We start from the raw sequence: 72,089 nt of genomic DNA, 5'->3' as shown, positions 1-72,089 counted from the left end.
CACTTGGAGCTCTCTGGTCTAGAATCACACAGCACACGGAGTTTGATGGGACACGGGGTGGGTGCCGCAGCTCAAGTTGCCGTCACGGTCTAAAGAGTCTGGGGGTATGGGGCAGCCTTATTCTGGGCTCACGCACTGTCCAGGGCTGCAGAGACAGTTGCGGCTCTGAAGCCGCAACAATATAAATAATAACAAAGGCTTCCTAACAAATCCCAAAGGCACTTTTAGCATTCGCTCCTCCCGGCTGATGCCACTGAGGGCAGAGGCACAGCCCGGCACGGCACGGCAGCCGTGCGAGCGCGGCAGCTATACGCGCCGGCATCTCAGACGGACGCTGGGCACCCTTTGGCACACCGTCTCATTTTCCGTTATGATGTGAGCGAGCGGCTGACAAGGGTACCCGCGGCAGGTGGGAGGAGGGGGCAGGGAAGCCGCTTTCTGCGGGACCGGAGCTCCGCACACGCACCTCTCTCCACTCTAAGACCGCAAGCGGAGAATGAAACTTTTCGGGCGCGGAACGGAGACGCTCTGCAGCCCTCCGTCCCCACTTAGCGCACCCACGGGCGACAGAAATGTATCGCCTTCGTGTCGCCGAGTTAGCCCTGCAAGCCACCGCACCCCGAGCCCCCCGCTCCCCGGGGGTCACCTTCTCCCCCGAGCTGGCCGACCCCTCACTCTTTCTCTCCCTCCCTCCGCGGAGCGCACTCACCCGCGGCGCGGCGCGGCCGCCCGGTCGCTCATGCCTGTCCGGCAGCGCGGAGCCGCGGCAGCGCGGGCGCGGAGCAGCGGAGCTCCCCGGGTGGGCGCGGGGTGGGCGCGGGGCGCGGGGGGAAGAGGGGGGCGCGGCTCCCGAGCGGGCGGCTGCCGAGCGGCGGGCCCCTACCTGCTGCTGCGGGAGGGCGGAGGGCGCTTGAGACGCTGCCGCCGGAGCCGCGGGTCATTTGCGATCATGTGAATATGCAGATTGGTGCGGGGGGTTCGTGGCCGCTGGCGAAATGAGGGAGCCGGGGCCGAAGGGAACCCGCCGAGATCCCGAGGTGGGGGCTGCGCGGCATGGGGAAGAGCTCAAAGAGCGCTCTGCTTCTTCCAGCTGCACGCTGGGCTCACAAAAGTAGTGTGTAAGGCACTCTGCAGGCAGAGAACTTCGTCCGTCTCTTGTACCTACTGGTACCTCACCAGGTAACCTCACCAGCAACACTATATGTTGCATAACGTGGCGTTCAGCTTGCTCCCCTTTGCAACGTTCGGCAAAGTTTTGCCTACTGTGGGAAATTAATGGAGGCCACTGTAAAGAACTGATGAAACTATGCTGTGATGCTGCCCCATTGGGTTTTATGGATTTAGTATTTTTCCTATAGAATCATTTGAGCTGGAAGGGACCCTTAAAGGTCATCTCATCCAATTACCCTGCAATGAACGAGGACATCTGCAGATCAGTCAGGCTGCTCAGAGCCCCATCCAGCCTGACCTTGAGTGTCTCCAAGGACAGGACTTTCACCACCTCTGGGCAACCTGTTCCAGTGCCTCACCATACTCATTGTAAAAAAGTTCTTCCTTATATCCAATCTAAATCTCCCTTCTAGTTTGAAACCATTTCCCATTGTCCTACCACAGCAGACTCTGCTAAAAGTCCTGTCCTATTCCTTCTTATTGCCACCCTTTAGATACTGAAAGCCTGCTCTCAAGTCTCCCCGGAGCCTTCTCTCCTCCAGGCTGAACAGCCCCAATGCTCTCAGTCTGTTCTTGTAGAAGAGGTGTTCCATCCCTTGCATCATTTTTGTGGCTCTCCTCTGGGTGCACTCCAATAGGTCTGTGTCCTCTTGAACCCCACATCTGGATGCAGTCTCATCAGCATAGAGCAGAGGGGCAGGATCACCTTCCTCACGCTGTTGGCCATGCTTCTTTTGAGGCAGCCCAGGATAGTGTTGGCTTTCTGGGCTGCAAGGGCACACTGCTGGCTCATGTCCAGCTTACCATGCATCAGTACCCCCAAGCCCTTTTGGCAGCCCTTTATGCACCGTTACATCCCCCAGCTTGCAAATGATAGTGGAAGTTGCCAGGACCCAGGTGCACTTCTCACCTTGAGAGAAACCCAATGAATCTGCAGCACAAAAATCTGATGAAAAAACAGCCCTTTAGGCAGTAAGACTGAAACAAAGCAACCAAAGTTCCAGGCAGGATTATTTTGTTAGAGAGTGTGTAGAAACTGACACTTGTAGAAGGCAGTCATGAATATGGAACAAAATATCTACAAAATTCTTTTTTTTTTTTTTTTCTTTTTTTTTCCAGGTGGTTTTGACCTTTGGATGCAGTAGAACCATCAGTGCATAACTTATGTGGAAAATGCTATATGGAAAATGTTTTAAAGGATATGTTGTTCAAATGTTAAACCAGTCTGAAACATGCACAGAGAACCTACCACAAACCCATGTGGCAGTAGAAACAGCCAAAATGTATTGTGGCGATCAGGCAGCCTGTTCTGTGCACGCTGTGCTGGTGATCCTTCTGAGCCTTAGAAAAGAGTACAAGAGATGGAGAACCACTTAGGGCACAGAAACCATGGAAAATCATGGAAAATCTTCCGTAGCTTCTGTTGGGATTTTGTAGGTAGTACTTCACACCAGTAAAGAGGAAGTGTAACGTATAGTACTATCAATTCAGGATGCTGTAAACAAATTTGCATGCAAGGCAATAAAGGAGTAATGCCTGTGTGTTAATTGCGTACTAATTGGAGTTCATGGTTCGTAACAAAATGATCATAAAGTACAGTTGCAGATGTTCCTCTCATGTTTGCCTGCTCTTCCCTTCTTTAAAACATAGTCATATGGATACCAAAAGATATCCCAACGTTACGACAGAAGAAAAACAGCTGGCTGGATGCTTGGCATTCTTGTTTTCAATCTTTGCTTCATTTGCTTATGTCTTGATCTCAGTCAAAACCATGACAGTCAGGAAGAGAGGGAATCACCAGAACACAACCTCACTCCTTCACTGGCTGCATTCAGTCTCTCAGCCTTTGTACTTCACAGCCCATTACTGTGATTCCAGAAACTCCAAATCGTAACAATGACCGACAGGCACAAAAGCCCACTTACAATTCATATACTCACAGACTAAGTTTTGACAGAAGGGCTGTGGGAGGAGCTCCCCACAGTATAAGGACATCAGTCGGGAAGTTACTCTGTGTGTTCTCTTTTCCACCCCTACTGTCTCTTCCCCCTCTCCCAGACATTACTGTACAAGAAGCCACCTTCAGTGCTCTGTTTCACACACATGTGGATTCCCTTGTTTGAATGGGAGGTCTTTTCTCACCTGCATTTGATAAAGGCAGCCTGATCTGATAGGTGGCAACTCTGCCCATGGCAGGTGCTGGCATCTGGGCTGGCTTTGAGGTTTCCTCCAGCTCAAGCCGTTCTGTGATTCCGTGATTATTTCAGCCTTTTGCACCACAGCTGCTTCTCCCCAATACATCATTTTCTCTGTTACTTCAAAAGGTGCACACAGAGATCTCCATTTTCTCCCCAGTTTTGGAGCTGGCTGTCCCAAATCAGGACAGAGTCTGCTTTCACAGTTTGCCCTGGCAACACACGTGTTCATTGGCACCTTGCAGATTCAGCTCCCATTTGGTTGTTCACAAACAACACTCTCTTAGTAAAACAAATAATTGCTTTTCCTTTCCTTGCAGATAGCACATATCTGCTCTTTGTGGTCTGTGGAGCAGATCAGTGCCACGTGGTGAAGTGGGAACACGAACACCTTCTGTCACTGTTGCCACTCTCATTGCAACAGAGCTTCTGGTCATCAGGCTGCAGCCACAGAAACAGACAAAGGCAATGCTTTGGGCACAAACCTGGAGCAAATCGTGCTGTGCCAGCCCTGATTAAACAGACAGACTTCTCCACTGAGAGCACAGGAGGCAATAAAGCCATCGTTTGAGGTGGCATTGAAGCATAGAGGAAAGCAAAACCAGTTTGGGGGTGAATTGGTCATTCTTGGGATTTGGGACCACATAAATTCTCTGTTATAAAACCTGACAACTCATTTTGGACCTCTACTCAAGGATGAGATGTTCCTCCTGCTGCTGTTGACACAGTTAAGGAAATACCTTATAAAAGAGCATATATGAAAAATGTAAAAGTGGTGTTAATGCTCCATGCCTGTCTGAGGGGGTGAATATGCAACACAATCTCACCATGCCTCTGCTTCTCCTTCACTGAACAGCACAGCCAACTTCCTACAGTTGTTTTTAGGGCATCATGAATTAAAGATCACCCTAGGATAGTAAGCCATGGCAAGAAGATGCTGCAACACGTAAGGCACATCCACCTTCTGCACAAGGACTTCCCAGGCAGCTGAAGCATGCTGGGTCTGGGGTTTCAGTTTAATCTGTTATGGAGGAGAGGGCACTCTGCCAAAGTTGGATAGGAATGTACTAACAGCTAATTCCAGCTAACATAATGCAAGGGAGAGAGGCAGAAAATCTCCCAGGACTGGATTCTGTCACCTTGTTGAACTGCAGTGGGAAGAGTCCCATCACTCTCCAGTGAGTTGCATGGAGAGCCATGGAGCAATGCTGTCAGATCTGCCTTGTGGTCTGGTCAGCTAGGGCTGAGACAGAGAATACAAATACTGAAACAAAACCAGATGACATAATTTAGAAGCACTGTATGTTTTCTCAGTGACCATAGTCTTTTTCCACTTGTACCCAGAGGATGAGGGCTGCTGTCTCTAAGCTGCCACTATTAAGCTTTTCAACTTGCCCTCTTTTCTGTCAACACCTCTTCAGGCTTTCAGTTTTCAAAATTAATGAGATTTACTGGCCATGTTCTCTTCCCCCACCTTCTCTGAGTGTTCAAATGGGTTGTGCAACCCAAGACTCCTTTGGCTACAGTGGGAGACCAGAGTCTACTCAGTTTTATACCAAACCTGCAACGACAGTGGGCAGCAGGTAACCACAGTGAAAGGTAACCACAGCCAGTCTTAGGAGAACCCCCAGAAGAATTTTCATAAGTACCCAAAGTGATGGAGGGATTTGGCTTCTGTTTTTGTGGTGGCACGGACTCCTGGGAGACCAAATTCCTTTGACCTTCCTTGGCTGCTGTCAACAAGAGACCTTGAAAGCAGGCTGCAAGCCTTTCAGAAATGATTGGCGCTTGCAGAAACGCTCTGACTTTCTGTACTGCCTGGCTGAGAGTTTCATTCTGTTGCCACTAATGAACCACCCACAATTCACCAGCTTATGGTTTATAAGTTTGGGCTAATCTTTGCCTACTAAAAGGATCTTACATAAAACACCACTTACTGAAATACGATCTTTACACATTTCTGAAGTTTCAGTTTTCCTTCAGTGTAATCTTGTTACTTAGGTCATTCATTTTGTCACGCCCTGGTATCGGCCTGGTCCAGATTTGACTGTGGCGCTGTGTTCTCCTGACATTTAGACCAAGAATTCCTTGGGAAATAAGTCAAGAGATTTGACATTGCTTCTGGCCTGGCTCCAGAGGGTTTAGTTTTACTCTCCCTCTCTATTTATTGTGGAATCTGTCTGTCCACAGGCTGCACATTGAGTCCTATGCTGAAGAAAGAGAACTGCAAGGGACAAAATGGCCATTCACTCAAGGGATCCATTCAGGCTGCTCATAATGGTTTTACAAGAATTCATGCACTTGGATGACTGCTGAGTTTCCTTAGTCCTGCTCCATTGCCTTCCTCATGAGACAATTTGGACTGACTGCTTTTTCTTTGCTCTCCCCCCCAGCTCAATAGACAGAAACTACGTCTGGAAAAGCAAAACTGTGATCCAGGTAGCATAGGAACAACCTGGAGGCTTTTTGTCTTTAGAAATAGTTTAACTTCAACATGGCACGGACAAGATCCTTGCCAAGAATGTGTGAAAATAAAAACCCTTTTTCTCCTCTCCTATCACAAATCGTTGCAAAAAGCTGCATCGATGGCAGATGCAGAACCAGGCAGGGACCTGAAGGGGAAGATCAGGAAGGAGCCCCAGGCACTGTATGAAGTCAGCAGTGGGGGAAGCATCCCAACAAAGAGAACTAAAGTGGGAACTAAAGAGACCTATCAAAGTGTCTAACTTTGATAGGTAAGCCACTGACATTTGACTGAGCTCTCACAGATTTTTATCAACACAGAAAAAGGAGTATTCGACACTGTATAACCCACTGGTGTATGTTCTTTAACAGGCAGCTGTGCTTTCCTAAGTGATCACAGCTGCTCTCTTTAGCAGCTCCTCCCTTCCAAATGCTTAGCTTCTTCCCTCAGCACCACTGAAGGCCTTTGGTTCCCTTCAGAAATGGAGCCCACATGACTGATCTGCCTCTTTGTGCACCTGTTATCTTCAGTCATTTTTGATCCTATCATCAGTTGGCTCACGACAGTGGTGAACTGCTTTGTGTATTCAGCTTTTTTTTCCACCTAGAGTTAAAAATGAAGATTACTATTTTTAAAAAAAAAGTTACACCTAACCAGAACACCTATATCAAAAAGATTGTATCAGAAAGATCTGTATCATAAAGACTTTTTATGACACCTAATTCCAATGTTTGTGCTGCAAGAAGTGCTTTCAAGCATGAACTTGGTTTCCAGGAGAGAAGTTTGCTTGCCAACAGCAGAGGATGGCTTATCTGAAGGTACATTTTGTTATGATTCTTATATTAGTTATTACCTAATGATGCTGCAACTGAAAGGCTGTATTCACAATGCTCAAAGAATCATGGAGTATAAAACCAGATTACAACATAAAATTTTCCAGTTAACTTATAGATTTTTCATGTCATTACACATTTCATTGTTTCAATAATTTATGTTTGGTTAAATATGCTTTACAAAAAGCATCTTTGCTTAATTTGAAAACTCATAGGACAGAAAATCCACCCATTCTTTGGTAGTTTATTCACCAGACTAATCATTTTCATCACCAAAAATGGTCCTTCTAAAATGAGTCTGTATGAAGCTTGTTATGCTGTTCTCCCCCAGATTAAAAAGCCTCTTGCACTTCTACTTTGTTCCCATGAGAATACTTACATAATGCAAGTAACTCATCTCTTCATCATCCTTTTGATAAGCTAAATAGGCCGAGCTTTCAAAGTCTCTCACCCTAAAGAAATTCCTTTCAGCTCTTGTTTTTGCCTTCACCACTTTTCCAACATGCTTTTAAAAGTACTTTTTTAAGACTGAACTCCAGCAGGCATATCCTGAAGCGTGCCTTGCAGCACACCTAGGAATTGTTCTAGCTAGTCTTACCACAGCACTGCACTGAGGAAGCATTCTTCCTTACCCCTTCTCAAGGCCCCTCAGTCCTTCTCGGGACATAGTCTCCATTCTGCAGATAAGGCTTGTTTCAATCTCAGAAATGAAATTTTGCACTTTCCGGTATTAGAGAACATCTTGTTGTGACAAGGAACACACCAGAGAACAATCTACTCCACTCTGCTTGGTCATTCTTTTCTCAACCTACTAATTAAGGCATGTTCAAATTATATTGGCAATTTGTCTATATTTACCTTCAGATTTACTTCCTGAGGAACCCCTAGAAGCACACAAGGCCCTACAGCAATCTTTCAGATCCCAGCCAACAGCTACCATTACCAGTCCACTAAGTACATTCAGAGATCTGTTACCCATGTGTTCACCCATTTAATGCTCCATGGCTAATGTTCAGCAGTAATGTTTTAAACAAATGTCACTTAGTATTGTGGTAAAGCCTCTGGAAACACATAAAAAGTGTTCAGTGCAGCAACCACTGTCAACCATTGTGTAATTTTAAAACTGAAGTCTGTCCTGTGTTGGCTTTTTCGGGAGGTGAGGCTGTGTCTCAGTGGCATTAGATAGTTGTCGTGCTCCAATGCTAGGAGTTTGTCCTTCGTCCAAGCTGTCTGCCATATGTAATGTAATTATAATATATATAAAATATACTTATAGCTTCATATCCCAGTACTTATACGTATGTACTACACATACATACAGCTTCATACTCCAGTATTGAAGAGTGTATAAGTAGGAGAGGGACTTACGTGGGTAGATAGTGACTGGACAATTTTAAACTATGACAGGGAAGGTTTAGGTTAGATATCAGGGGGAAGTTTTTCTCACAGAGGGTGGTGACACACTGGAACAGGTTGCCCAAGGAGGCTGTGGATGCCCCATCCCTGGAGGCATTCAAGGCCAGGCTGGATGTGGCTCTGGGCAGCCTGGTCTGCTGGTTGGCGACCCTGCACATAACAGGGGGTGTTGAAACTAACTGATCATTATGGTCCTTTTCAACCTAGGCCATTCTATGATTCTATGATTCTATGATTCTATGGTTCTATGATTCTGATATTCACGGGATTTATATATACTGGAATTACATGCCATGAATGGGTTTATGCAGCATACCCCAAAAATGACAATTTTGCTTCAGATCATTCAGGCTGTCTTTGTAGATTACAACAGTAACTGTCTTCTTAATACTAAGTATTTTATATATTCTTTTCCTTCCCCCTCAATACTTCAAATATCTTCTAAAAGTTACCCTCTGGGCCAAGTGAAGATGTTGATCTTTCCTCCATGCAAAGGCTCTTCATTCACTGAACAAAGTGAGAAGCAGGATCTGACCAAGAATATTTACAAGTTTTGTCCATAAGCTTCTGAAGAAAATCTGACAGCATGTTTTTCTTGAAATCCTTTGTAGAACATTAGTTTAATTTCTGACAGTTTTATATGTTTACAGCTTGAAAAAAAAAAAGGAGGTGAATCTTAAAAACTTGTGATAAGGTGCTGCATTTTTATTAGACTAATAGAAAGGTTTTAAAACTCAGGAATAGCAACAGGAGTTATTCAATCTCTTTTATGATGGAAGCTGTACAGCTTTTGAAGATTCTTGTGTTAGGTTTGATTACCAAGCCTAATACTTCTTGCTGCTCCCTTAAGCTTTACTGATATCAATTTAGAGACTTGGAATGGATGGATGGATGGATGGATGGATGGATGGATGGATGGATGGATGGATGGATGGATGGATGGATGGCAACATATGAAAAGTGATCACTTAACAATATTCTGCCTTCAGCTGTTGAATTGCAGTGTGTGTGCTCTGGAAGCTCACGCAGCCATAAGAAACTGTCCTTTGAGACCCATTGAGACCTCTACTCCAGTAATTGCATGTTTCCTGGTGGGGGGAGAGTGGTGGATGCAGTCTACAAAAGCTGGATTAAATCAAGTACAAGGGAGCTTGTATTTTTTGAAGGAAATTCATGTTTCTTTCTAAGCAACATTTTCCAGTGTAACCTTCGCCACTGCCTTATGTGAGCACTTAGAGAAGGACAAGCTGCTCTTTTGCAAAGCCAACTGAGGGAAAAAAAGCAGTGACCTATGAGAATAGTTAAAAAAAAATCAAAATACATTTTTTTTCCAGTAGACTTTGGGGATAATAAATATTTTGTTGACTTGTTTGCAGACATTAATACAGAGCAACTAGTCTAACACAGGTCCGCAAGGCTTACTTCTCTAGAATCATCAGTCTCCTCTTTTCCTGCATCCATACTTTGAGTAGCCTTTATAGCCCTGCTACAAACTGTTCACAGTGGACTTGGGTGAGTTTTGAGAAGATAGTTGTTTTGGTGAAGGCATCTATCATATCAAATCAGTGTTAAAAAGGAGGCAGATACGGCTAATCCTACCTCTTCAAGGATACACATCAAAAACTTCTGTTAAAAATAGATACATTTTTCTAAGAATGCATTCAGAGGAAATTTCCCATTTATGGTTTCCCGTGTCCCTTTTTGTTTAAGCTTAACTTCTCCAATACCCATCAGATTTTCTGTTTCACCATGCTTAACTGACCCGAGCAGATTGTTCTTCCAGCATCACAGCAGAACCAACATGCCAGTGAAAGGGATTCTTTTCAGCTACACGCTTCATCAGCACTGGCGTTGGTGAGACTCCTGTGCTGTACTTTCTATGGGTGAAAAGGGGACAGACAGCCACACATCCCATTCCTCAGTTCTGCAGGCTAGAGTTTGCAGAACAGGCTCTTGGAACATGGCTTTAGACTTGTACACTGAGCAAATTTGGTACAAAAGGCACAAAAGGAACTTCCACACAGTCCCACCATGCAATTTTTGCTGTCCAGTTTCTGAAAATTGTAATTTATCCTTAAAAGTTTCATCTCATCCCGATCCTGACTGCATTGTCTCAAAATACTGATAGTGTCACTGTGAAATTGTAGATGACTCAGACTCATCATGAAGAGTTAGAAAATGCATGTAGCCCACAGCCAAGAAAGCTCTTTTATCTCTTATTCAAGTGAGGATGCTGAAATGGAAAAATACCAGGTCTTAGAGGGGAGAATAATCACTTGAGTTACACGTGAGTGTTATTAGTTGGAAAAAATGAAGAACTTACACTGAAAACATACTGAAACTAAGGCAATAGGGATCATAGTGTAGCCCAAATATTAAGCAGTTAGGAAATCCCATTAGAAAATGTGTGAGAGATTTCTTCAGTGATAGAGAGCAAGGAATTTGTAGACAGGAGATTATTCTAAATAGACAATAAATAAAATAGAGATATGTCCCCAATTTTCCTTCGTGTATGACAGATACTGGAAGTCCTTGACCATGTCAGAAGTTTGGGCATATCACTGGTTTCCTTGGATTTTGTGATGAGGCCAGAAAGAAGAAAAAAGAAAAGAAAAAAAGAAAAGAAGGGGAAAAAAAAGAGCCTGGGAAACCCTCTAATTGTGCAGTCTCAGTGGTTTTGTTACTGCTCCAAAATAAGGGGTCAGGGCATAATAGCACTAGAAAAGCTTGGTTACTGTAGATTTTACATAACGAGTTCCCAGCTTCTCTCACTTCTCCCATTCAGTGTGTGCCCAGTTTTGCAACCAAGACAGAACAGAGAACAGATTTCAGCCATAAAGATGTCAGCGGGAGAGCTTGTTTTCCTTTGGTAAATTGCAATAAATTAAAGAAATGCCTTAGAGCTTGTAGGAGAAGAAAAAAATAGGGGGAAAAAAAAAAAAAAAAAAGAAAAACTGAAAATGCTGAAAAGAATATTTCAGAACGTCCTGAATTTTTCCCCTTCCTTTTCCATGGTTTACTCTGAAAGGTATGGCTTTGGTAAAGCAGCCTCTACTGTTACCTGGTAGCAACACCTTCATTAGAAGCCTCTGTGTGCACAGGTGGTGCAGGACCCTGCACCCATCATGGACACTTATCTGGAGGCAGCCACAAAGAATCAGGAAGAAACACAAGAGCACCTGCTGGCAGCGTGGCTGAAACACAACATTTACGTCCAACCTCAGTTCTGTGCTTGCAGTTTCATGATGATTTCTGGAAGTGCCATCATCCCTTGGAAATAAGCTTTTGCTGTGCTACAGTCTTAGGGTACTTCCATCAGAGATACAATAATACAGCAGCAATTCCTTATCGTGCACTGACACCTCCAGCCGCAATTAACATCTCCCCTTTTCATTAGAGGCTTTTCTTCTGTCCCTTTACTTTGTCTCTCCCTTTTTTAAAAACAATAGCAGAAAAGGTGACAGCTGGTGTCAGTTGCTTGGGGTGCATTATAGGTAGAAACTCCATAACACTCCTGAAAGCAGAGATGTGGATACTACTGTCTAATTCCCCTTCTCCCAAGTCCCCCACCAAAGGACCTCTCCCCTAAATCTGAGCCATGATAAGAATCAGGTGCAGTTGCACTCACTATGCCTACATAGCATACAATACTGTTGCACATGCAGCACTACTGTGATCCTTTCCTGCTACAGTTCAAGATGAGAATGGAATTAATTAAGTTCTTAAGGACATGGGCTAGTTGAGCAGGGTGATGATGGGCTTGAACTGGACAATTGAACTGGATGTTCTTAAAGATCTTTTCCAATCTTAATGATTTTATGATTCTATGATTCTGACAGCACATCCCGAGCCAATAGATGAGAACTCTTTTTCATTAGAGAGCATATCTCCTAGCACAGACTTAAGATTATTTGGGTCAAATATAGGACTTAAGCTGAGTAGCTCCCACTACCATCAGTGAGCAGCATTTGACTAAATGTTCATGTACATAATTGAGCATTTATAAAAAACACAAGTTCATTAATACATGTATGTGTGCAAGTTTGTAGGAAGGGAAGTTTTTAGTTGCAGAACTCAGCTCTCTAACATAGTGTTTCTCAGATGAATGATAACTCATTCCCAAAAGATCTGTCTATGCGTGTGTCTGCCTTCATCAAAATAGAGATAATTCAGTAGTCACATACCAGTGTGCCTACACTCAGTTTTACACTCAAGTAACTATTTGGGAAAATTAGACCTTCAGCATTTAATATCCTGCTCACATACATTTGTTTTTTTTCACACAGAGGGTGGTGACGCACTGGAACAGGTTGCCCAAGGAGGCTGTGGATGCCCCATCCCTGGAGGCATTCAAGGCCAGGCTGGATGTGGCTCTGGGCAGCCTGGTCTGCTGGTTGGCAACCCTGCACAGAGCAGGGGCATTAAAACTAAATTGTCTTTGAGGTCCTTTTCAACCCAGGCCATTCTATGATTCTATGATTTACCACCGAGTGCTCTATGAGATGCCTGGAAAAAAAATGCTCAGCTCCTACCCATATTTGTCAGAACGTTTTTTCTTGAATGCAAATTATATGGGATGAGTCAAATTTGGAAATCTTGGGAAATGAGCAGTATCAAGAGGTTCTGTGGAAACTTTGCTTTCTGGAAGGAATTTGACAAAGTAGGAGGAATTTCTACATGAAGAGGCCAGAAGAACTACGTGTGAACAGATGGTGACTGACAGTACCATACTCTCAGGCAGGCTGATTAGTGCAGCCTCAGTGCCACGATAACATAGATGTGCTGGGCTGGAGCTGTCTGACACTTGACAGCTGAGAGAAAATCAGCAATTGGTTGCACCTATTTGTGCTGACATACTTAAGAAGGCAGGAAATTGTGAGAAGGCAGAGTAAAGGAAACAATAATTATATTTACAAACATATATGTATGCATATGTATATAAGTGATGATAGTTTTTTTCTTTGTCTCTTTACTAAGGAAAGGAGGCTGTTTCTTCTCCATCAGGTTTTTTAATTGCATCTCTATTTAAAGATGAGTATACATACTCTGTACCAATGCAGTCTCCATTTTATCAGTAGCTCCCATACAGCTATCAAGAAACTGGCTGTTAGTGGGAGCTACATCCTAAGAGCTGGGAAAGCAGAGATTATCTCAAGGATTGCCAGGACCTCAGGAGGAGCTGAGTAATGCAGACCAGGTGATGCAGCTCTGCCATCTTAGAGAAGGCAGGGGTTTGCCTTCATGAGTGGAATCCATTAACGTCACTTAGATCTCCCTCCTGCTTCTCCAGAGTGTCCAAGCTGATCATCATTCTATTTAGAGCTGTGGCACCAAAGCTGGGCTCGGAATACAATGAGAAGGCAAGATTCTCAGTCTGCTCTCATCTGTACAAAGGAACCGGAGGGGCACTTTCCCCAGGTCAGACAACCTGGCACTGGTTTTATGCTGAGGCAATGCCTGGGCAGGCTTGACAGATGCACAGTGTTTTGAAACAGAGCTTGCATTCTTAAGGCTGCCAACTGCACAGAACAGAGCTGAATGGTGCAGTTCTTGGCTGGAACAAAACTGGGAAGTCCCTGGCTTCTTCCATTCAATTGGAAATAAAATATAAAGAAAGGGCATGAACATCCTATGAGATAAGTTCCATACTAAGACCTTACTTAAAAACACAGCTATTTATGCGCAGAGTACAAAGCCTTTAGCAGAAAGCATGTGGTATAATTACCATCCTTTACAGGCCTATTTTGCCAATGGGGAAACTGAGGCAGAGAGCAGGACATGTTGCTCAACAGGCACACGTGAAGTTACACAGCTTAGAGGAGAATCCAGGTGTCTGAAGTCCATATCTGACATTGTAGATATAAGCAGAGCTACTTCTTAGCTATCTATGGAACTCCCTGCAATTAGCTACTGAGCAAAGAGCTTAGCCATTCTCTCCTCAATCAGATACATTTATGAACACCTAATTTCACTGAAGACATTCTCAATAAACTAAAAATAGAATCATATGATCATAGATTCATTAAGGTTGGAAAAGACCTTTAAAATCACCTAGCCCAACCATGAGTCCACACCCACTGTGCCCACTAACCCATGTCCCTCCATGCCACATCCACACAGTTTGTGAACACCTCCAGTGATGGTGACTGTACCACCTCCCTGGGCAGCCTGTGCCACTGCCTCACTGCTATTTGTGAGACGAAATTTCTCTTAATATCCAACCTGAACCTCCCTTGGAGCAACTTCAGGCCATTACCTCTCATTCTATTGCTGTTACCTGGAAGAAGAGGCCAACCCCTATCTTGCTACAACCTCCTTTCAGGTAACTGTAGAGAGCAACAGGGTCTCCCCCTGAGCTTCCTGTTCCCCAGACTAATATTTCAGACAGCAGATCAGTTGCATGTATCCATGGCTATGGGCAGCTTTCCTTTGCTGAGTCAGTTACATTTCCTATTACTAAGCATCCCTACCCTTGTCTCTAGACCATAAATGAATTTCTAGATACTGGACAAGTACATCTGTATTTTTTATGAAGTGTAACAATTTATGGCTTGATTTCAAACATCAGGTTCCAAAGCCAGATTCATTTAGTTCTGAAAGCATCACAGCAGGTTACATGGCTAATAAACTGGTTTTAACATAACAGTTAAAAATACTTATCTGATGCATTGCTAGCCTGAAGGCATGTACAACAAAGACTTTTTTTATATAACCCACATACACAATACGGAGCTCTATTAAAATATTTTCCTCTCAGACTTCTAAAAAGTGTCATATTGTAATTTTCATTTAAATTTAAACTACATTTAAAATTAAAGTGGTGATCTCCAATGACCCATCACTGAGATAGATCAGCCTGAGGCAAGAGTAGCTCCAATAATTTCAGCCTTTTGGGGGACCTGCACCAGAGGACATTTCAGGGGGCTGTGCTGCATTTGATTGCACTGTGTCTGCACACCTCTGATTGCCAGTGAGCAACAGCTCGGCTTTGGAAGAGGCAGGAATGATGGCTCTGCAAGCCAAATCCTACACGGAGAAATGCAGTTACCTTATTTGGGCAAAAATAGCAAGAAAAGGAGAAGGTGCATCTATAAAATCTAGTTTATTTTCATATCAGTACTGATTCACTCAACAAGAAAAGCAAATATGGAACATTATCTTTCCCAATGTTTTTCTTCAAAAGGGAAGAACAATGGTGATGTTCAGAGCAGACAAACAGCCAATGGAGTGCTCTCCTCCCACTTGAGCCCCCACAGACACTCTGATGGCTTTACAGGACACAGCTTATCCTTACAACTGATGTGTATTACAGAAGACCTTCGAGACCTTCAAATGAAGAGATGTTTGTAACTAAAAAGCATTTAGTATAATAGAGTCCAATAAAACAAGTTCTTTAGTGTATATGCAATTGCACTGAATGTTTTGGAGTGTAATGTCATTCTGCTTTTGCATACATTCTTTTTCTGAGTAAAACATTTGTGCACAGTATTGGAGATGGAATTTTACGTAGTTACAGTGGATGACCTTCAGCTTTTATTTTTTGCCTCACACTCTCACAAAATGTAAGCTAAGCTACAACTCAGTCTCACACTTTGACCTTTTAAAATTTACTTTTAAAAATCGAGGTTATCTTTTATGTTGCAAATTATGCCTTCATCTTGTATAATCCCACAAGTCTGATATCACAGTCCCACTTCAATTATGCTAAACTCTTATGTTAATTTTAAATCATGTAACTTAATTCCTGGCAAAGCAGGCTGGTGATTTTCAAAATGTGGTTAATGAGGCAAAGTACAATCTAGATTCTGCTACTGAGATCATCTGAATCCCTTAGGTCACTGAAGATGACTGTGGAGAGGCTCTTCTTTGCAAAAGTCAGGCTTAGATTTTCAAAAAATGAATTTTTAAGTGCAGTGAGGGGCTATGAAATTTGAAGTTGAGCATACAAAGAAGTTCAATTACTTTCACTAGAGCCATAGAACAACAGTGCAGCTAAAACAATTACACTTCTGTGCACACACACTTCAAAAGCCTTAAGTAGCATCCTCCCTTTTTAAATCACAAATGCAAACCATACCAGATTTTCAAGATGACAGCCCAGGGACCTGGTGCCTATGTCCATGGATGCTTGCAAATCAGTGTCATTTTCCCTCTCATTTGCAGAAACCAAACATTTGCTAATAACTTCTTTCACCCTCTCAACTCAAACAATGGTTTTATCTGAGAACAGCTAGTAGACGAAATCTTATGAGACTGTACAGCTTTTTCAGTACAATTACATCCCTCTCCACATCCAAATCTCTTTCATTCTCTGGTCAGATAGGCTGAAAGCTTGTCACTGAGGCAAGCTCAACATTAAGTCTCCAAAGAGCTTGTGCTTTGTAATGTATTAATATGTATTTCTCTGTATTAAAGAAATAATTCAAAACATGCATTAATTCATCTCCATTCTTTATTAGCATGCTAAACTTTTCATTTGCATATGGTTTGGGGAACAAATTGGTATATAAGCCTTTCCTTTTTTTGTCTGCAAATTAGCAATTAATTAACAAACACCTACCTCAGACAAGACAAAGCAAATATATGGAAATCAAAAGGTTGGTGTACATTCACTTTTTACTCAACTTCCTTGATGACACAGAAGAACTCATGGCAAGAGTGAAGCAACCAGAATTTGAGGCACTTACCTGAAGAAAGGTCTCAACAGTCCCATCCCAAACACTTCTGGTGTTAACCAGAATGGTCTATCTATGCACGATGATGGCTCATAAAGTAGTACTGTGCTCACTTCCCTAAGGCATCCATGTACCTCCTTGTTGGTGCTGAACATCTGCACCTCTCCAAGCCTCCTGCTGATGGTTTGTGGGCTTTTTCATTCTTGTCTTTGCTCCACAGCCCAGGGAATGGGCTGGCTTTGCCACGGGTGCCAGTAGCCCCATCTGGTACAATCTCTGCCTTTGGGTGCCCAGTCTGCTCTTATCTTTTCTTCTCAGAGCAGTTCATCCTGCCTTAAGAAGAGATGGGAAGAGCCTGCTGGGCTATGCATCAGCACCATAAAGGCAGTAAATAGATTTTCTCCTCTTCTGGGGAGAAAAGAAAGGGAGAAACAAGCAATGAGGGTATGTGAGGAAAATGGTCTGTCTCCCTGTGGGTCACAGGAACCCATAATTACTCCTGTGAAAGGAATAATGCCACATATACACACAAGATAAAGGAAAGAACAGCAACAGTTCTGGTCATGAACAGTTTTGGGGAACAAAGGAACAGGACATTTCACTTACCTGTACTCTGATTTTCCTCTATCCATTTTGTAGAGATTTCTTCTCTTCCTGGGACATCCTGGCCCTATTTGTGCAACAAATTGCCAGGGCCTGGGCTGATGATTGGATACTGGCAGACCAAGAGCAATCACAGCAGTTGCAATGAAACTGCTTCTTGATACAAACATTGCCATGTCCCTTAGCCACCAGTCTAAGAATTTGCCTTAAGCTAAATATGAAGACTATCTTAAATACTGGTGCCACAGTATTCATCATTTGGTTGACTCCAGTGTAAAATTAAAATGTTAATTTTAACGCACACATCAGTTCTCTGAAAGAAGAGTTATGCATCATCTATTTGGTACGTCAGTCAAAATAGGCTAGTGGACAGTGATTTCAGGTTGCAACCCAAACTTATTCTGCTAAACAGCTGAGTTGCTGTGTCATTTGCAGTGTTATGCATTTGTTCTCATGACCATCCTCCTATGTAAAATACTCAGATCTAAAAGCAGCTACAGTCCAATGGTAATCAAACAGCCAACTCACACAACTGAGAATACTGCAAACATCTTTAGAAAATTAGCCAATGCTTCTTTATTAATAAGAGACAGAAAGTAAAAAATACATTCAAAAAATAGTTTCAAAACCAATTTATGAAGCAGACACACCAAAAGGAATCATGCTACTCCGAATGATTTTTTCTTAAACTCTTAAAGAACTTTAGGTAAGCTAATGTAACATCTGGCTGTGCTACCTCTTCCACAATAATGGTATAAGCAGCTCTTTCAGGCATTTTACTGCAATTTATGCTGTTTATGGGTCTTATTTTCGGTGCATTTTATTGTAATTTTATGTCACTTTAGTTTATAAAACCTGCACTAAGCCAACACAGCTCCACTTAGCAGCCACTCTGTTTCCTTTCAGAGGTAGCATCAAAGTAGTTCTTCTGAATCCCAACATGATAAATATCTAATAGAAGCCTGAAGCTATCCTGATTCTATACAATTGGTGATGTATAATTGAACAGTAAATAATCCAAGTAATAGAAGTCATAGATCAGCTGTCTCTCCTCTTTAGACAATTCCTTTAAGTATTGCTTCACTACTTCTGCACTTGTTCTCTCATCGGAGGAATGTCTGTCTTTGAACCTAGGAAACTTTAGCTCAGCTGGAGCACCTACCAGCTGCAAAAAGTAATTGGCGTCTTCTTCCAGAGTTTCAAACTTTCCTATAAAATCATAGTTGATGAGGCAAGGATAGCAGAGCTTACTGACTTGCTCCCAGTGAATGTCCATTCCTACTGGACGATGGGAATCTAACAGATACTGGATAAACTCCTTGAACTTAACTCCTGATCCTGTTTCCAATGCCTCCTCATTTGCATTATGTCTATACTTCTTAATTATTGCCTTCCCAAACACTGGATGGTAATAGCTATTTGGATGTTCAAACTTATCCCTGAAGGCAGATACCAGTCTTTCCAAAGGATCACGTACAAATATAGTTTTGGTGTACGTGTTCAAACGTGTGTATATTCCTTTTAGGTCATAACTGTCCAGTTTCCTTAGGTGCTTTCCGTAGTGCACATCATCATGGGAAATATTGCGTACCGAAGTGGCAAGTCCATTGAGCACCATGAGGACCCTTTTCCAATTGGAGCAGCCTGCTTTTGGCACCTCGCAGTACAGGATCTTGTGCCTGTCCTCCACGTAAATTCTTGACACTATGTGCACCAGGTGAGTTCTCAACTTCTTCATACTGTTGTATTTCTTGCAGAACTCATATAGGAAAGACCTGCGCTTTTCCTGGATGCTATCAACATCCTTCCACTGGTCACCCGTAACCAAAGTCTTGTTCAAAGGGTGCAGCACAGGGGGCAAATTTTTGAACTGGCTATAGGGTGACTTGCTGATCTTCTGCTGTTCAGAGAGTCTGCTCACCAAGGAGACAGCTACTGCACCAAAAGGGTCGGCCTTACCCTGCCATTGCTGGCTGCCCATCATGGCCACCTCCTGCCTACCAAGTTCAGGAGGAATATGCCTGCTCTGCGCCGCTTTCCTCTGTGTCTCTGGAGGTGGGAGAATGAAATCCTGCAAACATGGAAAAAAACAGACCTTAAAATGCAGCCACAGCACAGCCAAGCCCTATCACATTCCAACAGTGGCACAGACAGTGGAGTGCAAGCAAGGTGCCTTAAGTACTACAAGCCCTATCTTGAACCACTTGATCAATACATCTAGTTTAGCAACAGGCTGAGCTAATTACTGGAATACATACATACTTGGCAGTGCACAGCAGGTCTGCCTACAGAAAGATAGCATATACCAAATCTTTCAAGACACAGAGGGATGCTAATATTCCCAGCAGGGATGGCCAGCCTACACCATGCCTATTACCTTTACCCTCCACGACAGCACTGGTTGAATTACAGTGCTGCTAACAGCTTTCTAAACTGAGCCAACTGAGCCAATTGTTGAATGAACCTGCTTTTACCACTGTGAGCTGGAATCCCTGCCCCCCAGTGGCTGCACAGCCAGTGCTGGTAGTAGGGAACCAAATGAAGGCTCCTGAATAGGTGACATCAGTGCCTTTGGATAGGGTAGAGTGACAGCTGACCCCCTCTCCAAACAGTTCCTCTTCCTGATCCCTATGGATAGGTCACAGAAGCCACAAGCATTAGACTGCATGCAGATAAAGCGTTTGCCATACAGAACCTCAGCTAGCTGCAGTCACAGCAAAAAAATAAGTGTTTTCAAAGCTTATTCCATCTAACTTATTTAAACATCAACATTAATGTCACCAACTAACTAAACATCAACTAGTGACCCTGCAAAGAATGTAAGAAGATGAGACTTTCCTCCCAAACATTTCTTCTAGTGTTGCCAGCTTCCATGAAATCCGCAAGCTGCAGGAACAGCAAAGCTCAAGTCTGTGTTTTGCAGTCAAATTCTACAAATTATCATGCAAGTCGACTGAAGACATTTTTGCATCTTAACTATTCTTGTTCTCTCTTTTTGAGTGGATTCTATCGTGTCTACTATAGCTCGTACACTTTTGCCTCCTTTCTGCAGGCAAGCCTGCAGCACTGCGACATCAATAAACTGCCTGTTTCTTTGCATTTCTGAAAGGGAGGAAATTGGTCAATATGTTTTTAAATATCCCATAGCAAACACCAGGTAACCAGATGGACACCCATACACAGACCATCTGATTTCATAGGCCTAACTTTTTTGGAAACCCACACAGAAGGATTCTTTTGCCATAAAGTGATTAAACATTTACTGGAAAGTTGATTTGTGGACTAGCAGACCCATAAGCATGGGTTTCGGAGGATAGGAAAGTTCACAGACCAACTCCAATAAAGCTGTTAACAATTCAGAGAAATAATGTAAGAAATGGCAATGCACTGAACACAACTTGAATTCCTGTTTGATATAAAGCCTATAGAAAAAACTGTCAGTTTGAAGAAAAGTTAGCCTATCTTAACATGTATTGATTTCCAGTGAGAAAAACTAATCTGGGGGGTAAGGCCATTGGGTACTGCCACAAGCCACAGACCAACAGGCATTTGCTTTCATTGAATGGAGTAAAATGATTTTTGTACTGGTGAAAGCAATAAAAGAAGAGAGCCATGAAGGACCTGTACATCTAAGGGAGCTCTCCTGTGTCAATGTTTTCAGACTTGCAAAAAGGATAACAATTCTTGCAGTTTGGCCTGATGTGATCTTTCTCATATCATCCAATTTTTGTGATCTAATATTTCATTATTTAAACAGAAGAAAGATGTGTGCATAGAGATCTATCCCTTCTGCTTTAGGATAGAAAGAGTTCAGGTGTGTGGTTGATGTATAATTACAGCTGGTACTAAGAGAGGGGATGACAATGGCGACTTACAAATGCTACTGTAGAACCACAGGCCTACAAACGATTTGAATTTTTTGACCTTATAAGTAACTTTAAAAGATGAAAATGAAAACTATGGGTTACAGAGAAATCTAGCACTCAACACCGGGCTCAGCAGAGACAGGAACAAAGTAATCAAAGGTCTTAAATTAATCAGCACGGATCTGGGGTATTTTATAAAACAGAAGACAGTCCCCCAAAACTGTGACTAGACTGTGGTACCCCAATGCAGAAAAAATTCAGAAGGCAGAAGTACATCATTCCTATGCTATGTAATTCTAGTTTAGCAGTCTATTTCTGAGGACATTTCAGTACAAAGAGACTTAACAACCAGAATTTCAAACCAAAGCTGCTAAAATGAGCCCAACTCTTCAAAGGGAGAGTTCAACTTCCTGAATTAAGTCTGTCATCCAAAGCCAATGGAAGATGCTTTGGTTCCACTAGGCCAGGATGGAAGTGTAAAGACTGAAAGGTGGGTGGCATGATTTAATTCAATTTCAAACAGCCCACCTGTGGTGCAGGACAAACCTCAGAGAATAACCTGAGGAGATATCAGAAGAGGACTGTATTTTAGCCTCAGAAACTGTGAATGCAGCTGTAGGAACCACTACTGAAGGATTTTTCAAAGGATTAGAAGACTTCACAGAAAGATGGGCAGAACTATTCAGAGAAAACTCAGGAAACACCCTAAAGGGACAACGTGCACAGTGGGAGTCACTTGAAAGGGGCTCCCTCTCAGCAAGATGAGGCAAAGGAAGAATCAGGGGAAAAAAAGGCCCCAAACAGAAAGAAAAAAGAGGACCTGGGGAAAAACAATGGAAGTTCTGAAGGGGAAAAAACTATCTAAGTAGGTAAAATACTGTTATTTGCTTCCCCTCTCCACTTTCCCTTCTCATTCAGATACATTTCCCAAAGTGAATACAACAGTAGTGACTAATAAACATTTTTATAAGCTCCATGAGAAGTTATGCAGTAAATGCCAACTCTAACTTGCTATATTTAAGAGTGGGAACAGATAACGGAAATGGTAATTTTCAAAGGCATGCATAACTGTTCCACTGCCATCTGTTTCAACTGAAAAATAAAAGAAAAACAAACCAAAATCTATTTATTGTCTTGCCTGAGTAACCAGGCTAGTAACCTGCAAGAGTAAGATGAATGATGAGTTGGATCAGGCTTTGCATTTGATGAGAGACATTTAAATAGAAAATTTCTCAAGAAACTACCTGTTCAGCTAGATGTTGAATAAGCAGTACTGTATTTCTTAAACAAAACTACCTAATTCTGGTATGTTTAACTACTACTGCAACTCTGAAATGCTGGGAAAGGATTTTAATATTTTATAATACCAGGCTTACATGAAGTTAGGTGCTTTCTTTGTCTTCCTTTTGGCACCAGCTGTTTTTTCAGTGCTCATTTTCTGACACCATAGAGATCTGAACATCCCCATGCTATGCTGACTTTATTTTGAAGAACGAATGTGAAAATAAGAAAATTCCAAACCAATAACCATTAAAAAAAAAGAAAAAAGAAAAAAGAAAAAGAATGTATGACAGTTACATTTACCTTCTTAACTGTGCAGCAGCCCACAAACTGATAGGCATCACCATTTTGGAACATGTCTGAACCAACAGGCAACAAGCCGTTAATCCTCTTGCAGTTACTAAATCTGGCTCCAGACCTTCCAGTGCAAATGGTCCTACCAAACTCTTCCAGCCACGTGTCCAAATGCAGGGATGGCCACTCATGGCTCTCTAAAGAAAAGCTAAGTTTGGGAACCAATCACTTGGCATGGGAGATGAACACAACGGTCACCTTGGATAGAAGCGAATTTGACTTGAGACACTTGACATTCTGTGCAGCAGGCTGCACATATTTCATCTAAGAATTAAAATCCAGTAAAGTGTTGCACCCTCGCCAATAATTATGCGGAGTGCTGCGTCCTTCGTTTGCATTAACACATTTGAAAGAAAGTTAGGAAATGGACAGGAGTCTAATTTAGATGAGTATGCACATGACATCTGTCTCACTTTAGTTGGGCAGGAGCAGAAGGTAGACTTAAAATTTGTATTTGTTCGAATACAAAGAAAAAAGGAATTTATTAAGAGTGTTAGTTTAATGCTTGACTACTGGCAGGCAAACTAGTGAAGCTGCTGAAACATAAGGCATTTTTTTAGGTCATTAATGGATTTCTTCTGTCATTTTTATTGCTAAATATTCCTTTCCTCTGCGCTATCAACAAAATGATTTTCCTTGCTGTAAAAATAAGTAGCCAATCCTTTCTCTTACACACATCGAAATTGTCCTTTTCTTTAATACCTTCACAAGCCACTGAGGTAGAAAAGACTGACTACTGCCAAGAATGCTTAAGACTCATCCAATTACACTTTGTAGTGGTTTTACAATGCACTTGTGGGATCTCATCTAGACAGATTGCAATTAGAGCATCCTGCCATGCAAAAAAGATAATAATGTATTGAAAAGGATGATATTCCAGGGCTGATTTGCAAAGATTTAATGGCCTGCAGTGCAGACAATGCAGTGTTTCCTAAACGTTTTAGTGCTGGATCTTATTTTTACAAACAAGAGTAATAAAATTAAGTGATCCTAACAGAAAACATAGGATAGAGAACAAAGGAAGAAAGAAATACTCTATTCTATTGTGTTTCTTTCTAGGTAGAAAGCAGATGCAGAAGGAGTCTTGTCTGGGACATATTCTCATTTTTTTTAAATTTACTCTGTGACTTCCTGATAAGTGAGCACAGGGAGAACACCTTCTTGATCTAGGTCTTTAGATGCTGGCAGCTTCAGTACCAAAGGACTTCAAAGAAACATCCTCTTACTTGGATTGGACGTGGGTGCGAGTCTTTGAAAAGGTCGTCCATATTTTAAGTAAATTAGATTAAGGTTTAAACTAACAAACCTTCTACCTAGTTGAACGATTAGGAAGGATTTTTCCAGAATTATAGCAGATGATTCAAATTCTATTTGAAATATGAGGAAAACATGAGGCTCTGTTCAGCCTGGAGAAAAAAAGACTGAGAGAGGATCTGATAAATGTTTATAAATGTCTAGAGGGAGATGGGAGGCAAATGGATGAGGTCAGGCTCTTCTCAGTGTTGCATAAGGATAGGAGAAGGAGTAATGGCCTAAAATTTGAACATAGGAATTTCTGTACAACATATGGAAGTCCTTCTTCACAGTAAGGGTGACAGAGCACTGGAACAGGCTGCCCAGAGAGGTTGTGGAGTCTCCTTCTATGGAGATATTCAAGACCCGTTTGGACACCTACCTATGCAACCTGCTGCAGGGTACTGACTTTATCACGGCGATTGGCCTTAATGATTTCCTGAGATCCCTTCTAACCCCTGCAATTCTGTGATTCTGTAAAAGTTTGGAATGATTCAATCTCCAGCATGCCAGTGAAGCCCAGAACCATTAATACTTTAAATGTAAAAACGTGTATAAGTATATATTTGCTATACTCATGTACACACAAGTTTCCTTAAGCTTGCCAGAAGAATGGAACATCCTCAGCTTTTGTGTGTGTGTGTGTTAGAAAAGCATTTGCAAAGCATAATTCAGAGCGATCACAATCCTCTGCTGCAATGCTAACACGGCTAATAACTTTCTATGTCTCTGCATAGTTTAACATTGTAAAGGAAAATCCTACATGATCTCCCAATGAAGAGACTGGCCACAAGTGGTAGGTAACTCTGATGAGGTGCTTTGCCTTCTGTGCAATGCAGATGAACCCTAGGATTCATCACTTGTGCTTAAAACAGCTGCTCTGGAGACAGGTACCAGTAACCTCTCTCCTTGCAGATACTCCACTGCAGGTTTTTGTCTTACTTATTTCAGGCAGTTCACTACGCTCCTCGCAAGCCAGAGGTATTCCTTGTGAGCAGTGTAAGTACACTGGAAGTACTTCTGTCAGAGATGTATAATGTTGCTATGTGGTTTACATGCAATTCCATTATGGAATGAAACAACTGTACTTTGAATTTTTCACACTTCTTTCCGCTCCTGAAATTCTCCAAAGATCAAAAAAAGTAGCAGCAGATTTAATGTTTCCCCTGGATTATGGTCTAGGAATATTTCTTATGTAGAGTCACCAGTTGCAAACCCGACAGTCAATAACAATAGATACAACATATTCCTATGAGATATATACTCCTAAATGTACTTGTACAAAACACCATTAATATTACTAAATTAGCTTGGGGGAAAATAAATTTTAAAAATGAGTATATGAGGTGCTTGGAGTTTCCTGCAGAGACTAATGAAGAGGCAAACTTTGTATTTTGTAGTTGAAACACAATCAGGTCCAAGGGAGGTTCTTGTGAACACAAAGCCAGACACAAACAAGAAAAGCTTATTATAGTAAGAAAAAAAATACTGCAGGTAAGTTTTAATTAACAGATACCAGACATTTTGAGTGCTGCTCTACAGAACAGTTTTGTGAATCAGTGACTATTGTCCCTTGAATCTATCAGCAGAAAGCTAGGCATCTCACTGCAGTGTGACTGAGAGTTATGCCAAGGGCACAGACAAACTGAGTCAGAAAGAAAAGGTAAGAGGGAAAGAGGCTTTTTTTCCTTCTTTCTTAATTACTTTGTGTTTGGTTCTGTTTGGTTGTGTTTTTTTACTGTTGATTGTTTGTTTTGCTTTAGTTTTAAACGTAGCATGGCCAATGTTGGTGAATCACAGAATCACTAAGGCTGAAAAAGACCTCTAAGACCATCCAGTTCATCCATCAGCCCATCACCACCTTGACCACTAACCATGTCCCTCAGTGTCACATCTATTCTGTTCTTGAACACCTCCAGGGATGGTGACTCCTTGGGCAGCCTGTTCCAACACCTCACCACCCTTTCTGAGAAGAAATTTTTCCAAATATCCAACTTGAATCTCCCCTGGCACAACTTAAGGTCATTCCTTCTCATCCTACTGCTGTCACATGGGAGAAGAGGTAGACCCTAACCACACTACAGCCTCATTTCAGGAAGCTGTAAAGAGCAATAAGGTCTCCCTTGAGTCTTCACTTCTCCAAACTGAACTATCCCAGTTCCTTCAGTTGCTCCTCATAAGATGTGCTCAGCTTCCTTGCCCTTCTCTGGACATCATCCTGCATCTTGACCATCTTTCTTATAGTGAGTTGGTATGGAAAAAATATGGAGAGAACAACTAGCATAGAGCTAGTTTTGGAAAACAACCCAGATCCATGGGTCACTGGGAAAGAAGAGAGGCCTAAAAAGGCAAGATAAACAGCAGCATTATCAGGGCCACAGTAGTAATTCTTTCCCTTCTTAGTAAGGGGACAGAAGGAACCCATTTGTCTGTGCCCAAGAAGCCTATGAGACACTGCTAGCTTGGCACTGGGCTCCCCTCCTCTCCCTGCCTCCAGTGCAGAAAGCACAAAGTCACCTGTGCTAATGAGGCAAGACAGTCGGCACCAGCCATTTCAACAAGCTGATTCATATGGTCAGCAGCCTGGATGAAGGAAATTAATCTCTAATTTGACTTGCCAATTCTTGTTCAAATCTGGAATTAATTCCCCTCAGTTTCCACCCTAACAGTCAAAACGTGATTTCTCTAAAACATGTTCAAAATGGGACAGATAAGAAAGATCAAGGTGATGTTAATAGAAAAAGTCCCAATTAAGATGCCATAGTTATCAGAAACTAACACAGTTTGAGTGACAGATTAAAAATTTACCAGGACAGTTGCAAGGAAGTACTGAAAACAAAAACAAACGCCCTACCTTATTAATAACAAAGAAACCACTGTCAAGGTTGATCAGTGGTGGTGATAAATTGTTTTCTGGATAATGTAATGCTGATGCTACTCCACTAGCTTTCTGACAACAGTTTAATGGGACTTGTCCTTCACAGAGTAATTTACAGACTTGTAAATAAGTGACGGTGTTACAACCCAGACTGCCCGTGTTTAGACAGGGGATGCACTCAATTTGCATGGAGCACTTCTCTCTAGTTGTGTAGCTAAAATGCACTGCTACTAAAGGACAAATTTCAGATCACGGACCATTTACATCGCCATATTTAGCCTTAACTCATTCCTATGCAGTCACATTCATTTTGGGAACAGGTTGTTCAATGTGTTCAACCAGTATTTAATTCTTAGCTCAGTCCTCCTGTATGTCTTCTTAATAAAACCTAAATCAGCCACTGCAGTCAGTGACCAGAAAGAACAATGTTGTGCTAAAGCAGCTTAAATAACCTGAAATTCAGAATTAACTCAGACTAAAATGATACTTGTTCAATGAAGAAGAACATTATAAAAAATACTTCAGGTTTTCACTGGCTGGTAGGTTTAGTATTAGCATATGCAAAGTTTAAATTTGACGACAACACTTTCAGGTAATCACAAAATATTATGTATGGGTCTCTTATTTAAGTTCATTAAATAATGTTACTGTACGTAGTTTCTCATAATTTGAAGCACAGAAGCAAGACAAGTAATCTAAACAGTATCCTCTGTTGACACGTAATTCTAAAAATCATTACTTCCAAGTGCAAGATAACTCATATATACAGTCATTTTACAAAGAGGAAAATAAATAATGTCTCTTGCTCATTCACAGCTCAAGCCAGAAAGGAATTTTGAGTACACTTGATATTCTAAACAATATCTGTTGTTTAAAATAAAGGAGTTGACACTGGATGCTAGATACCAACATCTGTTAATCCAGAGGAATTAGGGTCCTTGTCCTGGCACTTAGTGACCAGCACCAACATCACATCAGGTAAATCTGATTTTCCTGGGCACCACTTCTATGAAGAGATTCACTATGTATTTCTCCAGAAGCTGATCTAACTGCTGGGCATTAACTGCAGAGGTTTATCAAATCTGCAAGATCAGACCAAAACACTGGCTCCAGAAAGTGCTGTAATCAGCACGTAGGTAAGCCTCCCTCTATAGCTTACTTTTATCTACAGGAGGGATACAATGGGGGTCTTAGAGGTAGCAGAAGTTCTGGGCTTTAAACAGAAGACAGAACATGGACTTCCTTATCTCCAGCATCACTGACTCAGTTTTCACAGATATCCCAACAGCATTTTAAGACCTCTCAGTATACCCATACCTCATGCAGTCCAATCTGGCAGGTGTGAGTTTTCCCAACAAGTTGGTCATTTCTGGGTTCCCACCACACTAATATAAGTGAACAGGCTGGCTCAGTACTACCAACACTGGGGCACATCTGTGGCACCCACAGAGCAACAATCCTACAGGGCACAGCTACCTGTAAGGTGATGAATGAGCAGAAGTTAATGAAGACCTGGACTTGATGGTACAATTTCAGTACATCAGTTTCCTTCCTAACATGCCCCCACAGCCTACAGTGAAGACAGATATTTTAAGAGTTGCTTAGATGCTTGTTTTGAGTAGCCAAATGCAGAGTTTGGATGCCTGTTAAGATATCTGGAACAATAAAGGAACAGAGAGCGTATGCTATACTGTGAAACAATGTGATTGTAAGCCCAAAAGGCTTCAAGTTGGGTACTCAATCGTTTCCACCAATTACTTTAGGGAATTACTTTAGCTGCAGACATCAAGCTACAAGCAAGCTGTTTACCAAGCCGTTCTCATAAGCAGCAAGACAAGCGGTGGCCTAGTTCTGCAGGGGCTTCAGTCACGTTTCTCTACCCTGTCTCCCAGCCCAACACTTGCACCTTCTGCCAATTTCCAACTGGTAGAAGTGGTTGATGTGAATGCAGTGATTCACCAGCTGTATTCCTGCTTGCTGGCCAACCCTCTGCCCTCTCATGAAATAGATACATCTATTATATATATATATATATATATATATTATATATATTTGTCTAGATATATCATCTGTCTTTCCTTCAGAAAGGACAAATTTTCCCCTCTTCTTTTGTAACTGTGTCAAAGTTAGCTAAAATTGGTGCTGTTTTCAGCAGGACTGACAAGGAGAAAGCCTGGCAGTGTGACTGGAGAGGCCTCCCCATGGAACGAGGGGCACTTACAAGCAGAGACATGTAAAAATGAAGATGAATAAACAAGTGTACTCCTTCCCCACAAAGGAGGAAAAAAAAAAAAAAAAAAAAAAAAGCAGAAAAAAAAAAGCCTGTAATGTAGTGTTTTACTTCTGCATACATGGCAATATTTCTCACATTAGTGGCTGTGGTAAGATCCACGGGGATTTTTTGCTGGTAAACAGAATCCATTTCCATCTTGTCTGCAGGTAAACACACTTATCTTCCAACATAAACAAGACATCGTGTTCTTTTAAAAATAGTAAGCAAGGTTTCAAATGAAACTAGGTTCAGTCAAAGAATATTAATGTATATTCAGGCATGAAGAATTCAATTTCCCCAAAATTGCTTTGGAAGAGATGATAAGATCTCTAAAGATCTTAAAACACTCTCTATTCAATCATAATTATCATTTTATTCAAATTAGATGACTTTATTGGTAAACAAAAAATAAATATAAATGTATATAGCACTCGAAATTGACAGATATCTCAAATCTGTATTTGTCTACATTCATACACTTTTAAATAAATTCATGTGTTCAATTTTACAAAAATAACCATTAATACCTGAGAATTGATTACAATCATAAATTACTGTGGAACAAAATAGGCTATGAATTTACAAAGGGAATTATTTGCTGCATACTCTCTCTTGACACTAAACGGAAGGTAATATATCCTATTTTCACCAGGAATAAATTCATGTTTATCACATGAGAAAAGATGTAAGAGAATGTACTCTTACATCTTACTCAAGTAAGAGAAAGTACTCTTTATTCTGTGGAACTTTTTTGGTCTAGCTGTCCTCTTGGTATGCATGTCAGTAGTGTTACAGATCATCAAAACACTAACTAGCTCAACCACTGTCCTTCTTTGAAGCAGAAGAATGATTAGAAAGGACTGTGCTGCAATTAAGGGCAGATGCATGGGCCAGAACCACAGTGTTTGGTTTGTAACTTGGAGAAAGTTTTTGACCTTCACACTTCATTTTTCAATGTCTGCAAAACAAGGAAAGATAATAATTGCCTACCCCATGTGAATATTGTGATTTCCAATTTCTGATTAACACTGGTAAAAAAAACCATGCCATTTTACAGAGTGAGAGGGGACTGCCAGAAAGCTGAGAGTCAGGACTGCAATCCAACTTCTCAGCCATTCTGCCTTTCATTCCTCAAATCTCATGTCACTTCTTTCATTACTTGTGCTCAGTATTCAACTTCTTCTTAGCCTGCTGCATACGCTAATCCTTGCTTTTATCACAAGAATTATCCTCAAAAATGTATTCTTATCTACACACATGTATATATATTCCTGCATATATATTCCTGCAATGGCTTAATAATCATAGTGTTTTCTTCTAAAAGTATACTGAAAACATTCTCAAATAAAAGTGTCTGCTGTTCTTGTTTGAGTAATATTCTTCCCTCATTTTTATGAGATTCGCCATCTCAGTACTATGCAATACTTCATAAGTGAATGATTATTGTGTTATCTGAACTTGAAGATACTGGTATCAGAATCAGATCCAACCAGCTTGAAAGAAAAAAAGCATCAAGTGCACTGCAAACCTGAACAAGTTTCCCTATTCAGTTTTTGTATCTGATCATATACTAGATATCACCAGAGGGTTGTGCTGCCATTCTTGGAGACCTCAACATACTTGTGAAAGCAGTTAATTAGAACGTCATGAAATTCAGCAGTAGGAAATACAAAGTGCATCTCCTGAGGAGAACTACCCCAGGGCTGTTTAGTTTGGAGAAGAGGAGGCTAAGGAAGAGACCTTGCTGCTCTCTTCAAATACCTGAAAGGTGATTGCAGCGAGAGCGGGATTGGACTCTTCTCACTGGTAACAGGTGACAGGAGAGGGGAAATGGCCTTAAGTTGCACCAGGAGAGGTTTAAGTTGATATCAAGAAAAACTTCCTTACAGACAGAGTTGTTAAGCACTGGAATAGGCTCCCCAGGGAGGTGGTTGAGTCACCATCCCTGGATGTGTTTAAAAACCGTTTGGATGTGGTGCTCAGGGACGTGATTTAGCAGAGTGTTGTTAGAATTAGGGTAGTATGGTTAGGTTGTGGCTGGACTTGATGATCCTTAAGGTCTTTTCCAACCTGAGCAATTCTATGATTTCATGAACTCTGCGCCCTGTCACAAGCTGGAGGCTGACTGCCTGGAACAGGACCTGGGGGTTCTGGTCCTGATCATGAGCCAGCAGTGTGTCTCCATGGCAAAGAATGTCAACAGCATCCTGCGCAGCATTAGGCAGTGCATTGCAAGCAGACTGGGGGAGGTGATTCTTCCATTTTGCTCAACCCTGGAAAGACATCTGGTGTATAGGCTTCAGTTCTGTGCTCCTCAGTAAAAAAGAGGCAAGGATATAATCAAGATGGAGCCATGTTCCTCCCTCTGGAGAGGAAGACACAAGGTGGACAGGAAACAAGTCAGTGGGCAGTAATTATAGCATAGGAAATTTCACTTGCATTTAAAAAAAACGCTTTTCCTCTGCAAGGGGAACACAGACAGATTCCCAAAGAGGCTGTGCAGTCTCCATTCTTGGAAATACTCAAAACACAGACATTGTTCTGGGCATGCTAACCTGCTCATGCTAACCCTGCTTTGAGTAAGGGGGGTTTGGTCAGATGACCACCAGAGATACCTTCCAGCCTCAACCATTATGAAATTCTATAAAGAATATGGAAGCATTCCCCTTGTTTAGTGGGATAAAATGCAGTAGTTTCTTTTGAATCCTTTCAACATCCTAAATTTGGTGGAACAAAGTAACAATGAGGAATATGACGTCAAAGCAGGAGAGAACCTGTACCTGGAAGCCACTGTATGTAGATTAAGCTTATCCTAGCTAGGTCATCTAAGGGAATGAAGAGGAGAAGGAAGAGTACTGCAGTAGACCACAGCACTGAATAAGGAAAAGAAATTGGACTGAACTGCCTTTTTCCATCTTGACATGAGTATATTACACCGCACTGATACCTGATACCTGAAGAATGTACAGGTCATTCCCAACATGGTCTGCACAATAATCTTACACTGACATTCAAGAGGAGGTTTGGTGTTTTTTTTTGTTTTTTTTTTGTTTTTTTCCACCTCTTTGGCAGATGTACAGTTACTCCTCATTCAAGCCTGGGTCTATCAGGTACTCCGCTACATTACAGCACTTTCTGTGATATTGTATCTCCCCAACCCCATGTATAGAATGGGAAATCCTCTGTGACAGAGACGTTTATAGATTAAGAGAATGATACAACATGCAAGACAGCAAGCAAACTGCTTTAAGGAAAGAGCTCTCAAGGGGCTAAAATGATAGGACATACTATGAAGCTCTTCCAACAGCCTCCTGACCCAACCAACAATTTCACCACAAAAGAGACAAACAGCTGAAATTTTTACCCAAAAGTCTGACCACGCAAACAACTTCAGCTTCAAAATGCAAATATGAATACTGATAGTGCTCCAGAGCTTCCAGGAAGCACTAGGCAAAACCACGTGTAGAAGTATATAGGAAGACCACAACGCAGAGCGATCTGAGTGGCAAGGATGAAACAAAGTGCTGCCTTCAGGCACATTTTGAGTGGCAGTCTGGAACATGCTTTATAACTGAGATGCTCACACAGAAGCACAATGTCTGTTCTTGCTTCCTTGCATTTCCTGTAGCAGTAGTTAACACATTACAGTTAATCAGGCTGTAGATTGGTGCCAGGATTTACCCTGAAGTTGCAAAGGTAGTTAGAAAGACTGGATGACCCTGCTCAGGTAGGGCAGTAGATGACTACTGTTGTTACTTGAACATGCAACATCTAAACCACAAAAGGGTGCTCATGGAAAACCAACAAATACCTCATGATGAAAGCGAACATGAGACAATAAAAGTGATAACTGTGGACAGTGGGGTTTGGAAACAGATACTATCATCATAATATGTTTATAGAGTATTTTTCCAAACTTGTTTAGACTTTAGAAGGAGCTAAGAACCACAGAGAAAAAGCAATGGTCTTTAAGATGTCTGAAGTCCCAAACCCCCATCTTTATCCATTTCCCATGCCTACCCTGTCTCACTCAGTTCTCAACAAGACATCTTCTGCCATTGCCCTTTCGTACTCCTACTCCTGTTGAGTTGTAATATCCATCTTTTGCAGAACCTCACTGAGATTTCTGGCAGCCAGTTTAACTCAGTGCTGTTTCACTAGCATGAAAGACAACTACAAAACTTTAAGCTGGGAAAGTACCTTATCTGCATATAAAACATGTGGTTCAGTGCAGGGAATAAAAAGAACCTTCTCAGGGGAGGTACTCCATTAAGATCAACTTTAATTTAAACCTTTTTACTGAAATAATATTAATTCAAACCATATGTGCCTCTGCAATGGCATTGAAAGTTAGACACTTGGAAATAAAATGATTTTCTAAAACATTCTTCTGTTTCCTGGAAGTTCAAAGGAAGTTTGGAATTGAGCATCACCAATTTCACTGGTACCCATCTAAAACTTAATGTCTACCATTTGTCCCCAGATCAACTTTTTATAGCTTTATTTGGGTATAGTCTTTACATATGACAGTAATGGAATTTTACTGAAAAATTAGATGCTTGTTAGCAAACTGCACAGAGACAGAGTGGCTCAGTAATTTGAGGAGAAGGCAGTGGCTGCAGGAGAAGACCGAGATCAGGTACACAAAGCATAGGACCAAGTCCACCGTTTGCAACTTCAACAACCATCCTTTTTATCACAATCCACTCTTCCTCAGCAAAGAGCAATGCCCTTAACTGTCACAGGGGAACAGTACAGAGTTAGATCTCCAGACAGCCAACCACAACCCTGGCAATGTTGCCTCGTTGTGTTTTAAAAATACAACTGCCCCCCCTTCTGGCCAAAAAGGACATCCCAAAGTGTTTTTGCAAGGCACTTCAGGCTAATTTTCAGATGCAATTTAGTTTCTAAATGCTAATTAGGCTTGTTTTAGGATATTAACTCCCAGCCAAAGCACACAACTTCCATTAACTTTCAGAACATTTTTACATTTATTTAGGAAAAAACCAAAGATTATTCTCTTCTTGATGGAATGCTATGTTTGGGGCTAAGTATGTTCACTCTTTAATTATTTGAGACAACAGGGAGCTTCCAACAGCTCTGATGGAACAAAACTATGATTATTATTTGATGTTGCAGGATTAGGCTTCCCACAGGCTTCCAGACTGGCAGGTCCTTACTTGGTCAGGAGCCATGTCAGCTCAAGACACTGCAAGTGAGTGACATTTGTGCAGTGCTGTGCCATGGCGGGGGAAATGCTGTCAAAGCCAAGATGTGCACAGCTACCTTGGATGGTCAGTCACCTAATGGGTTAGTCCTCCACCTAGATCATCAGATAATGGCCAGGCATGACGCCAATGCCTCAACTGATGGCTCAGAAGGAAGATTACTTAATGGAGGGCTATTGCACAAATACCAACATTTTAGTGATTGCTTTTTAAGTGACTTATCAATAAATCTCATGAACAATACAAATACCCATTTATATAGCATTTAGATAACAGCATTCAGTAAGAGGACATAGACCTGTGAAATTGTAACACGCCCCTTCTTTACAAGTCAAGTCCTTCCAAGAGCATATACTTTAGGAAACTTATGTCTTTCCTCCTCTCCACATGGTAAAGGGAAATTTAACTTCAGAATAGTTTCTTATATCCTTTTCATGATGCTGAGACACTAAATGATACATAACAATGATCTTCTAAACAGTCCCATCTGATGCAGTAAGAAGGACAAGACAAAAGCCACCTCCCCAAATACTTTCAGTTTAGTGAGACCTCAGGCAAATTCACAGCAGAAATGAAAACTTAAACAAAGACACCATTTACATGCAACAAATTTCATACCAATAGTTTTCTAGCTTTTTTTTTAAAGGAACACTAGCAAAGTATTGCTTATTTGAAAAAAAAAAAACAAAACACCTGTGCTACAAAATTTGACAACAGTGGAGATATTATCTATCCTCTGAGCTCACCATTAACACAATAAGTAGATGCAGTAAACTGCTTAAATGGTAAGGCTTAGGTTTAAATCAGAAAAGATGGCTACTCTTTGAATGTGACATCTCTGCAGAGTCAGGAAACTGTCTGATCCATGATCCCCAACATACTTATGTAGTTAATATCAGACTGTCCTGTGAAGTTCTCCTCTTTGTAATTCCTACAATTCTTCTACATGAAAAATTAAGTAACAAAAAACACAGAAGTGTCAAAGTACCTGCATAGTTATCTGTTGCTGTAATTTTTCTCCAGACACTGAAAGACAAAGAAAATAATTAGTCTGACATATTTTAATGAATATGATAACATACACACACAAGAAACACTGTAGTCAGAAACAACAAAGGAAAAAAAATTGAATTTTATAATTGAGAAATAGAGTTTACCGTGTGCAAAAAACTTGTAACTTCTAAATGGAAATCCGTCTTAAATAAAAAGAAAAAAAAAGCTGCTCGTGATCAAAATGTCATAAAAATGAGACTGATGAAGGTATCCAAATTTGCTAATCCTGTACTCTACAAGGAATTACAACATACAAAGTGAAGACAATAAATTTCAAACACATGCTATCTTAATTAACACTGTGAGATGCACTGCTGCATGTATACATGCCTGAAAGACTGGCAGCATCCAGCTCAGGATTTGAGCATCAGAGGAGAAACGCAGATTCTATTGTTAACCTAAGATAAAATTACGTGCCTGTGTCATGACTGTTAGGCACCAGCTGGCTCAAGGGAGAAATTCTATTCTGATAATATCCACAAAGTGGTGAGCTGAATTATGTTCTTCTCCCTTATCCTGGCCTTCTGCAGCATTCTTCAGTGTGCTCTGGAAGATGTGAGCAAACCGAAGACAGAACATTGCTCTCCTACAGCCATCTGTGACCCTAGCAGCAATGACATCTCAGACCTATTCTTTTCTTTCACATCAAAAGGGACAGTGATTTTGCTTAATTTACTGTTCCTATGCACTAGCTGTCAAAAAGGCAGCTGGTATCAATTACTCTCCCTCTGCTACAGGAGATCATCCACACATATTGGGAAGTCAGGAATTTCACACTGACCTATCCAGCTAAGTCACATGTACCCACCAGAATGGTTTTTGTTTTTGTTTGTTTTTAAGTAATAATGACAGGACATTGTTTACAACATGTTAGTAGCACAATAAGCTGCCAGGGGAGAGTCTGTTTCCGCCTAACACGGATGGCTGCCTCCTTCAGCGTGAGAAACGATGTTCCATTTCAACAGAATTTCTTTGTGCTAATGTGTCTGGCACAAGACAGAAGCTTTAAAATGAAATGAAAATATTTAAAGTATTAAAACACACTCATATCTAAAGGAAAACATTCTTCACTACCGCTTGCTGAGAATTCTCCTATTTTCAAGGAAAGCAATACAGATAACTCAGATAGAAATAATTACTTCAGGCTATGTTGTAAGATTGTCATGATAATTATTTCCTGCATGCTTCTGTTCTGCTTTTGTTTGCTAAATATAACAACAATGCTTCTTTTTTTTCCTCATCAAACAAAAAATATCATCCAAAAAACTACCGTTTTGGGGTGAATTCCCCAAATGTATTTTCAATGAGATCATCTCTGGAAGTAACAAAATTGATTCTTGTAATTCATTTTTAGCCAAATAGATTGTTGGTAATAGAAGGAGTATTTGTTTTTAGCATTCTGTAATGATATACAAGTTGCTAGGGAAGCACAGTGCTTGAAATCTCTGGTTAGATCAACACTATTTTGCTCAAAGGTTTGTGGACTTTGAATACTGATGCTTTCCTGTTTCCCAGTACATTTGTTTTTAGGCTATTTTGATTCACTTTAAAGGAATTTTAATAACTTTCTATTGACAACATGGACAGCTGGTCTTGAGAATTAGTGAAAATTCACTTGCTGAGTGAGGAAGGAAGTGACATCAATGAGTTTCTAAAGTCAGCCCAGAGGGAAAAGTGCGTTCCGCGAAGAGTAGCCTTTCATGCCATTGCATTATTGCCAGTGATGCCTCAAGATGCAAATTGCATTTTCAATCAAACTTGTGGTTTCTACCTCAAACAAATACAAAAATGAACAGAAAGACTGGGGAAGCTCTCTGTGGCCACTTTTGACACGGCTAAGGAAAAAGTGAAGAAGAATTTACGCAGTTCTTTATTCATTCTTAGCTCTCTTTTTCACCAATTCAAATACAGTCACAAGGAGAAGAAAGTTGCGAATATCTCTACATGATACATTAGCAATGACGACTTGGGATAAACAGGACAGAGACTGACTAGGCTGCTAAGGACAATAGAGAGATCAAATTCAAGGTCACCAGCAAATTGAATACTGTGTTCCCCATTTATTCACTAGATGATCCCTGTCGTCATCATGGAACAACTGTGAATTTGGAACAGTCAGCAGTTACACTTAGAAGAGACTAAGATCTGTAGTAACAGAGATGCTGCAAATTAGGGTGGGAATACATTGGCACCATTATTTCAGGAAGCCTGCAAAGTCTTGCTGTGTACTGCACTTTTGTTTTAAGGAGATAATCTAAAATTAAAAAAAAAAAGAAGTGCAAGAACACGAATGCAATAAACACTATCTTCATTTCACTTAGCATGAATAATCTCTTATATCTCTTTTCCTCACTGTAATAGATGATCACTAAGCTTAAGAGATATTCTTTAAAGAACAAAAGCTATTAAATAGAAAAGCCATCCACTATTCAGCTTTTTTTTAAAAAATAAGTTTTTTACAAAGCAAAAGTACATTAGCCCTACAGCTTTTAGCTGACAACTAACAGCAGGGCAGGAGGAAGTTCTGCCATTGAAATAACCAGCATTTTGTCTGTCCCACTTTTTATTTTCTTTTCATTTTTTCAAGTCCACAGATTTCTTCAGGATGACTAGTCACACTAACACGGGTTTTACTTATGGCACCCTGAACTTTTACAAGGATGTTTCTGTTCAGGTGCCTTGTGATCACTTGTGGTGATGGCCATTATCCACTTGAATGATTCAGCAAGTTGCATTAGAGAACAAGGTCCAAACTGAAAGGACAGTGCAACCACACACACTGATAGAACCAGAGCCATCAGAACATGCCAATCAGTCCCAGAGGCAATACCTGCATTACTGTTATGACATACATATAATTCTTGAGATTTGCCAGACATTTCATTACCCTAGGCTTTCAGATGCTAAGTTCAAAATTCACAACAGCTTTTCTACAGCCACTGCAAACATCAACTAACTGGGGAATTGACAGCTATTTGGAAATTTATACAAAAGTTGTTCAGCAGACAGACCACGTAGTCCATTGAGACACATCTTCTGCAGCACAAATGGGTCATCATTCTCCCATGTTTCTCCTGAAACTTTTTTTTTTCTAGGAAACTGCTCCTAACTCAGCTCAGTAGATTATATGACCAGATTTGACAATGTAAGCAAATCAAACAGCCTCCATCATAGATGACTGCAATCCACGGTTGCACCGACTCAAATGATCTGTGTTCACCAGTACAAACTTCAGTTATTTGCTGCTCTCCTATCACACTAACTGAGGAGAAACTGGTGCAACTGAGACAAAACACTTGTTGAAACCTGGAAGCGGAGAAACAAATCTCCCTAAATTCATTTTTAGTGATTTTCTTTTGTCTCACTAATTGCAAAAAGCATAAAACAGTACCTTTACACAGTTTGGGGTGATTGAGATAAATGGCTTTCTTGGGCTAACCTCAAGCTGTATCACTTCAGGAAAAAAAAAAAAAAATACAGCAAACATTCTTTAAAAGATTTCTGTGTATTTTCAACCACTAATTAGTACACTAATTCCTGTTTCCAGGGCAAGTTGGGTTTTTCTGGTGGTTTTTTTTTTTTTTTTTTTTTGTTTTTTGCTTACTTATTCTTAAACAGAATGGTATCTTACAGAAAGGAACAATGTATATTTTGTAATGTAAGTGACCACTTCAAGACACAGGAGCATGTCCTAACTGATGCTGCCATGAAGAACTGCAACACAGACTCCTCAGCTTTATGTGCCCAACCTAAACAAGGAACAACACATAATTATGCACACTGTGCCATGCTTACCTTCATACAAAGGAATGTGATATTTGTGCAGGTTTACAGATTAATCTGCTGTAATTCCTTTCAATGTTAAACTTCTTCCAGCTCAAATATAATTAACATTACCAGGTACAAAAGATTGATTGGAAATATGAGTACACTCCAACAGAACAAATAACAGCTTGCTATTCTTATGCTCAAATAGTTGGATACATTAAGGATTTTGACAGCATGTTTGTTCCCTAAGTATATAGCGAAGGGAAAAAAAGTTCCATTTCAAAAGGCAAAAGAATACTACTGCATTTAATTAGTGTAAAATCCCTGAAATACACAGATCTGCCAACTTATATGACGTCACTGCTGCAAGTCCTGGCAACAAAGGATATAGTTTTTTTTTCTTTCTTCCCCCCCACCCCTAAATCAAATTTATTCTTTAAACAAGAGGGGACCCTCAGCCTTGCCCTGAAATAGCCACATTCATAATCTAAGACAACCATATTCACTTAACTAGAAGGGGAATGGCACTAAAGGAAAGCAGTTTTAAGGAGATAATTCAATATCCTAATATTTATATATATTTATATATATATATATACATACATATGTATGTATATATATATATATATATACATATATATTCATACATATAAATTCAATATCCTAATTTTTTTTTTTCCAGCTCATGATAGAAACACTGGCAGCTTTGGATTTTACTTTATTTTTATAGATTTAAATAAACACATATGCAGTGTATTTGGTTATGATCCTCTCCACTTCCTTTGCTGTTTTTTTAACCTGCTAGAGCAATGAAAGAAAACCAAACCATGCATTTGCAAAACTTTTGAAGAAACTTCCAATGGCACCAGAGCCCGAGAAAGAAACATTTGGATTTATTTTTCAGACTTGTAACTGAGATTACCCTCTGAACATGCCTGTAACTTAGCACACAAAGATTAAAATATTCAGGACAGAAACATGCATTTTCCTATAATTTAACTGTTGGTTCTCTAAGACCATGCAAGCTGCACAGCTCCTTCGGACAGGCATCACATTTTCCTCCAAATACGGAATTCGGAAATGCAAAACTGTTCTGTTACAGCACTGCCTTCAAAACATTGGTTAGCTTAGTCTTGCACCTGTGATAATTATGCAACTGACTATGTTTACAGTATTAATCACATCCTCATGGTATTGCATAATCCCTTCTCAGCTGTCACAAGGCCAACTCATAAGTTGCCCTGGCAGTGAGAAACATAGAAAGAAATTCCAGAGGAGAGCAACAAAGATGGTCAGGGGGCTGGAGGACCTCCCTTACAAAGCCAGGCTGAGGGAGCTGGGCTTGTTCAGCCTGGAGAAAAGAAGGCTGTGGGGTGACCTCATTGCAGCCTTTCAGTACCTAAACGGAGCCTACAAACAGGAGGGGAATCAACTCTTTGGAAGAGTTGATAACTGCAGGACAAGGGGAAATGGTTTTAAGTTGAGGGAGGGAAGATTTAGGTTGGATGTCAGTGGGAAGTTCTTTACAGAGAGAATGGTGAGGTGCTGGAACAGGCTGCCCAGAGAGGTTGTGGATGCCCTGTCCTGGAGGTGTTCAAGGCCAGATTGGATGGGGCCCTGGGCAGCCAGGTCTGGTATTAAACGTGGAGGTTGGTGGCCCTGCATGTGGCAGGGGGGTTGGAGATTCATGATCCTTGAGGTCCCTTCCAACCCTGGCCATTCTGTGATTCTGTGGTCCTGTGAAATTTAAGTTGATACTGATTGAAGCAAATAAAGGAAAGTTGGCCATTTCAAAACATGGAAATTCTTATAGCATTCCAAGGTCTCCCAAGGTAATTTTTCATTGCTTACTTTTGATATAAAAACAGATCTTTGTCAGTCTCTAATAAGGATGCAGAATTGTTTTCTGGGAGGCTCAGAAGACCTCAGGAAACTAAACATTTACGAAAGCCCCAGCAGTCCAATGTCTTATGCTTATTAACATACATCGTTCAGTTTCCACCTAAAAAAGTCCTACCAAAAAGAAACCTCAAAGGAAAAAAAAAATGTTCCTGGCCTGGCTAAGAAACATTAGTGTTAATAGGATTGAGAGCCTTAATTCATTAATTTTGTTGTGCATAAAAAAGAGGGAGAGGTGCAATTCAAACCTATGCTTCAGCCAAATTCTGCATTAGCTAATATCGTGTAACTGTACTTACAGCAAGGAGATGGAGATGTTAGAATGTAAGATAATAAAAAATGTGAGTTTTACCTACCCTTTATCTCATCAACACTGACAAAAATTTTCAAATGATACAAAAAATTGTCATTGGTGACCATACAATGGTCACCAATGTAATTAGTAGGCAGGCATATTTATCATTTTTCTTCTAGCTGATTATATTCTATATTTCTAAGAAATAAAAAAAATGAATATTTTGCATATTGTTCCTCTAAGGATGGAAGATTTGACATGATGGAAACATGCCAGACAACATATTTGTTTTTACTATCAACAAAATATTGATACCATACTTTGGAGGGTTTCCAAGTCAATGCTGTGTATATTTTCATTGCTTGTTTGGCATTCATCTTGTATCTAACAATAAGAATAGCTGGTTTCAGTTTTGTTTCACAGCTTACTGTGCAACTGCTTTGAAATGTTTTTTCTTTTATCTAGCCACTTCATGAGTTACTCAGATTCCTGCTCTCCTAAGAAACCAAATGGAGCAAATAATAGATTCCTACTCATCTGCAATTATGCAAGCAAAGATCAGTTAATTATGGCTTAGCAGGCACATTTCCTCAAACTTCATCACAACATGTTCCAGATCCTAAGGTAGAAACTGCCTCAGTTCTCACACTGCAAGGGCTGCTGCACTCCTGTTTCAAATTGGATGGACCACCAGCCTTTACTTCCATGTAGCTAGCTATACACAGAGCTTTATTATACAGTGATTATCTGAAGTATAGATCAAATGTTAAAATGTTTCTGACTATGCTACAGTGTTGAGCTCAACTGCTGCTGCTATTACCTTCCACAAAGTAGGCTCCTGGGCTTTGACAGAAAAGAAGCCACTTCCTCCTGTCAGCTGGTGCTTTTCCAGTTTCCTATATCAAGGCTGTTTGTGTTAAATGAAGGACAGGTGACTTCTTCCCTCTGAAGGGAAACTATCTGATGTTTACTATGTGAGCAGGAAGGTAGGAACTGTCACAAAGGAAAAGATCATGGAGAGCAACTAGTGCATGCATCTGTGTACTCATGGTTCCCACACAGAAGTAAGAGCCATGGACATCTTAGTCTCTAATACACCCTGTTTCAGTGCTAGACAGCAGAAGCTTTGCATTGCACTGACAGCAGGGCAGAGACACGAGGCTGGCGTTGGTTTTAAGTCCTGTTTCATTTTTGTCCACATTAAGAACATACGGCAGTCCCCACCCAGATGAGGAATGTGACTGAAGCTGGAATTTGCAGTCAGATTAACCATTTTGTGGCAAAGGCACGAGGCTTCATGAAATCCATTGTGGCATACCCTAGAGAAGATGAGCTGCTGCTATTTTAGTTGTAGTAAAAATGAGTGGATATCCAGCTGTGAAGCTCATGGAGCCCACCTAATCTTAATTAGAATGGCCTGGAAATGGCACATGAAGATGGGGGCATCAGTACCAAAGATGAACAACACACAAGCTCCCATAGGACTATACATACAGTCTTTTTTTTTTTTTTTTTTTTTTTCTTCCTGACTCACCTTCTAGGATAATTGTCCATAAATAGAGCTACAGAGCTTCCCTGATCTGAATCGGAAGCAGTGGCAAGCAAGATGAGCAAGCCCAAACAGGGATGGGAAAATCCAGCTCTTTGGCACTAATTACAAAGTAGAATCCCACAGCAAAGTCTCAATGGGAAGCCCTCGTCTACAGTTTCTGTATTTTAGGAATAAAAAAGAGATGAATTGTCTATACAACATAAGGCCAGGAAGTGACCAGTGGTGCTGAGAGCAAATATTGCTTCAATTTATTACCCATTCTAAGTTATGCCTACATAAATAAACCGTACTTGTTAGAATCTGCCACTTTTTTTGTTTAAGGTCTAAAAAGGCACGCTCTTAGTATGCTGGCCCCAAATAACTTCACTGAAATCGTTCCATTTCAAAGTAAAACATTCCCCAATGAGAATCTAACACTCACAGAAAGACAGTGCTCACATTTGCAAGAAGGATTACACGCATGAGAACTAGCAATTAACGAGTGACGAACTCAGGGAAAAAGGTGAAAGAGGAGCCCTTTGAAACAGAACCTTAACAACAAAAAATATTCTTTACAGGATAATTCTAGAGTGAAAGAAAACTAGAAGGAGAAAGGCAAAGAGAAACAAAGCTTGAATCTAACCTTTCCAAATGCATGGCTCTGCATTAAGATTGGTCAGATACAAAACAAAAACCTACAGCATTCAGTTGCTGCAGGGAGTACAAATTTATCTATGTTTTGTATAACTAGAGTATGACCTTTTGCGACCAACTCTAGTGCTTGAATTTAGCTATAGTTATTGAAAGTCATTTGTTAAAGGTCACCCATGACTGAGCATATAATACGAATCCAGGATGCACACAGATTCAGGTTAGTGCTAGTCAGAAGAAATTGGGGAGAGAGCAGGAGGGCAGGAAGCTCAACCACTGCTGCAGATTTCATTCTCAGATGGATCTGGACAACTTGAAAACAGTTTAATCAACGTAGTTGATTTCTCACGAGTGAATTATTAGAGAATGCACAGCTTTAGTGCTTGTCACTTGTAACTTTGCTACAACAAGCATTACAAATAAGGTTATATTAACAAATAATATTACTTATTGCTTATTGCAATTTGAGTCAATTGCTGATGACGAGCACTGTAAAATCTCTTCTTCCCACTTTCTCCATCCTACAAAGAGATCAAACTAGCTCTATTTTTATTATTAAGAAATAAGGTCCTCAGATTAAGATAGGGGTTCAGAGCCAAATTAAACACCTATTTCTGTCTTTCTGCAATGGACAGCTTTAATCATTTTGGATGGGTAATATTTTAAGGTGCTCCTGGAAGGAAGAGACGATAGCAACATACAGATAACCTCAATGAGAAGACTTCTGTAAGAACATTTCAGCCATGCTCTCTGGACACATTCTTCAAATATGGAAATTCAAACTGTACCCCTCCATATTGGAAAGACAGCAGTGTAGGGAATAAATAATAATAATAATCCATGGGTAGAATTTGAAGAAAAATTGTGAGAGAGACCTGACAGCAATTATTTAATATTATGGATCTTATGAGATGATTGTCCCAAAAATCCCAAATAAACTTTGAAGGCCAGACTGCAAAGGGTACATTAGAGCTGTGACAGCACATTTAAGCTTTTGAACAAGTAAATAAATAAATAAATCCTCTATGCTTACTGCCTCTAAAGAGAAACCTGCAGCTCAGGTTTGTAATTCAATCCACCACTAACTTTTGCTAACTGAACAGCAATGGAGTGTTTATTGCATGTACTGGCACTAATTGCAACTGCCTCCATACCCGCAGGTGCAGCACCCTGATTCTCCAAGCCTGGTTTGGCAGGAGCCTTTTGCTTGCTTCAGAAATCCTTACTGAACTCCCTCTGCATGCCATCATTGCTCTGCCAACTCTGGTATTGGCAGTGCTCAGAAGCAGGTAGTGGCAGGGCTGATGAAGCAAGTTCAGTTGGAGAAGTAATAATGAGAACTGATCTCATGTATGTCACTGAAAACATCGTTAATTAAACAGGCTAAAATAATGGCAGTACGGTGGCATTATACCCTGAAAACTGCAAGTACCCTGATGGCAAAAGCCCAAATGATGCACTCTAGCAACTCCATCACTCAGGAAGAGGCTAAGGAGGTGTTCTAAGGCATAGCCTACCTTTTTCATACACAGAAGGTAAATCGTTAGGCAGGCTTTAAAACCACACCTGCAGGTTTTGCACACACACATTTTCTGCCCTCAGAGCGTATTACTGCTGCTTGCAAAGGACCATATGTACATATCCAAAAGCTAGTACCTAGGTACAATTCACATCAATAAAATGTGCAGGTGCGGTTTTATGGAGACCTACAAGTAGAACATGACCATAAAGCACACTGCTATTCATGCAATCACTCCAAAAGTAGTGCCTCCTATTTATTTGCATGGAGACTACATCAGATACAAAGAGTACAATACTATCATTTGATAGAAGAAATTCTCATCTACAAAACACTGTTTTTCAACACAGTGACCACGACTAGCTATGCATTTTCATCTGCAATGACCAAAAGCCTGCATGCTGCACTTGTAAAAAAAACCTCATGGCCATCTGGAATGTGATTTATCATTCATGTCTCTGCCACCACTCCTGAAATGCAACACCCATTGTCCCACTACGCTCACACCTGCTGGTTGGTCTCCAGAAATGTACAGCAAACGTCAGTGAATGTCAGTAGGTGTCATCTTCCCATGTGTAGGAATTCAGTGATGCACCTTTGCTTCATACACACTTCCATGTCAGATGCCATTTTGTCAGACTACTCCTGTGCTGCCATCTGTCACATGGTGACCACGTGTAATGGAATACTGGTGGGAGGGTTCAACCTCTACTGCCATACCACCGACATCCACCTCTGACATCATGGACCAACATGTTCTCAGAAAATTAACTATCAAGTCTTCCTGTTTGCCACTGTAGGATGCAACATTCCAGGCACAACCAAGAACTGAAATCACAATGGCTGACAGACTAATTTAAGTGTAATCCATCCTGGGTGTGCATTAATACGGATAGTGAAGATGACATCCCAAATCTGAGCACAACATTAATGCGTCTTCTGCAAGGGTGAGAAAGGAATTACAAAAAAGTTCTTTATACCACATAACTAAACTAAAATGAATTTTTATGAATGAAAAATTTCCCATGTCTGTTTTCCCCAAAGAACTCTATTCTTCTTCAGGCTTTATAAAACAATCCTTTGTGCCTGACACGAATCAACATGTGAATTACTGACAAGCAAGTACCAAGTGACATATTTATAATAAGATGCCATTATTCACATATAAATTACTAATTTCTACTGAACTGAGCACTCAGGATGAGACATTTTTCTTTCCTTCTGGCTCAAGAACACAGCCAACATTGCATTTGATTATTAACAAAATCTAGTGCAGTATTGGCTTATTGCTAACTGCAGGGGCAAGGTCTTCATGTATTTCCAAAGATGAGGAGAAAAAGGCATATTTCTATTTAGTTTATTATAAATATGGGTCCCTATCAACTTAGGATATTCTATGATTCTATAATACCTAAATAAATAGTGTAAAAACAAACAAAGGCAATGTGGAAAAATTCTCTTCATATTAGAAAATACACTGGACTAAAGCCACTCAAATTGTAATTACTTAAATAATTAGTGAAGAGTAAAATACTCAATTTGACAGGACTTAATTTCCTGCCTTCTAAGGGATCTAAAAAAGAAAATGTGATAATTGAGCATCCACACCCACACAACCACACACAACTTTTGGGTATTGTGAACGCATTAACCTTTTGCTATAATTAAAGTGATTTGTGTACCTTGGATTGTTTACAATATTAAGACCAGGTTCAAGAACTGCAAGCGTAATGAGGGATACATATTAATTTTGCATCCTTATGTTGCTGGCAAGTAGTGAAATCAGTGAACAGCATTTTTAAATAGACGGTTAATTAGATGTATAGCTGGAGACTCTGGAATAACAGAGCTGCAAACAACTCAAGAGTTTCAGATTTCTTCTGTGCACGTAAACATATCAGTAATGTCTTTATTCCTATAAGTATTATTAATCCTCTTGAATTACACATAACTATCTACAAAAGTCACCGGAGGGGGAGAGAGTGGAAAGAAGGAAAAAAAAAAAAAAGGAAACACGCATGGTTCCTACTGCATAGCATGGAAGTTCAGTACAGTAAAAATAAAAATAAAAAAGATCACTGGAATACTGGAAGCTGGGCTTACTGATCACGGGAAAATGCTACTCAGACACAAACAGAGCCAGTCATGAAGTAATCCCTCAATTTTTTTTTCCATTTCTGAGAATAAATCAATTCCATTAACACACTGTGGCCTCACTGCTGGAAAAAGAAAATCAAATAGTAACACACCACTACCTCCTCATACCCAACATTCAAATGATCTTAGTAAAAATTACCACTCCAGACAAGCTACAGACGCACAGCTTGGCTCAAAGTTTGGTTCCATGACTAATGTTAACTGTTCAATCTCTGCCAAGAATGGAGAATGCCACGGTGTGCCTCTCCTGCTCCACTGTGACAATACTAGTCCCTCACTTCATGTGGTAAAGACATCAGCTAAAAACCCTCATCTTGCTAAATCGGTTGATTTTCCATCATATCAGCTATAATCAGGCCCATCGGCTGTATGGATGGAAATGCATGGCTAGGGATAGTAGAGGGGGCAAGGAGAAGTTCCCTAGTGAGGAAGCTTACGCATGGATCAGCATAAATCCACTGTAAATCCACATCCTCAGAGCCCTCATCTGTTCAGCTGCTACTGAATCATCCAGAATACTGATATTTGTCACAAATGACTGAACAGTTCAGATGAGCAACAATAACAAGTCCCTTGACTGCCCGCTATTTTCCTTCAGGCATTGCATTGTATGGGACTCCATATCTTTTTTCTCCTACTCAGACACACTTTCTATTTGGATTTCCAAAAGGTATTTGATAATCTCTCACATAAGATTTCTTACAGAAACCTAACAGGCATGGAATTAGAGAGAACATCTTTGCGTGGATTTAGAGAAGATAGGAAACAGAGCATGGACATTAATAACCATCTCACTGTGAAAGAAAGGCACCAACAGAGTCCTACAGGCAGCTAAGAAAGGAATAAAACTATTCAGTATGTTCTTAAAACCATCTGAGGAAGGGAGATGACAGCATTTGCTGATGATATTAATTCCACCCTTAAATAAGAGGTAGAAACAATGGAGACTAAAGAACTTTGGACAAATGTAAGCAGGTAGTCACGTTTCACATGAAATAAAATTTCTGCAAAGCGATGCTAAGTAGAGAAAAACATTTTTACTTAAAAGTAGTGGGTAATGAACTGAACGTGGAACTCTGTTACTCAGGAACAAGATACTGGGGTGGTGAGACTCCTATATAAACATCAGAATCATGGACGCATTCCTATGTGACCTGATCTAGGTGTTTCTGCTCCGGCAGGGATATTGGACTAGGTGATCTTTCAAGATCCCTTCCAATCCTTGATATTCTGTGATTCCGTGATGCTCAAAAGTTAGACAGCAAGTTCAAAGAATCATTAAGGTTGGAAAAAACAATTAAGATCATTCAGTTCAACCATCAACCAATGCCCACCTGACCACGACCCTCAGTGCCACATCCACACAGTTCTTGAACACCTCCAGGAACAGCAACTCCACAAACTCCTTGGGCAGCCTGTTCCAATACACCACTACTCTTTCTGAGAAGGGATGTTTCCTAATATCCAACCTGAACCTCTCCCGGCACAACTTGAGGCCATTCCCTCTCATCCTATCCTATTGTTACCTGGAGGAAGAGGCTGACCCCCATCTTGCCACAACCTCCTTTCAGAGAGTTGTGGAGAGCAGTTAAGGTCTCCACTGAGCCTCCTGTTCTACGGACTGGATAATTCCTGTTCCCAAATTGAAGACTACAGAAAAAACAAAAAGGAAGTGTTGTGTTACAGTGTATATACACAGCTGCAGCTTAAGTAGTTTAGGCAATTCTGATCTTTCCATTCATGTGAAGAAGGATGCAACAGAAATGGAGAAGAAAAAAAGAAGGTAAAATGGTGGATTAAAATGACAGGCTGGGTTACAAGGAGCAATACTACAAAACCTGGAAAAGCAGCAATCCAAAGGAGATATGATAGAGATCTATAAAATCAAAAGTGACATGGAAGGGGTGAATCAGAGCTGACTGTTTACTGCCTCTTCCAAACACAGGGCCGGGGGCACCCAATGCAGCAGGCAGATGGCAGGTTCAGAACAAACGCAAAGAAGCAGCTCTCCACTCAACCAGGAAAGGAAACTCAGGAAGTCTTCACCAGGGGATGTTGTGGCTGCTGAAACTTTACATGGATTCAGGGGATGACTGAGCAAGCTGAGAGATGAGAAATCCTTTGAGGGTTGATAAGCAAACAGAAACCACCTCTGGCACAGGAAGTCCCTGAAACACAAACTGCCAGAGTTTGGGAAGGCAACGTGGAGAGATTTCAATCTGCAGCTAGGAAATTGAGCAAGGTGAAGTTCAGGTCTGATCTAGTATTGCTGTATTTATGTACCACAACAGAAAATTAAAAAAAAAAAAATAATTGTAAGGACCCCATTTTCAAGTACTTCAGAGTCTGGAGATCTCCAACCTCCAAAACGTGGTTGGTAGGGCCCACCACATGTCCAAGTGGTGTCAGCCTGGCAACAGGAGGGGTAAGTTATGTTTCTTATCTCACACAGCTCACAGTGGGGGCACACCAGACAACCACTGAAATAATTATTGTGCTGCTTTCCACCACTTAGATTCTCTGCACTTACACAAACTGTCTCCTGGACACCAAAACTCTAGTAGTGCTAAACAGTGGGGAAGCCTGGTAACAGCAATGTTCCAAAGACAAGTTTCCAACAGAAAAGAAGACAAGAAGACTGAGTATTACAAGAATTATGATCTGTGTGCAAAGCTTATCAATACGCAGCGATTTCCAAAATTACATAGAAAGTTATTGAGAGCAAGGGGTTGAACTGCAATCCCTAAGTACCACACGAATACACCAGATCATTCTTCTAGGTTACATTCTAAAGATGCTGAGTGTTTAGGAAGTATTACAGGAATATTTATATTTACCACTTGTCAAATTGCTGTTTTTCTGGTTTTGCTATCCTAGAAGTGAACTACAATAAATAGAGAAAAACAAATGAGCCTTTTTGAGAACTAAGAGATGTTGGTTTTTTGTTCATAAAACAGACATGCATTTAAAGATTGCAAATAGCTCAACAGTCAGTGTAACAAACTCTTAAACACTGTTTCTAATTATACAGCATTGATTAAATACAAATATATCTTAATTAAGCTGTTCCTACAGTACTGCTCCAATGGTTTTCCTCTGTCTAGAAGAGAAATTGAGTTTTTTTCCTGTAGAGTTTCATTTTCATGGCAAATAATGCCTCTCTCTTCATTCATTAAAAAAGTGAAAAACATAATACATACAACACACTTAATATCTCAGTTGTCTTATGCAAAGTCAGCAATATCAACTCTAAACTTGACCTCATGGAAAGTTTCCAAATCAGTGCATTATTTCCATGCTGATTCTTAAGGAGCCCCACTTTTAGCAGTTTAAGATGTTACAAGTCCAACTGCTGAGTTGTATTAATGGATTGTGTGAGTGCTACCAGACTATTATAATGTAAAGTACAGGTACCCCGCTATTGCAGCTGAAGACCAGCCATGGAATTTGCCAAGAATCAGCACAATGGAGCAGTATCCTGAATGTTAGCACTTAGTGCCCTCTACCTGCTTCACTTAAAATGCATGAGAAGCAAAAACAGAAAACTACACTTTGTAATTGTTCAAAATTCTTTCAGCCTCATAATTAAGCTGACCATAGTCTTTTTTGTCAATTACTAGAGTCAGAAATGCTGTTCCCTTTTAGACTGCAAGCTACACAAAAGAATGCCATTTCAAAAGGTACCGATTTTTTTTTTTCTTGAATACTTCTATCTTGTTTGTGTAAAACCTAGTTTTAAGCTTTCCCTAATAACATTCAATCACTGTGACTGTGAATTCAGATGCCCACCTTATCTTTCCAGGAAACGTAGCAGAAGCCATGCTGCAGTGAAGTTCATCATGACAGGCAGAGAAAAAAGAATTTCAGCTCATAAATCCTGGTCCTGCAATCTAATCCCTGCGCTGAAACACTTATATGGTCATCTGAGCACCTGGCATATACTACAGACGGGCAGATCTTGATGCCTGCACAGATAAGTCGGCACCATAAAAGACAAAGTTTCAGTGAGCAGACATCCAGCACCATGAATGGATACTTGGGAAAAATTTGTCTGGGTACCCTTGACCTATCATTCAGCCAAAGCAATGTTTCCATAATTCATAATTACCATGGCTGACTTGCCTTTTTAATTCTAAATCATTCTCAATCGTTTTAAAATCCTTAACTATAGAGAATCTATATGAAATCTCTTTCTTTTTACATGCTAACCACTGGGTTTTAATGCTGCTTCCCTCTGAACTATGAAACAGAAGGTGCAAGTATGTGAAGGGACAAAACTCGTGCGGAAAGACCTGATCTTGAGTCCACATGTGCAGAAGGCAATGCACAAGATGTCCCTTAATCATAATCCTGAATCAGGATTCACGTCCTTTAATTGTAAGAAATGGTTCTAAGATAGATTGTCATTATTTCTTCCATCTTTTCTGTCTGTTGTAATTTTAATGTCCCACCTACAAGTCTTACAAAATGTACCACAAGAGCATTGCCTCAAAGGAGATAGGAGATGCAGAGAAATGCCCGCACAGATATTTAGCAAAGTGTTTTTGAAACTTTTGAAATCACCTACATCTCCATGTTTTATTGAAAGCATGTTTCCAGAGAATTCATTTGAGGCAGTTCAGTTTAAAATAAATAAGTCATGCTTCCAGCATGGTAGGTCTTTGTCAGTGCTTCCTCCCCTTCCCAGAGCTCTGTCACCAGTAGTCTTCCATTTCTGTCTCCTCCTGATTCCAGTTCCACTCAGGTTCCCACCTGTAATATGCCCCTTTCGCTCCACCCTCTCACTACAGCAGATTCATTACATAACTAACTTCTTAGATTGCCAACAGCAGCTAAAGCAAAAACAAGTAACCCCCAACTGAGCCCTTCTATGGAGAGCTCCAGTCAGAAGCTGAGGACAACGCTGACAAACAAGCCCTACAGCACAGCAATAGGACTGCATGCCATGCCTGCTGAAAGCATGTGTAAACCAATCCTTGCATTCTGCACGCCTCAGCATTGCAACGCCTGGCCAATGCAGTTCCTGAGTTCTTCATTCTCTGTGATTGGCAGTGACAGCCAGAAAAGTACAGCAAAGCCCATCAGCTTGGAACACCCCTTACAGTACTATCCAGCTCTCTGTGATTGTTTATCTATCAGAGGGGAACAGAGAAAAGCAGTCCCACGACAAATTCATACAGGCATGCAACTGGTAGGTAAAATGTGCCATTTCTTGACACAAACCCAGCTTTCTGGCATACGGGGAGCTGCTGAAGTGCTCCTGTGTGACTGGGCTGCCCGCATCCCATCAGAAGCCGTGGGGGTAAGGTGAACCTGGGCAGTAGCGTGAAGCACAAACTACTGTAAACCCCTGTGCACTCCAGCTGGCATCCCAGATGCTTCCCGATGGGCACGTGTAAAAAGTAAGAGCTCTGATTTTCTTTGTTTTCAACAAGAGGAGGTTTTGCATCTCAAAGCAGAAAGATTTTGGTGCTCACAAGAAATGTAACTGCATTTGTGATTATTTTCTCCCCTGCTGCTAAATATGATTATTTGCTCCACTTCAGTTTTTAATAATTAAATTAATACTAATTGAGCAGCCTTTTGGTGTATTTTTAGCCTGAGCTTATTATGTATGTGCTAAATCCTGCACACTGCAGTCTCTCCTTAGCCTTACCCTTTATCCCCCAACCAGGAGGAAATGTTTAACTGCAGATCCCTGCCCTGAAACTCAGCTGTGTTGGCACCAGCAGATATTTATATGTTCACATTTTTGAATCAACACAAAAATCAACCGGTATTTTTAAAGATACTCCGTAGAAAAAAACTTCTGCAAAACAAAACTGAAATCCCACAGCTAATTTTGTGACTAACTGCCCCCTAGTGACAAAGTCCAACTCAAATAACTCTCAACCACTTCCAAGCCTTAGAGAGTCCTGATGATCACTATTTCAAACTTTATTTTAAACCAGAAAATGAAGAAATCCGCCCTGTCTCAAAAATAAATAAAAATATACTAGCCTGAAAACAAACTTATTTATTCAAAGCATTACTCCAAATGCTTCAATCAGACTTTCCCTGCATGGGTAGCATCAAAGTCAATATAAATATTCATACAACTCAAAAATTTAAGTGGTGAGCTCGGTTTCAATGTTCAATGAACTGATATGCTTCTGTTGCTCTTAAGTCCCACTGAGTGGTGAGGCTGCAAAAGCAATAGAAAAAATGACCTCTGGACCAGCCCTGCAAGCCTTGGCACGAGATGCGAATCCTTCACCCTGCACCCAGGCACACCTCAACCCAGAACAGCTGCCCATAGTGCATATACACCAAGGGCTTTGATGTGTACTGCTGCTCATGAAGGTGGAAGCTGAAGGTTCATTAAGTGTTCTTAATGCAGAATTGAAACACATACACACCCCTACACATTTCAGACACATAAGTAATCAGATCTGGAGATGCTGCTTCAAAACTATTCATTGCTATTCTGTACATAAGAGTTCTCCCATTTTTTTTTTCAAATGTTGCAATTGTTTGGTGTTTTTTGTTTGGTTGGTTGGTTTTTTGTTTGTTTGTTTAGTTTTTAACATGAAGACTCTCACAATGATAATTACAGTAAAACAGCTGTAAGCAATTTTTGAACTGATCACCATCACCAACAGCAGAGTGAAGGAAGTGACTGTCCCCCTCCACTTTGCCCTCATGAAGCTCAATTTGGAGTACTGAATCCAGGCCTGTAGCCCCCAGCACGGGAGGCATGCAGGGCTACTGGAGTGGGTCCAGAGGAGGGTCATAAAGTTTATCATAATGCTGAAGCACCTCTCCTATGAAGACAGGCAGAAGGAGCTGGGCTTGTTCAGCCTGGAGAAGAGAAGGCTCTGGGAAGACCTCATTGTAGCCTTGCAGTATTTGAAGGGAACTTACAAGGAGGGAGATTGACATTCTACATGGTCTGATAATGGCAGGACAAGGGAGAATTGCTTAAAAGTAAGAGAAGGGAAATTTAGGTTAAATGTTAGGAGGAAATTATTCATTCCAAGGGCAGTGAGGCGCTGGCACAGCTGCCCAAAGAAGCTGTGGTGCTCCATCCCTGGAGGCGCTCAAGGCCAGGTTGGATGGGGCCTTAGGCAGCTGAGCTGCTGGATGGCAGCCCTGCCCACAGCATGGAGTGGGACTGGGTGGGCTCTAAGTTGCCTTCCAACCTAAGCTATTCTATGACTCTATTAATTGCCTTAAGTAATTCTGTTTTATAGTATGCTTTCATATCTTAAAAACAACAACAACAACAAAAAAGCATGGAATACATTTTTCTCTTGTTCTAATCAGGTAATAACCTTACCACATTCATTCGGTTTGCTGCACTCACTGTCTTTGTGTTACTTTAGTCCATGATGTTAGCAAGAAAAGCAGTTCTCCTGTGCGCTCACAAGTTACTGTAACACTGGGGTTTTCGTAAAAAAAGAAAAAAAGCACACAACTCCTATATTCTTCTAGAACATTAAACTGTAGTCTCGAAATACAGCTTTTCAATAAACAATTTCCTACAGAATACAGCTTATAAAACATACTTGGAGAAAAAAGACATATGGCAAAAGAGACAAATTGTTCAAATGCAGACAACATAAAATTGCACTGAAGTAAGTTCGAAACTCCTAAGGAAATTGTGCCTAATTAAAAACAACACAAACTAGAACAAGGATGCTGTAAAATACAATGTAACCTCTTAGATTACCATCAGATAGGGTATGCTTTTATTGTTAGTACCTATCACAAATTTTAGCAGAGTACTCACATTGCTATGCATTCAGATTCAACACTGGCTAATATGGATAGTATAGACTATCCATAGTGTAATATATCACAGGCTGCAAATGCAGACTAGCTGCCTTCTCAAAGAAAGGAATAAATCGCCCTTTAGTATTCTCAATCATGCCAGAAAATCCAGTGCCTTCTTAAGGCTAATAAAAGCAGACAAGAAACACGCTACTCTTACTCTTTCATGAGACAAAGCTCTGCAACTCACTGACTATGAAAATTTCTTCTGAACATATTAAAATGATCTTAGGGCTCTACAGAAACCCTGCTCATAAAACCTAAAGGAGAAAAAGCTGGGATAGTTAAAATTAATACATCATAAATAAAACATGCCTTTCAGTATATATTAAGTGACAGGTCTCAAAAGCTCCACCACCATGCACGCGCTCACAGAGCAGAGAGAACACATGCAATTCATTAAATCCACTCAAGTGTGCAGGTTCTTCCTGGTGTTATTCATAATTGAAACATTTCAATTTTAGTTAACAGAAATAAACTAATTTAAAAGTAAAATAAGGAAATTAGTCCTGTGTTTCTGGATTACAATCTCACAGTGCCTCCTACTAGTCATATTCAGCCTTGAAGGATTTCATTAAAAAAAAAAACAAACAAAAAAACAAGCATGGTTGAGGGGAGTTGTGGGTTTTGAATGGGCAGACAGCTTTGTGGACAGATTTCAAACATTTTTTTTTCCACAAACAAACAAAAAGAAGTCACAATTTGTATTTCAACCATATGCCTTGAAAACGTACTTCCTTCCATTAAATAGGCAGCAGACTCTATCCCCTAACAGGTCCTCAGAGAGAAATGCTTTGCTTGCAGCAACAAGCATGGTAAGCACAGTGTACTCTGCATGGCATACTTCGCTAAGGAGACAGGATGGGTGTGACAGTCCATCCTTCACTGTCCTACTGTGCCTCCTCCTTCATGCTGGGCAAATGGAAGAACTATCATTATCCAAAAAAACTTCATCAGGACCCTTTACAGGTCCCTGCCAGGCACTTTCACAGCCTGGACATGGTTCCAGCACCTCCCAGTCTCAGGACGTTCTACACAAAAGGTGACAGAACACTCCTAATAACGTGGATTATTTCATCACATCATAAATGAAAGGACTCAGATTTAGATCTCTCATCACAGGCTCGATGTTCATAAGTCACAGGTATAATCACAAGTTCTGATCCAAGTCCCCCTGTTACTCTACATATAGCGTGAAATGGTTTTGTTTGCAGAAATGAGAGAAGGGAAAGTGCAGGTCCCTACTCCTGGTCTGTTTTAGTGACTCACCCAACATAACTTCCACCTTTAAAATGACAAGTCACAGCAATACATGCAAGACCCCACATGTGCGTTATCTTATGAGACTAGGTTACACTAGGAGCTGTGAGTCCCAGTCCACCACATGGGCTGTACTGCTGACCAGGGCACACATGAATCACAGACTCATTGAGGTTGGAAGAGATCTCTAAGATCATCTAGTCCAACCATCAACCCACCTCCACTGTGTCCCTCAGTGTCACATCCACACGGTTCATGAACACCTGCAAGGACAGTGACTGCACCACCTTCCTGGGCAGCCTGTGCCACTTCCTCACTGCTCTTTTTGAGAAGAAATTTCTCCTAATATCCAACCTGAACCTCCCTTGGTGCAACTTAATGCCATTACCTCTCATCTTCCATGTGCTTTGCACACAGAGCTGCTCCTCATTTTTGCCCTCTAAAAATGAAGATTAGACTACTAATTTTTTTAAGTAATTTTGAAATCTTTTTACAGCATTACCAAAATAAAATTATTTGAGAACTCAGAGATGGCACCACATGCACTTCTTTAATTTAACTGTTGTTCCTTTGCCATCCGCTTTTGGATGGCTGCTGGAAAGCAGACAACTGCACTCAGCAGATTTTCTGTCTGACCACATGCTGCTTGTTATTGTTGGGCAAATAAGCAACCAAATTAAGTCCCGCTTACATAAGACTGTGCGAAAGCTATCCCAGCACAGCACCAGATGAAGCAGTAGAACATTATTCTGGGCTGTACATGATTAATTCCTGAAACATAATTCTGCTTTATTTCTGTTAGGTTATTTCAAAGTATTAAAAAAAAAAAAAAAGCAAAAAAAGCATGAACAAACATTAACTTCCTTCTGAAGATCCCAGTTTCCCTAACAGCCTAGCCTAGTCTTATCTCTATACATCATTACACAGTAACATTTTCATGGTTTGCACAACGAGGCAAAACAAATGTACAGATTTTTATCATGACAAAGAATTGAGTTCACCTAAGAGTGGGGTTTTAGGTGATGTGTATCAGTCAGATGGTGGCAGGAAAATACTGCTACACTGTTAAAAAGCTCCATCTCTTAACCCTTGGAAAACTAATTATTACTGCTATTATCCCCACTAAGACAGCAACACCAGGAAATATTTACCAACATTTCTACAAGCCTTTTTGACTTTTCATTCAGGATAATACATTTTTATAAAAAATAAGCCAGTTAAAACAGTTGCCATGTCACCGTTTAAACAGTTTCAGCTCCAAGAAAAACACTGAGAAGTTTATACACACCCAAGGTCATGCAAGCATCAGTCATCAAAAAAACAGGTGAAAGTCATTCTATTAACTTAATATTCACATGGTATAAGGAATTAGACAAAAACTTTGAAGTTTTGCTCTTTGGCCCCTTAAAATCATCCTCATCTATTCAAATAGCAGCTTACCACTGGTAAGCCAGAAATAAGTGCCATTACTACAACACACCAGCAAGGGGAGTAGTAACACTTCCAGAATTTCCCTCGTCAGCAACTGCAAACTATTCCTAAATGCAATAATGTATAGAAAATTGAAGCTGATCAGTATAGGCAGTGAAAAGAACATTTGTTCTACTGAAAGACAGAAACTTAACAAATCAGAATCTTTAAAGGCTATTTGTTTTTGAAGAGAATGTGGAAGCACATGTACATAGCCACTGATCAGCCCTATATAGCACCCAACCAAAAAAAAAATCCTCTCAAATTTGAGACTCTTATTTCTAATATATATATATGTGTTCTTTTAAAACAGCAACGACTGTTTAGGAAGAATTGATATTTCTATGGGAAGGCAAGACACTTTACTAAGAAAGCATGTGTGGAGTCCCTGGGGCTCCTGGTAGGCAGGAAGGCTGGGAAGTTGTCAAAGCTAAATTGCAGCCACTGGTAAGGACAGCAGAAGTTTCTAAAACCAGGATTTCACTTCTAGATGTTCAGGGCAGATAACTGACCTGGCACTGCCACAGCACCATACATTTTCTAAGTCCAGGCAGACTAGACTAGTCTTTTAAATTCTCCCATCTGCTAACAGAGACCTTCCCATATCGTGATATGTTACAGCATCCCAGAGATCCCGTAACAGAAGAATGATCACTGACACCTCATCACTCTTCAAATCTATGCTACAGTAAGATACAGACACTGCTGAGCAGCAACACTGCACAGCGCAACTACAGCCCAGACACTGAAAAGCAGTCCATGACCAAAGGAGGCATTTGCTGTGCCAGGTTGCAATGCTGAGAAGTAAAGCACCTGGCTGCATCAGCTCCCTGGTACATCACTGCAGCCAAGGTTTCCATGTTCACTGAATTATACAATCATTAAGATTGGCAAAGACCACTAAGATTATCTAGTCCAGCCATCAGCCAATCCCAACCTCTTCCCCTTAAATTCTATAACTTTATAAAACCTGTTACCCAAGTAGGTAGCCAAAGTATTTAATCAACTTGTAACTACCCCAAGTACTAAGATGTCCTAGGTACTAAGCATGAAATTACTATGCATGACAAAATTCAGAATAGCATTTTGCTGTAATTGTGCATAATTTAACTCAAAAAAAACAAAAAAAACAAGAATTATATTTAGGTACAGAAGAAAGAGGTCAAATTGATGAGGGGGAAGAATTCTGTCATTTTTGCTAGACTGATACAGAAATTCTTCATCCAGTGTGAGAGTTACAGGATGTCACTTCTCCAATGTGGTGCTAAGGGACAGCCCATCAACAAGGGGGATCTGATGCGTGATCTGGTATTCTAGAGCCATATTTACTCAGCTTTGTTACTTAAAAGCGTATGTACAAACTCATATGTTTTAGCCACTAGAGGCACAGTGTTTTATAAGCCCACCGTACAACTATCAGAAAAAAGCAATAGGAAGTTTTCCTTCTGACAAGAAGAAATGAAGCTATTAAATCAACACCACCACCACTCAAAAATAAATAAATAAATAAATAAAATTGAAAGAAAACAAAACAAACAAAAAAAACCAAACAGATGGTCTAGCAACTTCCTAGCAGAGTTTTTTAAAGTGAATATTGATGGGCTCAACTCCAGGCCTAGCTTGAATAGTTTCATGATTTTCTCTAAGGGAAAAGATGTGTTATACAGGGTGGCATCCATCCTTAACACCCTGCAGTCAAGACAGGAGAGGCTGTGTGACCTGCCCAGAGCCTCCTAGCAAGTTGGGCTACCCAGACACTGAGCCTGTTATGGTTGAAGGGTTGTTCAGCTGTGCAACACTGTGTTTGAATTACCAAGACCAGATGAAGAGAAGTATAGGCAAAGGAGTTTGAAAGTCTGTGCCCCACCATCAGGTTGGCCTGTGTCCTCCTGAACTCTGTTAACAGGGCAGCAGCCACAAAAGTCGTGGGCCTCTTCCAGCAACACTCACATGAATTTCACTGTTCATTACTGCCAACCCAAAACACACATCTAAACTTTTACCTGGCAGAAAGCCAAGAGACAAAAAAGAACCATCAACTATCCTCAGAGCTTGTGTGACGGGGAAGAAAATCTCAGCAAAAAAAGCTCTCCACTGAGGAGAGCTTGTCCCGTATGGAATGGGTCTGAGAGCCTAGCTAATGTTCTCCAACACTACCCTGAGCATATAATTTGTTGGGACAGGATCAGAAATTTGATTGGTTGGTATCAGGAGTGAATGCCCTTTCCAAGCAATTGACCTCAAAAAGAGTGCAAAGAGCAAAAAAAGTTACGGTAAGAAACTGTTTTGATGTTAATGCAAATGTCCCGGTTTGCTTTAGATCAGCGCTAGCACTTGACCATCAATGTCTAGCTTTCCACAAAAATACTCCTATTAAACCAAAAGCAAAAATTAACAATTACGTTTGCTATTTTATGTAAGTCAATGAGCAGAAAAACGCCTCGATCTTAAAGAGGCAGACCGCAAGAAATGTTGCTTTCAATGCAGATGGATTACAAAAACACAACGATGGCTTTAAAACCAGTTTCCAAACTTGCCTAGATTCCAACTGGGTTGGCAGCACTTTTAGAAGAAGTCAACTGAGTGTATTTTTCCACTGAAGTCATGCACCTTACCAGCTTCTGGAGACTAAAAATGTAACTACTTTATTTTGAAGATGTCTGGAACAACCTATTTGGCTTGCCTGGGAAAGGTATACGGTACATTATCTTTACTACAATCCTGCCTAAGATCTCAACTGCAGCCTACATTGACTTAATTCATAATCCAGAATAGATCACATAACATTCATATAGACCCAAAAGGTTTGTTTTTGTTCTGAACAGATGTCAGCTTTAGGCATTGTTCTAATTTATTTCACCAGCACATCGCCAGTCCAACCTCAGACAATCCAGTTCTTTTTGCAAATATCAGTTTGGACCCCTATGGCCTTGCTGAGTCAGACCAGCACAGGCAGTTCCAAAATCCTGGATGGAGAATACAGGACTTGACTCCAGACCCAAGTGTGCTAATTCTTTTTGCCCATTTCCATTTCCTAAAAAGTTAGACTTTCTATGGCAAACACCCATCTGTTTCCCTGTACTCTTCTTCTTCCTTATGTAAGTAAGCCTAAAAGTATAACTCAACTTGCAAAAAGAGAACAAATACTCAAACTCATTAAGAAAACAAATAAGTAAGATGTTGAACAGAAATGCTACGAGATGAATGTGTACAATGAAAATGAGCACAGCCATAGCTGGATTTTTGTCTTTCCAACATAGGAAGTAGAAAGCCTGCTGCCTTTCTGGACATGAAGTTTGCATATACATGCCTTAACTTTTTCCTTTCTCCTTCAGGTAGCAGAAAATTTTGTCTCTAAATGCCTTCCCATCTACAATAGACAAAATTCAGATTGTCTTTATTTCAGAAAATAGATGTATTATCAAGAATATTCGTACTTTTCAGTTGAATTGAGAGCTAAGTAGAAAATACTTCAGGTATCTTGGAAAATATTAGGGGTTTTTCAAATTTTTTTTGCTCCAAAATACAAAGAAGAGATTAAGATTACAATAATTTTTTAACAAGAAAGCAATTCTGAGCAGTTGAAATTCTTAAATAATTTCAAAACATCTTGGCATTTTTCATAGGCTGTGGACTCTGACGTATTTAGAACAAAAAGGATCCTTTTATTCAGAAGTTGTCAAAACAGTAATGTCAACACAGTGCTCCAAAGAAATGAATTTCAATAGAAAATTCATGTGAAACTTCTTTTCCACACTCAGTTTTATAGTTGCACGGGCTCAGCATTTCTTTCCAAAAGAGAATATTCTGTCAGAAAGATCCCTGACTTGCTCTAGGGCTCTGTTTTTACTTGTATTTTAGCAACACGATAACTGAAGCCTGAAAAGATGTTTTTCTATCCCAAGTACCATAACCCTCCTCCTTGGGGTCCTGCTGCCTGTGATCCCAGGCCCAGTACTGAAATCTCACAGCTGTGTTACCTTGGCTCAAACTTCTAAGAAAACTGCTAAGTTGTGAGAAAAGGATGTGAGAAAGCGTGCAAGCTAGAGCTGTAAGATAAGAACAGCAAAACTGCAGACAGAGGTTGAGCAGTGGATGGCTGCCATCACAGGATGCAACAGAAAAAACACTGACATGAACAAGATAGTAAGCATCTAGGGATTGGAAAAAATGCAGCATCTTTACTGATTCTTTACATCCTCAATTTCTTGAACTAATGAGTATTTAAAAAGGCAATGCACAAAATAGAAAAGATAATTGACTGAAATGGAAGCTTAATTGTGATCTAAAGTATTTGTTCATTTGTATAATTTTAATTCCTTTAATTCCTTTCCATTGCTAAAGCAGATATACAATATATATGAAAAATAAAACAGTGCTTAGTATTATCCTCAAATAATTTTTCCTCTATGCTTTTAAGTATCAAGGGTCTAATCTTATCTGATCATTCTCATATTTTACTGCATGATCTATCCTATATCCACATTTCATTGCTTGGAATGAATTATGGTAAGTCTGTATATCTAGTGGCTTAATGATATACAGATTTTCAGTATTATTTTTAAGCTCTTCACAATACAATCTGGCTAAAAGCACTATGTGACAGATGCTATGGAATCACCAAATATTTGAAGATTGCTACACTAATTTTCCAAGTGCTATACATATCCATGTGGGCTTGCTAATGATTGTGGTGCTGCCCAAATTGTTGAGGAGATGAGTTCCTGCAGAAACAAGCCATAGGTGAAGGTTGGGGACACTGACACCAAAAAAGGTAAGCCCTCCACCATACCCAACAGAGTAGTCGACAATAAGGACACATATCATTTAACATATGCTAACCAGTTCCCCCACTGTGAAAGACAGATGATGGCTCTTGACTAACCATACATGTATTTTACTTACAACATATTTTTCTTTAGTGATTCTTTCCTGAATAAACTCTCTTTTGCTTTAGGGAATCCAACTTGTCACCAGGTAAACCAGTCATTTCCAAAGCCAATTTATTAGCAGAGAAGAAAGGAAAAGGACAAACAGAAGGACAGATCAACACCATGCAATCCAGGCCCCAGAGATGATTAGGATGGGAGAGTGCCGTTTTCACGGCTAAGCTGGCAATGCTGCCTCTAGTCAGGGTTCTGCAAGAAAAGAGCTACCTGGAGGATGTTCAGGGAATAAAGTACCTTCCATTTGGACAAGGGCTGATCAGAGGAAAGAAGAGCACAGGAGCCATGGCATTTATTAGGATCCTGGCCCTAGGCTAGGCTCAGCTCTGCACTAACAAAAAACTTTATTTCATCTGCTCACATAGTGTCAGTTCAAGAAGAGGGATTGCTCTTTTCTTGAACTTTCCAACCTGTCATCGAACAGCCATGACCAAAATGAATACAAACAGTCCCTTTTACTTAATAGTGAACAGGAAGGACTTTTTTCAAAGCACTTTCAAGGCAGTCACTGACCATTGGCAGCTGTATGTCAGAACTCCATTTGATCTTAAATAGTTTCTCATTAAGTAGCCTTTCCAGCTTTAGAGAAATAAAAAACTAGTCCATACATTAATGTATACATCAGTTTCTCAAGAAGCTAGAAAAGCATAACATTTTCCAAACTTCATCTGAACTTCAACATAGATAACACACTGCACTATGAAATTCATAAGACATGGCAGTAATTTCCTCCAGAATTCAAATGTATGCTAGAGTTGGATACTGAACTGGACCACATCAGTTATACTACTGTTGATGCAACAATAGGATGATAACTGGCTTAAATATCTGAAAAATAAACGTTTGCACTAAGTTACTAGATTAGACACCATATTGTTTGCATTGTCCTTGAACAACTGCTTCTGCTGGTGCCAATGGAGACTATCCAACAAACAAATCTTATGATTCACAACTGAAATTGTAGAAGTATGCTACTACTAGATATACTTCAGATAGAAAAGAGCTATTTGGAAGTCTTTACAACTAATCATTTTACTTGTGGCATAAAAATGATGGATAGTCTGTAAGCAAGTCCCATATTTTACTGTTTGTTTTTTTTCTAAAGTCAAGCTACACACAAAACTAGAACTATATTTTCACATTGGATTAACTTTATTTGTTTTAAATCTGCTACAGTTCAGTCTAAAAGACGTGTGAGAAAATAGTTTTGCTTTTGTTTTGGCTTAGATTTAGATTTAAGAAGACAAGCAGCAGCACCAGTGTGAGACATATATAATAGGGCTTAACTACATGTCATGCAGGCTTAATTACTAGAAGTGGCAGAAAGAACCTGCAACATTTCCTCAATGGAGAAAAATTATTAACCATGTTTGCCAAATTTGCAGTATAGAAATGCTATTAATTGCTGACTGTCTGAATGCAGGATGTGGTATTTTCTGTTTAGATTGATATGAACAAGGGCTTCTAGGAAAACAATGGCTCCTTTTTTATGAAGTTGGCCCACAGTGTCAGAGGTGGTTGTTGATGGTATGGCATTATAGGTTGAACTTTCCTGCTACATTTTGTTGCTGTCTGACAGAATGGTATCTGACATGGAAGTGCATATGGAGCAAAGGTGTGTCACTGAATTCCTGAACGTGGAAAAAATGGCACCCACTGACATTCACTGATGCTTGATGAACATTCCTGGAGACCAACCAGTGGATATGAGCACAGTAAGGCAGTGGGTGAGAGTGTTTCAGCAGTGGTGACAGAATTATGTTCCCAAAACATATTTTTTAAAAAGCCAGTTCTGTGTTGATTATCTTATCACAGACTCACATAGGCTTTTTTTCTAAGCCACTTGTAATGCTATGGTATGCATTCAACTCATGTTATGCACTATACGATTTATAAGAGAATTATTAGCATTTGACTAATAGTATTTTGAAGATACAAATTCCAGAAGAATTGAAATCATTATTTCAACACTAAGTGGCAATCTGTCAAAAAATCATTCTTCCAGGAGTTATGATTTTAACAAGAAAAGCAGTATTCACTGAAAATATCCTGACAAAAGACTTCTGAGCAAGCCTAATCCATCCCTGCCTGCTCTGATGGCATTTAGTATGGGAACATTCTGCAGATATTCTGCTTTATTATTGTTAACATCTCTGAATAACAGCTCTCCAGAACCAGTTATTCAGCCTAAGCTATTTTCTGGTTATTCCTCATAACACAGCTGAGCATTTTCACTGTGTTGCAGAGAGCGTGCATAAAATGCTAACTACATGCTGACATTTCCTCTTTCATTGCAGCTGTTCAAGAATATAGGTGTAAGCACATGGGGAAGACCACCAGACGTCTGGCTCTTCTGTAGGGTGGCACACATGGTGACCCTGGAGCCGACGAGGACAGGATTGTTTTGTGGAGAGGAGCTTGGGTAGCACTTGCTATATATGATGCTTCCAGCCAGCTGTTTGAGGGCTAGACCTGTAGACAAAGACTTTAGGGTGATGTAAGTTCTTCAGATTATCTTCCTGCACTCAGCACTGATTGCTTTCTCCCAGTGCAGCATGGGATGTCTCAAGCAGCAAGACATTCAGTAACTTTCTTAAGGAAGGTGCTTAATAACTTGCTAAACATCCCCGATAGAAAACTAAGCACCCTTCAATTTAAGTATTCCTGGCACTCAGCTGAACACTACAGCTACTCCTCAGTCATCCAGTCATTCAAACCACTATCCACTACAACTTTCCATGGCTATAAGCATTAGTAGCAATTTCACTACTGCCTCTAAACATATATATATATATATATATATATATATATATATATATTTCTTCTTTCTAATATATACTTGAATTTGTCTTCAGCCTAGGACTCATCTCAGTAGGTTCCAACATTTTACCTCTCCGCCTTGCCAGCATTTTTGACAAGGGTAGGGGTGAATCAATAGCATGCTGAAAAGATGCTGTAATAAAGATGTTAAAGAATAAAAACTTGGGCTTAAATCCTAACTCCTGCAGAGCCTCATTAGTACAATTCATCCTGACTCAATCCATCACTGCTCATTATTTACAGTCCTTCAACTTATCCAGAGTCCATATGCCCATGTTTACATCCCAGACAACATGTATTAGTTATTCAGGAGATGATATCAAAAGGTTTACTAAAACGCACATATTATATCACTTGCCTTTCATCTGCTTATTTTGTAATCTTATCAGAAAAGTAAAAAAGCAATCTGGCTAGATTTATCCTTTCTAAGCCTTTTTGTCTTTTTGCTTACGATTCCATTATTAAAGCTGGGAAAATAATCTTCTTTACTCAACCTCTCATTGTATTTACCATTTGCCTGCTTTTTATGGTTCCAACTTCACTAACTCTTCCTGACACTCCCAAAAATGGACTTTGCAATGGAAAATGTCTGCACTGTGGGGATAAAGACTATGGAAAGAAGCCCAGAAACAGAAGACAAGGTGCAGCAAATTTTGTTTCTAAATCTGCCTCTTTTGACCTTAGTACATTGCATGTGCTAAAACTCAATTCTGCAACAAGAAACACAAATCAACCAACCAAAGCACTTCAGTATTCCTTTAACTTTAACCACATGAAAAATCCCTCTTGCCTTCAAGGTCTACTGAAGTGTCACAAACTAAGCAGAAACTTTACAGAAGGAAAAAATCAACTACAGTTCACAAGCCTTATTTACTAGCTCTGAGAACCTACATCCTTTAGACAGATGAGGCAAGAACAGCATTGCCACTGAGCTCCTTGGTCTACGCTTGGCTCTGCAACAGCAAGCTCTTCTCATGCATTTTTTTGTTATCCCTCTTGGTCAGCACTCATTCATTTTCCTCATTCTCTTTATTATTTGTTGCTGAGTTCTTGAGCTTTGTTGTTACCATTCCCTAGGAGAAAACCCTGTAATGGGACCTCTCTTTTATACTTAATTGACAGGCATATAATCTACCAAGTGCACCTGCAAACGGCAGAAATTACTGGAGATGTTGTACTCTACACTGCAGACGAGGTAGGAGATCTTCATCAAACAAGATTAAAAGCACAGGAACTCAGGGGTCTCTGTCTGTTTTCAATAGGTATGTCAGATTTTTCCACAGCATCTTTACTCACTCAAGTAAGACTGATAGCTGAGAACTAACATTCATCTGTAAATCTGGAAGTCCCACTACACCACTGAGTACAGTTAGCACATCTTTCCTTAAACGTATTCTCCCTGAGTCAAAATAACTCTCTCCAACTATAAAAACAAGCCAACCATCCCCCCAAATCTTGCAAAAACCCCCAAATACTTCCAAGAGTCAAGGACAGCATCAACACACTATTGTCATATGCTGGTAATGTGATGCTGTTTCTCAAATGGCAAAGGAACAGCAAAAGATAATGAATAAATTATTATCTGTTGATTCAGTTTCATGTGAAACTATTTAAATATCCTCTTCTGTTGGCAGTGAAAGGATGATGCTGTCATATGTCAGGTACACTCTCCAACAAATAAATAAATTGTCAGCACAAAGTGCAAATGATTATTCAGCAAAAGAAATGTATGAACACTGCTGAGAGAGGAAGAGGAGAAAGACGAAGTGATGAAGAAGCCTGAAAAGATTCGACCCTTAATACTAAGACAATTAAAAAATTATAATATTAAAAATCATGATAAAGAGATTGATCTAGAGGAAAATGCATCCAAACAAAAGGGAGTACAGTGCAAGAAACAGTTGAAACAAAAGATCACTAAGCAATAGCTGATGAACAAGTAGCGATAAAAGAGGAACAACAGCCTGAATTGCACACAAAAGCAATTTCATTGTATTTGCTTTCTCTCTCTCTCTCTCTCTCTCTCTCTTTCTTTTTTCCATCTCCCTTGTAGTAAATAAACCACTCCTGCTTAGTTCAAGAAAAAGAAACATATTTAACATTTCAGAAATCCATTAAACTGGAAATTCTGCAAGGCTATACAGCAAGACTATGGGAATGCTGAACGGAATTCAATGAATAAAATGGATTTGCTCAGACTTCTGTCACTGATCTCCACAAGAATTAAGTATTAAGATTAATGATTGCTTTGTAAGCATTACCCCAAACAGATCCAGCAGACAGATATTACAGAAAGCTGTTCTCATATTGCTTCCTGCTACTTGATACATGTAGCATGGTTGTTATGCTACTCAGTTTAGAAACTGGATCACCTGGTTGATGTGGTGCCTTCTCAACAAGCTCAAATCCAAAGGGCATTTTGCAACACGGTGGCCAAATCTGCAATCGAAATATGGGGACACCATTTTCACTGATGGAATTACAAAGTACGTTACTGCAAGTCAGAGATGCATGCTAATTTGTTTTGGCAGCTGAGGTAGAGGGCAGAAGGACCAAAAGACAGACACACATCCATTCTAAAATTTCCAGAAGTACTCATAATTCCATCTAAATTTCTCAGCCAAACAGATTTCCTCATCCCTTTGAATTCTGAAAGAAAAAAAGACCCCAAACTATACTCCACATAAAAGCCTGAAATGATGCAGCATTATATACTTACCTCTTTTGCCTCAAATTCAGGGAAGATTTATAGCACTTTCAAAAAGAGGCTGCTACAGGATGTCTCAGTTTGGTTGCAAAATATACTGAGGCATTCCAAATGACTTCTGAAAATTTAGACTAGATAACATGCAATAGACATGCATAATTACTCTTTCATGAGCCATTACTCAGGGGACACAGAACCTTATTACTGTCTATTTCATTGAGAACTATTGCATCCGCAATCCAAACAAAATGAGCTATGGAGAAGAATTGCATAGGAATGTTTTCATATCCGGCTGCAGTCACTTTAATGCTGTGTCTCTCCTTTTACCCCCAACATTAACCATTTCCTCCTTTTAGAATTGTTTTGCTTATGTTATGCAACAAAATACTATGTATTTGCAAAATTGAACATGCAGCTGTTTTGTTATTTACACTCCATCTTAAAACTGACTGGTTGGAAAATGAAGATTGTCTGAAAGCAAGCACTTTTTATCTCATCTCAGTTTACATATTCTATATAAAGGCCTCTCCTCCGTGACATAGAAGTGTGATTCTCCAGCAAAACAAATGCTTCCCTGAAACCAGAAAGGGGGCTTGTAGTTACACTACTTTCTTGTTCTGTGGTTTTCAACCAAATTTTACTAACATATTTAAGGGCAGAAGATACAAGCGAAACAGGTGACTCAAGCTAGAAGGTCAATATAGCTGGTAAACTGCTGCATGAATAGTTTTCACTGACCAGAAGCTGTAACTCTTGGAGAATAAGTAATGAGCTGAGATACAGGTCAAACTAGTTCTGTGAAAAGCCTTTGCTGAATGTTGTTTCAAAGAAGTACCAAAAGCTTTTTGCATAAATACAGCTAGGCGAGATTACAAGCAGAGATCCAAAGAGATTTCATTCAACAGAACTCAAGAAAATAGGCCACCATCTTATCTCAGGTAAATTAGTAGCATGACTTACAGTAATTTCAAAAAGAGGAGTCTCAGACTTCAAGATTAAAGATATTTGTTTCCTAATCAGAATTAGGAATTGTTCACTCAACAATTCTAGAGAGACATGCCAGAGAAATCCCTCAAAATGGCAGATTTGTGGTCTGTTTAGAGGAAAGTGAAACTTAAGACTTGATCTCATGTTTGCATCATCAGTGTGCTGCCAGCCCTCATTCTTAATTATGCTATACTGAATATCAGACAACAGAACGAATGCTTACTATGCAACAGGTAGCTGCAGGAGGGCATTTATCTACCAAAGGCTAGGGCAACCCTCTGAGGTACAAGGCTGCATGTCTGAAATACTGTTACACAACTACGCCTTGCATGATAACTGAGGGTGGCAGCTACTGCAGAAATAGACTGCAACCTTCCTTCAAAAATGGTCTGAACTCTATTAAATAGACCTGTTTCCTAACTCAAAACAATTTTCATACTTTGACAGTAGGTACCAAAGATGAGCAAAAAAGGAAATTCCTAGTTAAATGCTGGAACCCTTTTCCTTGTTTTAATAACATAACCTGAGATCCCACTGGACAGTAAAGAATCAAGCTTTGATAAATAAGTGAAAACTGAAATGACTGCTGGTGGTTGTCAGCCTATGAATGCACCACGATAGCTGCAAGGAATACTATCAGCAGTTAACTTTGCAAAATATTTTCCATACAACTTTTGTAACATTCTGCCATCGAACAGCAAATACAAACTCAGTCCATCATATGAACAGGAAAAAACAGCTGCACTGATTTTACACAGAAGATAGTGCACGATTGTTATAATTAAGTAATTTGAAAATAGAAAATGCAGGTTATGCAGGTTTTGTAGGGCAGGACAGCAATTTGTGCTTCTGCATTGTAATAGGTTATTTCTTCTCTAAAGGCAAGTGTTTATGATTTCATGCCAGTCCATGGGATTGTCTCAAGATAACTAGATCTTCTACACTCAGCATATAAATAAGTTTATTACTCCATTTTACTCCTACACAAATACCAATTCCCCACTATTACAAGACGAGCTTTAAATGAATCCATATTCACTGTACTCCCACTGTGCCCTTTCTTTATACAGAATGAATACAAATTGGGAAAAAATTAGGTGTGCATGGCCAATTCAGATTCAACACATTTCGAGTGCATGAAAAGTATTTCCAGTTTTATATATGTGTCTATATACACATATACACCAACACAAAAGGCATTTGAGTTTTTCCAAACAAAATAAGAAAAGTTATGCACTAACATTTAGCACAATGTCCACAGCAACTCCTCCTTCATTCCTCAGCTAGAAAACCTCCATTATAAGCTTAAATAAATACACAAATCACTGGATACAGTATCATTATTATTAGTTTGTTTTTGTTTATTTTTTTTCTTAAGTACAGAACTGAGTACAAATAATCATTTCAGACCTAAAAGCACTGGTACGTTTCCACAGAGCCATTAACTGTATATTAAATTATACAATATTTCATTTATAGCACATTTAATTTTAGCCATAATGGCCTAGTAATTACTGCTGATTGTTTCTGATCTCTCACATATGAAAAAACACGGCTGGTAAATTAGTGATGATAGCCAATAATGAGAAGCATGGGCATTTATTCTTTCTCTTGGTATAGCATTTAATTGTTAGGAAGAAAAAATAAAAAAGCTATTCTGCTTTGTATTTTACTCCTTAAGGCAGATCTGACCCATTCAATATATCTTCTCTTTCTCTTTTATTTCGTTACCGAAGATCACAGGATATTATCCCATTTTACCTTTTCTCTCTCACTGCACTACCAGGCACTGACCAAGCAATTCTAAATTTGCTTTCACTTTCAGACATTTATCTGCATACAGTTAGGTGAAAGGTATTATTAATCATATCCTGTTGCTAGGCTACCTGGAGATGTTCATTTAAGCTTAATGTTTCCCTTTGTTAAAAAGTGCCAAGAGGAACACAGATTGAAGACAAGAAAGCCACCTTGCAATAGCTGAATTTAAAAAAATAATAATAATAAAAAAATCAAGACTCATAACAGAATATGGATTAACAAGAAAAATAAGAATAGCACATTCTACAGTTTGCACAGTACAGCTTCATTCACAACATGTACCTTTTGGATAGCAGATACACAATGCGAATTAAAATCAAGGTAAAAGGTTCAGCCGCATAGCTACTGGGATGCTTTAAAGACACTAGTGTGTTTTACTAGAATTAGTTTACAAAGAGAGCATTAGCTAATTTTCACTGTAGTGAACTAAAGCTTCTAACATTTGAAAAAAAAAAAAATACTGCATATGTCTAAGAAAATTATTATAGTTTATGTTTACGGATATAAGCTTTACATCTCTACGTGGAAGTCTATGCTTATTCTACAGCTTTACTCAATCATACCAAAAGATATTAATTTCACACATTTTATCAAATAAAACAACTCAATACTCACCTGCCCACTTTGCAACCACCCGCTGAAGGGGTAGCACACAGACATAGTCACAGACCTCCTACTCATATATCAGTCATATCTAGGAAGGGTTACTAATGGCTTGAAGTGGGGGGTTTAAGCGACAGGCTACAAAGTCCTGTAAGATGTAACTTAAATGGCTCTTTTTACCTAACGAGCATCAGTAGCTCAGCTGAACGGAAAAGTATGAAAAAAAGTTGTAGCACAAACAAGGCAATGCATTATTTTACTCCAG

The 72,089-nt window shown here is 40.1% G+C and overlaps 2 protein-coding genes across 3 annotated transcripts in view; both read right to left on the bottom strand.

Annotated features, from left to right (window-relative positions):
- Window positions 1-951, bottom strand: part of AQP4 (aquaporin 4) — a gene marked incomplete at both ends in the record, with an annotated part of 9,565 nt that extends 8,614 nt beyond the window's left edge. Inside the window, one exon of one of the 2 annotated variants that reach the window (XM_079534030.1) lies at window positions 884-951. In XM_079534030.1, coding sequence (XP_079390156.1) covers window positions 884-951 — 68 coding nt within the window. Of the gene's footprint in view, window positions 1-709; window positions 742-883 lie in introns of those variants that run through there. The other variant, XM_079534031.1, reaches the window with a different exon arrangement.
- A 17,384-nt stretch (window positions 952-18,335) lies between these two features.
- Window positions 18,336-51,222, bottom strand: CHST9 (carbohydrate sulfotransferase 9; the record flags this gene model as incomplete). The annotated part of the gene is given in 5 exon segments (XM_079533702.1): window positions 18,336-19,427; window positions 35,517-35,554; window positions 48,928-48,973; window positions 48,976-49,051; window positions 51,191-51,222. Coding segments are annotated over 5 exon segments (1,284 nt in total).
- Window positions 51,223-72,089: the final 20,867 nt, after the last annotated feature.

Source organism: Tetrao urogallus, assembly GCF_951394365.1.
Source record: "Tetrao urogallus genome assembly, chromosome: 3".
In the NCBI taxonomy this organism is placed as follows: Eukaryota; Metazoa; Chordata; class Aves; order Galliformes; family Phasianidae; genus Tetrao; species Tetrao urogallus.
This window is presented reverse-complemented; position numbering and strand designations above follow the sequence as displayed.